A 72,089-nucleotide genomic window follows, 5' to 3' on the forward strand; every position below is an offset into this window, starting at 1 on the left:
CTAAGCTTTCTCGCGTTACTGTGCTTAGAATCAGGAGCAATAAACCAATGAACTTCTGGTCGCAGATTTAGGCCAAGCTTTCTCCCCCAAAACAAAGATGTGAACATAAAAATCGGGAAATAAAATCGAACCTGACTTGCTGTTACAAATTTAAGGCTTCTCGAGGAACTGCTTCCAGCAGGGCGGAGCGATTGCTTCTCGATCGCGAGTCGAGGGACAAAGAGAGGTGAGCGAAACCGGCCGTTGGGAGAGAACGCGATTTAGGAAGAAGTGCACTGAGAGAATGGAGCCCTGAGATGAGGCCGTCGAGTGGAGAGAGAAAGGCCGTCGTCGGGAGGGAGCGACGGTCGTCGAAGGAATCACTAGACCGGAAGGTTCAGTGCGTTGGGTAGAGTGCAAAGAGAGCGTAGAACGTCGGAGGAGGAAGAGAGAGCAAAGAGGAGAGAGAAGACAGAGGAGAGAGAATGCCCTGCCCATCCACGCACTCGTTGGTTTGAATTGGAACAACGTGGGAGAGAAGAGAAAACAGACATGGCTAGCCCCGAGAGCAGGTGTCACACTCTGAATGGTTCAAAATAAAAATTACGTGGCACTTTTAGGGAATGTAATATTTTCTCGCTCACAATGCATTTTTCAAATCGCTCTCCACAACCACATCGGGTACTGTTACAATTACTGATTTTGTAGGTGCGTGAACATAAAAACAGCACTTTACCTGTCGCAACATTTCTTGGGGGGAGGGGATACCATCTATGTGCTTTGCATTCCGGAAGTCTCGAGATTCAGGTTGAATTGGGATGAAATCTTTTAAGAACTTGCTTACAATAAAAGACAATATTACTTTGGTCGTAATTTTTTTTTCCCAATCTATGGATAAAATATGATAATAGGCAATATTACTCTAATCGTTGATTTTCTTTCTGTTACTTCAAAAGTAGCTGCTTCCAATAATTACTGATTTTGTAGGGGTGAACAAAAATCAACAATTTACCTCTGGCAACAAATCGTTCACCTTTTTCCTGTTGCAAAATTCCTCGCTCGTCCTTCAAGCCTTAATTCTTTCCCTCCTAACCGTTGGGTTTTTTTTTTTTGCCTTCAATGTTCGTGTCTAGAGTGAGAGTGATGTAATCACCTATCCTCCATTAATTCTTCCATGCTTCGTCGTTCAGTGCTGGTCCGCGATGTTTTTACTTCACTTTGTTATCTGGGATTTAAATCTTTTTTTTTTAAAGGACATACAGGAAATGTTATTATGAAACTAATACCACAGAGGATTCTCGTAGGAGATATATTGCTGAAATAACTCAAGTGAGGTTTTTTTTTTTAAAGTTATTCTACTTAAGTGATCACTTGAGAAATTATGACACTAAAGTGAAGTCCGTGCGAAAGTTATTGCACTATTAGCATTCTTTTCCCCTTGTAATTATACGTTTTGTAGCCAATTGCAGATTAATCCACAGGTGAGGGAAGAAAACCGCAAAAATTGGGGAAAAAACACAAAAGCATAATTCTTTGCCAACTCAGCAAAGTTAGCTCCTCAAGGAAAATGTGACTGGAATTATTACAAATTTACTTGTGCTGTGATTCGGTCACAAGCCTCTATATCCATTAGCTCTATATATATTTGTAGTAAAAAAGACCCACGCATTAGATGGTGCTAGTTTTCGTAATTCTGTTACGAAAAGTTCACAATAGCTCAATTTTTGACACATCTAAAACGGCAAAAAATATGTTATAATCACCAAAAAAAATAATAAAAAATTGATCCAGTGATAATCCTGTCAACCTTTATGATATGACCTTACCAAAATCCTTCCGGTTCGAAGTAATATGCAACAGATAATAAGCAAATAATGTAAATACAAATAAATACGACATTTTTACCATGTTCTCATTTGGCAGCATCAAGAATCGGGTTTTACTTTTTTCGGCTTGCCGTAGTTTCTGAATCTTCGGGATGCAGCTGCATAAGATATTGTATTCCACACCTACAGATTTCCAACCATAGAGGAGTCATTAATATAAACCATGAACGGAAACAAAAAGCTACAATTTTGAATGAGAGCATGGCTAAGGCTTTCACTTACTTCATATCTTCCCTTTGAACCTCAAGTAGCAAGTTAAAAGGGACTTTCCCGCAAGAAAGAAACAGAAAAGACTACACCCTCAAATAGGGGTGAGCATGGTCCTGTTTGGGCCGGTCCACCCCCTAACCCTGGGACCAACCCGCATAGTGATGGTCCTCAATTTTTGGGATGGAGGACCGACTCTATTGAGCTTGGGACCGAGAACTGAACCGACTCAATGGGTTCGGTCTAGTTTCAGGGTCAACCCGGGACCAACCGATAATTTATTTTTTCCATTTTTTGTACTCTCTGAAAAGGCAACCGAGGACCGAACCGACCCAATGTGTTTGGTCCGATTCTAGGGTCAACTCGGGATCAACCAATAATTTTTTATTTCATTTTTTGTACTCCCTATAAAGGCAATCAGGGTTCAGTGGCGAGTAAGGTCAGCTAAGAGAGGCAAGTGACGAGCATCAAGTGAGGTGAGCGTCGAGCATCGAGCGTCAAGCAAGGAGCAACAAACCAAGCAAGCATCTAGCGGTGAGCAGCACAAGTGACTCAAAGCAAATGAGGTGAGTGTCGAGTGGCGAGTGGAGAAGTTGTTTCTTTCGAATTTAGCAAATTGAGTACTAAGAGGACAAATAAGACAGAAGAGAACAGTATTAGAGGAGGATGCCGTGAGGAGCTATTTATGCTTTTTGAATGCCGTGAGGACTCCTCACAAAAACATTTTCCTCATTTGTAAATTATGGATATTGACGCTGTAAAAGACATTAAAAGATCTAAGTTATTAAAAAAAATAGTGTAAAATTACTTGAACTCCTCACTAATGAGCTATTTAATGTTGTCAATGTCTTTTATTTTAAGGTTTTCTCTATATAAAAAAAATTATAAATAATATATTAGATATAAATAAATAAATAAATATATATATATATATATATATATATATATATATATATATATATAAAATTAGGGTTGGTCCGGGTTGGACCGACCCTAAACTCCCAGGACCGAGGACCAGCCTGCACAGTGCTGGTCGAGGAATCCCAAGACCAAGGACCGACCTGGTCTCCCTGAAAACTAGACCGGGGCCGAAGAGGTTGGGCCGGTCAGGGGTTGGTCCAGGGGTGACCCCAGACCAATATTCACCCCTACCCTCAAACAATGACAAATCTCAGTATTCCAATTATCTACAACATTTTATAATTGCAGTAGAAATATAATGGGATAAGCTATAGGACTCAATTGGATTTTCGTGATAAGTTTTAAGACAAAATTATATTTTTTTGAAAGTTTTAGAACTCAATTGTACTTCGATAAGTTTTAGAATTTCCAGTGCATTTATCCCAAACAAATGAATATTCATGAGAGTTGGACTTTATAACAACGTATTCCTAACTCACCTAGTCAGTGCAATTTATTGAGTGACGCAAAGGAATTGGTTTAATTAATAAAAAGTCCTTACTTAAAAAGTTTTACAATTCCAAAAAAAAAAAAAAAAAGTTTCTTCTATAAGGATGATGGGCTTAATTTGTGGATAATTACGAAAAGAAAACCTCTTTACTTCTTTATTGTCGAAAACCGCGTGTTCATAATCAAGGAACGAAACTTTTCATGTGAATTAGGTGCATGGTGTATATTCTACAGCATGAAATGTAATAAGTATTAGATCATTTAATATGATTCCGATCTATACTACATTATTAATGAGATTAACTAGGCTTTTTGAAAAGAAAAAAAAGTGATTGACAATAACCTAATTTCAATGTTATATGTGAAATAATTCATTATCATTCGATGTCTAAACAATCATATCTACCTAAATAATTATAAAAAAGCGTCGGTCACCTCACTGTTATTTTAGTGAGGGGTTTTTTTCGACTTCTAGTGAAACTTTGAATTTTATTTTTATTTTTCAAGTTTATTATAATGTGGATTGCCTAATTCATTTATTTAAAAGTCATCGATTACCAAATACGTTTTCATGTACGTTGCCTTTTGTTTTTCTCCACCACCCCTCCATCATATCTACCTAAATAATTGAATACATTGGAGCATTCAAATGCTGCTGATGCTTGCTTGAGCAAGATACATGAAACCTGATTGGAAGTGCGCAACGTTAGACCACGCAAGAAGTACAAAGTGAAAGCATACAAGGCCATGCAGGATTGAGACGACATCATGCAGAAGTTAAAGACCTTTATGGAGAGATCATGGAGATGGATCCCGCAGATCCTATCGCTACAACATGGACGGATCGTTGCTCTCAACGATCATTACTCACTTCTCTACAACCTTCGGCATCGATTTGAGGAGCTCCCGAGATGAAATTCAAATGGCCTGCGACACAGCCAACGTGCAACGGCATGTGGCCGGGTCCTTGGAGAGCCGTCTCCTCTAGGACAAGTGCATTGCTTCTGATCTAGTCATTCAGTTCATCGACGTTGTGCCTCTGAGCTGCTTCTAACAATCTTGGGTCCATTTGAGTCGACAAATCTGCCCTGCTAAGTAGAACTAATAGTGGTGAATGCGAACAATATGGTGCAGGCCCTCCTCTAAGCATGACTGGTGGTTCTATGTGTTCGAAGAAAACATGTTCCCTTGATGGTCCATTCATTTGAAGAAGCAAAGACCAAATGAGTACTTGGGAGAAAACTTGCGCGGCCTCATCTCAGAATCTCGACTGCTGTCCGTGAAGTCAAAAACGTACTATAAACTCAGGAAACATCTACTGGGAAAACATGCACAGCAAATTACTTGTGGACACTACACAATCAACTGCAGTGAATCAAGGACATCAATCTGATATCTGGCGACACATATTCTTAGGAAAATGCGATACAGTGATTCACTCAGGGACATTACACAATCAACTGCGGAGAATTAAGGATAGTAAATCAATATCTGACCTTGTCAAATAAACTCCATTCGATACTTCTGAAGCTTGCATTTCTTAGCTCAACCTTAAGGAAAGAGATACCATCATTACAACAATGAATTTGGTCTTTAGACGGTACATATCCCCTAGGAAGTTAAACTGAAAGCCTTTTCAAGCAAAAAATTTAAAGCTAGCGCCAGCCGTCTCTATATCAATAGAAGAAGAATTGGTGTCGCTAGCAGCAGCACACTCAACAACTCCCCCTTTTTCAGATCAAATGCTTTGTCCAGTAACATGAACAGCAGGTAACACGTGAAGCAATAGTAAGTTAGAACCATTGCGGTCTCGGAAAGTAACAGCAGCAGCCTGACAGTGAGATCTCTGGTGGGGCAAATGATCATCTCAATCGACAATAAGAGTCCAAATGTGTTGCCACTCATGAAGGCGATGTACGCAATGTCCTTGCCAAGGAGACAAGTCACCCAAGATGCATAGTATGGGAGGAAGCCTTTCGTAAAACTACTGTCTACTTTTGTTGTAAAGCTTGGAGGCTGAAGCACAGCTTGGTAGGTCGTGCTCGCGATGAGCACAGCGACGACCAGCAGGTCGTTGCGTTTGTCACCCATAGTCTCTTTTTCTCTGTTCAAATTTTTTGATGGGGAACATAAACTGATATCCCTTATAAGATATCTCCTCTCATATGGGGACTTTTGGTTTCCTATGGCAGGCAAAAATTGAGAATCCTAGACAATTTCAAGTGAAGAGATGATCCTATAGACTGGTTGCAGGCTAATGTAAATTTTGGTATGTTACATTGTTGATTTAGTTCTTGAACATTCTATAAATTTATCTGTCATATGATAGATCTATGCAAGGGCATGCTTCTCACTACTTATGTTTGTATAAGTTATGAAGGAAATTGAAATCTAGTCATATTTGAGTGAAATTCGTTGATGCTACGATAATCCTGGTTGAGGCACCTAGTTTGTCTCTGATTCAGAGTTAGCTTTCATGCTTTTGGATTTTGGTCTGTCCAAAGAACATCTTTTTTGTTACGCTTGAAAGGAATATGGCCTTATGGTGAACAGTCAAGCGATTCCCTACACCATCTAACATCAATTTGGCACATCCTATATTTTCGGCTGTAATATGTCAAGCAATGTTTTCCAGTAAAGGACACTTGTAGACAACCAACTCAATCAAAAGCTCAATTTGGCAATGCCCTCAACAACCTGCAGCCTGGAGCACGCATAGATGCGCAAATGTTGAAGGTTATTCAAGCCCGATATACCACTCAACTTTTCTATAGCTTTGCACCCTTCTATATAGAAGTACATTTTCCCAGTGCTTCACTAAAAGTTTTTTAAGTTTCTTTAAAGCATTGGCAAGAAATACTCCTGGTGCACAAAAGGTTGACTCACTCGAAGAAGACTTGGATTGATTGAGGACCCCAAGAGATCTAACTCATCGCATCCTATCCTTTTAATTGACCCACGGGCATCCATTGATCTAGTAATCACAGCATACCAAGAAGCTCAGTCTCAATCAGCTTGAAGCAATTGATTACTGCCAGTGTCCTTAAGCTAGATGGCATTAATAATCTCTCAAGGTGACAAAGTGCTCCATCGAGTTAAATGTCTTGCAATCGACATTAACCAGGAGTTGAACTGGACAGAATTATCAAGTTGCATAGTGGCAAACCTCTCAGGTTGAAATTGTAAAGGTCTAAGGAAAGTAAAGAAGGCAGTAGCTGCATGAGAGGTTGCAGGTCTAGTCTACACAAAGCAAGATTTTTTGGAAGAGAAAGGGACCCAACTCTATAGGTGGTGCGGTGATATTGAGAAGACACGGTTCCAACTTCTTCGGTCTGGATAGTCTTCCAATCCATCCCAAGTCATATGTGTGCATTAGGTCTAATGCGGATTGACATTCAGAGCCTTAGATAGGATCAACTCTACCAAATTCATAAGCTTTGAGAGATTTAGGACTACCTGCAGTCAGTAAGATTTAACACATAAACAGACTAAACATAATGGAAGCTCAGCCAACTCTTCAATCACATCACACCATGTCGAGATGACCATTGAGAGGTGAGAAAGCACGTAAATTGGACGGCCAAGATTCTGGAGCCACAAATTTCAAGGATCTTTAAAGCTTACGTTTTGTATTTTGGTAGGATCCAGCCCTTGATCTCATCGACCTTCATAAGAGCTTCCTACCAGGATTCTACATTGTAAAGAAACTTGTTCTAGCGTTCAAGTATGGCCATCTAGTTTAATGGGGTTTTAAGCTCAACATCATCAGGCTCCACATCATCAAAAATGGGTAGGATCTGTTTTTCCCCTCTGACATGTAAGAAACTTAGTTTTTGTCTTCCTCGTGGCTTCTTGTGTTTCCCCTCTTATGTGTTTCTTATCCTCCTCTTGTGTTTTGCTTCTCATAAGTTCTCTTGTTGAAAAGTTGCCACAACGACATCTTTGAATTTTGATGGCTCAAAAAGAGACAGTACAATACAGCACAAGCAAATGATGTCAAGTTCATATGGCTTACTATGAAAGGGTAGTACTTCATTTTCCATAGACAGAGGAAGAATGTAATAACCTCATCATCAAATGAAGAGCATCCACACATAATTCAGATGATGTGCACATCAACATCAATAATGGAAAAGGAACGGCAAAAATAAACACAGCTCACACCCACCCATGGGCAGCGTAGTTGGTTGAGAGCTCCATTTCCAGCGCATAGAGGTCGAGAGTTCGAAATCCTGCGATGCTAACGATTCAAGTGGGGGCCCTAGCAGTGGGTTGTTGGGCTAGTCTCCCCTGAGGTATAGTCTTGTAGGTCCTCACCGCGGAAGCCCGTGAGACCCCAAATTGGCATAAGCCGACAAGGGCATGCTCCGGCGGATCCTCGGTCATCAAAAAAAAAAAAAAAAAACACAGCTCACACATTTTAACTCTGCATAAGCAAGTGATGAGACAGCTGGCAAAAGGAACTAAATTAGAATAAACAACACAATAGAAACTCAGTTGCAAATGTATTTGTGTTTGAATTAGTGGTCTGCCAAGGTTAATATGTGGTCCAGAAGTTCGATTCCTGCTTCCAAGCAAAAGAAATGAAGAACTTGGATGCGTAATTGGTCAGATACTTTACTTCTAAACAATTAGGGATACTCTACTCCTTAACAATTAGGGGCGAAAAGTAGGTCTGATGCATATCAACTGCATTTATTAACCATGTTCACCGACTGCAGAGTCGAGAGTAATTGGAACAGTTCAAGTTTTTGCTTTTTTTCCTTCCACAAAGCAAAACTTTAGTGAAATAACAATCGTTGAGAGGAGGATGACTGGATCCAAGTCATAGAATGGCTATAATAGTCCTCATGGACCTGATCTTATCAGTATATACCTGAGCAGAAGCACATGAACATGTGCATGTCCGTGTGCACACATTTTTGCATGCCTTAGAACATAAATCATCCATTCACAATAATTCAGTTGAAAATTTACAGATAAGCAATGTGATTGATATTTTAAATAAATTAAATTACAATAATTTGAATACTAGCTTAAGACATATGCCTGAAATGATCGAATAGTGATCTTCCTAGTGACTATTGAAGATATTATTAATCCCTCGGATGGCGCTGTTGATGTTAAAAGGTCTCATTTACTTCATTTCTAAATTTCTGCACAAATATGACCACAATAATGTGAAATATATAGAATCATTGATGACATGAAGTCTAATAACCTGGACAGGGAGAAAAAACAGGACATAGCTAGAGACAATATGCTTACCAGTAGGTCATAGGCGAGGATGATGTTGTTGCTTTTAAGACGACGAGATGAAACGATACTAAATTTGTCAAACGAGGCCAAAGAAGAGAGTACTAGCATCCACTGAGAACATTGCCTGAGAGCTTTGATACAGCAAGATTGCCATCAAAAGGTGAGACGCAGGTGCCTAACAGCTTTGATACCAGAAGGATGTATGATATCTTTGGTTTCGTGGGGATATATCAAGCTCATTTGCACATTTACTCATAAAAAAATGAAGTTGGTATTTATGCCAAACAAAAACCCTAATCACGCAGAAGTCCAGAAATTTCACCTTTGCAAACGCATCCCTTATCCCTATAACTTTGTGCAATTACTAACATTTGACTTGAACACATATATCAAATAGACGTGCACCCTCCACTTGCAGCTGGGTCCATGCAATACCAATGTCAAGGATAACATCCCATACAAAACCATAACTTTTGGAGAAGTGGATATATTATATGTCAAAATTTTCATGCCTATAAAGCTCCACAAGGCATTGCATTGCCAATCTCAAACCACAAAACTTGTCTGATGAGTAGTAACAAGACGGAAAACCACCGAAGGAACCATTAGCCATATCAGCAATTTTAGCGAATAATGAAAGGACTCAATAGCCCATATCATTTAATTCCAGATTAAGATACTTTAGTTCTCTTGACTTGTACCCCTTTTTTTCAATTGCATCATCATTTTTCTCTTGCAATCGACTCCTCTAACTTTATTTATGAATTTGATCCTTTTGCGACCTACCACTACTTGCGCCTTTAAACGTTGAGTGACCATGTCAAGTGGACTCACTTAAATGATGTGACCAAACACATCAATGATGAAGTGAAGTCTATTTTTTCAGCTTTCACACTACACTTCAAAATGTACTCGATCGAGAAAAACTTAGGAAAGAGGAGAAAAGAAAAATAAAATTCCAGCAAATGGCATACGAACGGTACATTAGGCAACCGATTTCTAGGTAGAGTGCCATCAGCATTCTCTCTCTCTCTCTCTCAACCAAGTGCAAATAATTCAGCTATCGATGACTTTATGGATAAAAAAAATCAACTATAAAGCACTAAGGGGGTGCGAACCCATGTGCAAAAAGAGCCCAAAAAGTAAAAAGCCATATACAAACAGCTCAAAACCAAAAAGGAGCTCAAATACAAGATGATTATGGACTATGTCAACCAAGGAAGGCACTTACATCCATACACAAGTCTTCACTACTCCAAACGTGGATAATTTCAAGCCAATTTTCAATCAAAATAGAAATGAAAGATTGTTCTTCATCAGAATCTCTCTTATTCCGCTCCATTGAAATCAACCAATAGAATTATTAAATTTATTTCTCGAGTTTGAGTCATGTACAATATTATCTCTCTTTTTTATGGGATGCCTGCTCGTGCTCGTAGGCTTCACACACAACCTGTTGAGCTGCTTATTAGCCCATGATGGGATTGGCCACCCCTTCCTGATCACCCCTGTCCACATTACGAGGATATCCAATGTATTATATCGTGGCAAACTCACGTCCTTCCCTGAGGTAAGCACCCTTTTTTTTCTCCCTATTTTCCTATTCTGTAGCATATTTTTATTCTTTTATTTGTCATCAACTTTTGTCTTTTTCACATTGAATTGATGGCAAATAAAAAAATAAAGATGCCAAAAAATTAGGAAAAAAAAAGAAAAAAAAAAGTGCCTACATCAAAAAAGGAGGTGAATTTGCCAATATAGAATGCAAGCAAGATCTTAGTGATGTTGATTTAGGTGATCCTGAGGATAGCTAATGCCAACATTGGCGAATAACCAATAGTAGGATGACGTAGTTGCAGGTAAAGTGCATGAGTAGGCGATATAGAGAGGGGACTTACCATATCCAAGCAAAAGGAAAATTGTTCATGGGCTTTATATTTATTTTCCTCTTGCGTTTGAAAAAGGTCTGCACAATCAGTTTCCATTTTCATTACATTTTTTACTTCTTATAATTTATTCTTTATTATTATTTACTATTTTTTAAGAAAAAGGACACGGACTGGGCTTGGTCCAAACATAAACTGTACGCGAACCTGAGCTGGGGACATAAAGGGGCTTATTATATAGCACTCCCTTTTAATCCTAACCTCACCAAACTCAATCGCAAATATGTAACCATACTAAGCCCATTTTTTATTATGTCGTACCAAGCCCCTTTTGGACTATAATCATAAGAAGCGCACACTAAGTACATTTTCAATTAAAACAAGGCCATTTTGCATTCTCTCTTTTTCTCTATTTTTGTGTGTATATATATACACACACATATATCTTTTTCTCCTTCTTATTCACAAAATCAAACATACTTACTCATTCATCTATTCTAAATAAATGCAAGCAAGATCAACGTTCAAGCTGTACGTAGTTGTCGACTTCCTTTGGCCGTCGAAGGACTGCCGCCATCCACCACCATCTCAACTACCAATCATTCAATACTCATACGCACAGCCGCAGCATGATCAAAACGAACAGATAAAAAGGAACGCCATGAACAAACCGGCGCCAATGAGTTCAGATATTACAACTGATGCTGTCGTTTTCGAATTACCTCCTCTCCGACCTCTGCGGCAACCGACATTGAACGCAGCAGGAAGACACGCCAACATAGGGTGGAAACTAAACAAAAAGGATATGATCAGATTCAATCTCGGCAACAGTGAAATCTCAGTGAAATCGTGCCGAGCAATCAATACGCACTCGAAATAATCCAACAATCAGAGACACAAATCTAATGCGAACTCGGTTTAAGAATTTTGTGTCGAACATATGGTGTGTGCAATCGATCGTGTCAACGGAGGATTCGATATCTGATCTGCGGTAATGGTTAGAGAATCGAAATCGGAAACTGTGGAAGAGCTTCAAACTGGGTGTCACCGCGCGAGAAAATATTTGGTACGTGAGACGTTCCAGCCTGGCAAACAAGAAGGGCGCTCGGAGGACGACACGTGTCCTCTCCGTCTCTCTCCCCGTTCTCCTCTCTCTCTCCTCTCTGTCTCTCTCCCCTCCGCCTCCGCTGGTTGCTTCCATCGCCCCCACCCAACGCCGACGCTCCTCCGCCTCCCTCTCGCGACGTCCGCTCTGCTCTCTCTCTCCCCCTCCGTGAAGTCGTGCCTCTCTTCCGGCGAAACGACGAGCTCGACGGCGCCGGCGACGGCGACGAAGCAGAAGCGCGCGCGCTCGGGGTTCTGGACCTTATCCAAGAAAACAGACACACGATCCACAACACAAAAATGTCCACTGTCTTCTTTTCCGTCTCTCCACCCTCTCCTTCATTCCCTCCTCAATTCCATTTCAAATCCTTCAAACACTTGTCTCCCCTCAAGACCACCCTCAAAAGACCTCTCTTTTCCACAACTACTCGTTCCTCGCTCCATCTTGACCCCCTCGAGTCCGATCCGCCATTGCCACCTTACGTCCGGACCTTCTGGAAGTGGCTCGCCGAGGAGGGCGTGGTCTCTTCGACGTGCCCGGTTCGCCCGGCTTACGTTCCCGAAGGCCTCTGCCTCGTCGCTCGGTGAGACATTGCTCAAGATGAAGTTGTCGTGAAGGTCCCCAGGAGGTTGTGGATCAACCCGGACACCGTTGCTGCTTCAGAGATTGGCTATCGCTGCACCGATTTGAAGCCCTGGGTGGCTGTCTCTCTCTTCTTGATAAAGGGAGAAGATGAGGGGCAACTCGCCGTGGCGGTTCTATATTGATATATTGCCGGAGCGAACCGACTCGACATTGTATTGGTGGGTTTCATGTTTACTTTGCGAATCCTATAAAAAAATTTAAGACTTGTTATTAATTCTATTGGATAGTCTAAGGTTGTGGGGTGGTTAGTTGTGTGCTTCTGTTTTCTGGTTCCAGGGCAGGTCAGAAGAAGAGCTTGCAGAGATAAAAGGTCCGCGTGCTTTCTCCATCGTAGACGTCCCTTGTTCCATGTGCCTTTGTTTAATTGCCTTGTCTCTGGATATCAACGAATGAACCTTTTTTTTTTTTTTGGCGGAATCATCCAGGAACCTTACTATTGCAGATGACCAGGGAGATGAAAGAGCATGTAGAGAGTCAATACCATAAAGTAAAAGAAGAAATCATATCGCGGCATGAGCAGCTGTTTCCATCTTCTATTACGCTGGATGGGTTTCTTTGGGCATTTAGCATGCTGAGATCAAGGGCATTCTGTCACCTTAGGAGCCAACTTGTTATGCTTCCACTTGTGGATTTGGTAAGTCAATCGATCTTTCCTATTCTAAATCGATAATGAACTTGTCTGCATTTCTTTCGGGCTTAATCAGTCTGCCAGAAGATTTATGAATTCCATATTATTTACGTGCATCAGATTAACCAGAGTGCTAGCATAACGAGAGAAGATAATGCAGAGGAGATTAATGGACCAGCAGGTCTTTTTTCTTGGGACCTCCTTTTCTGTTTGAAGTCAACAATGCCTGTCAAAGAGGGTGAGCAGGTAAACCTCTTAAGCCTGTTGAACTTATTCAGTAATTGATGATCCACTTGACATATTACGAATATGATATCACTCTCAACACACCGCATATCTTTTTCCCTGTCAGTCACAGAGAAATGAATCTTAATCTAATTGAACTGTAGTAATTAACAAATTGATTACCTGTCGAGAAATCCCCAGAGGTCGAGAAAGTTTCATTTGATTACCCAGAAATGGTATTGCACAAGCCTCATCCGGTAGGGCAGTGATTTGTGACCATTCATTGTGACTAACAGAATCCTGGGACAGGATTTCATCCAGTATGGACTAAAGAAGAGCAATGCTGACTTGGCTTTTTATTATGGGTTTGTGGAACCAAATACCAATCGCGACTTGTACACACTTACATTCAACATATCTGAGTTGGACCCCTTCCATCGGGAGAAGCTTGATATTGCAGCAGCCAATGATTTGGGTGAGACAGCATACTTAGATATTTTTATGGACCGTCCTCTTCCACCAGCAATTCTTCCATATCTGCGGCTTGTGGCACTTCAAGAAACAGATGCATTCCTCCTGGAACCTGTCTACAAGAAATCTATCTGGAAAACTCTAGAATTACCGGTTAGTCATGTGAACGAGAAGCTGGTATGCAAGATGGTCATAGATGCCTGTGAATCAGCTCTTTCAGGCTACTGCACCACAGTTGAACAGGTACATGTAACATTCTGATTTCCACTTGGGTAATTTTGTTAGGATGGTTTTTCCTGGGGAATTGGTTTGGTTGGACTTCGCTGAACCATACAGGGTTAAAATGGCCTAGCTGAGAGTTCTTTAGCATGTCGTCTCTATCCTGAAATCAATCATGGTAGTAAACTTTTTTGGTAGCTAAGGGTTTGATAATCTCATGTTTGTTAGTCTCAATGCCAAATGTGGCAAAATGTTTTAGATTGTCGGAATTAGCCAAGTCATTTAACAGTTCTAGTATTTGCAGAGCGTTCACATTTCCCGATCTAAGCCCAGTGAAACTAAAAGTAGGGAAGTCTAAGAAAATGAAGCGCTAAAACCTCTGTCAATGATCACATTTGTACATATCTATGCATCTTTTTGTCTCTGCTGCAAAAAGTTTGGCAACTCTTAGATCAGGTTATTTTGTTTTCTCCTGAAAGCTGTAGAAGCAAATCCCACCTAATTGCTCTATGCTTTCCCCATTCAAATGCAATGACTTGCAGGACGAGAAGCTAATTCAGGAAGGAAACCTTGGTTACAAACTTGAGATAGCCGTGAGGGTTAGAGTAGGTGAGAAGCGGGTGTTGCAGCAAATTGAGGGTATTGTCAAGGAGAAGGAAGCTCAATTGGATAAAGCTTGAGTATTACCATGAGAGGAGATTGAAGGAGCTTGGTCTGGTTGGCGAGGAAGGCGAAACTTATTGCCAGCCTAAGAAGGATTCTATACCCACCTTATAGAGCCAGTACGCAAGTTTAATCTTGCCGTTGCCTTGAGGTTGTTTATAAAAGTAAGAAACAAACTGTAGAAACTTTTTCCTACTTCCGGAGTATGCAAGGGATGGTAAGCAAAATCAGTGTATTTATCTGTTGTATCAAGTCTTAAACATTACAGACTCAGCTTAGATGGATCGACAATTTGTGTACCGTACTCTGGCGAGTGAGTTCCAATTTGGATGAAGTTCTGAGGGAACAAAATTTGTATTAGTTTTGTCAATTTTCATTGAGTAGGCAAAGAACTAAACTTCTGCAGTTCTGTTTGTATCGTGGTTCGTGGCATTGCTTTGCCAGAAGAAACGATCACTGGTACAGTACGTAAATCGACCAAATCTCTTTGAAGAGCACATTAAGTTGCATCACTGTGTCCCTACAAATTTGTGATCACAGGGTGCGCTCTCTTACTTCCATGTAACGGTCAAAAGTGAAGCTCAAAGAAATGTTGCTTTGCCGAATGTTGCGACCCCATATAAATTTAGGTTTGGCTACAGTTGACTTCGTTTACTATCTTACTCAAAACCTCACTAATGAGGTTAAGAAATAAAATTGAAATGAACTTGCAGATGTCTCTCAAGTCATCTCAATGGATCCTCAACCAACCAAATTTATAGACATGAACAAAATAAGCTTTCATTTTGTGTTATCACAAAAAGGGCAATATGTACACTCTCACTTTCAGGGACTTCTAAACAGATTACAATCGTTAACTATGGACAAGAAAAAATGATGAATTTATCTTTGTAGTTGCCCTAGAAGGAAGACAATAATTCTTTGCTGGCTGCTGCTTGTTAGGCTCTCGGGCATTTGCTTATCATGGTCAAGCAAAAAACCATTCACGATGATGAAAGCAGAGCAGCTCGCGCAACAAACTCAAAGAGTGTCTTCATATCTTAATGTAAGGAAAACTAATGCAGCTATGCCGGGCACTGCAACTTTTGTAGAGATCAACTTGAATCCCAAGCCCGTGAACATATTGTACAGAACATGTTCAGATGACAATTTAGTTGATCATCAATTTCAATCAACTAGAGACTTCACTAGAGTTCCTCTTGCCCGGGCCTAGCAAATCATCACAGTCGCGTTGCTCGCAAAGGCACTCCAGAGGATTTGCATAGAAGTAATCCTCCTCCTTGGGCTTATCGACAATAACTCTACAATGACTTGGCTGTCCCATCTTCTTCTCATGTGCCAGACGTACAGCAACTTCAAAATCATTCTGTGAAAGTGTGATACAAATCCAGTAACACCACAAGCTTTTTACGATCTAAGAGAACGGTTCTCTTAAATCCAAGATATCTGCAGAAAAATGTCACAGTTTGCACACAGCCTTTTCAAAGAAAATTGGATAGGCCTAATTTATTTGTCTTGTTCTTCCAAGGGAAATAATGGAAGAACATCAATCAAGTCGACAGCTTACCTGCGGTGACCTTCCACAAGTTTTGCCATATTTCCATCATATGTGGGGATGAAAGTATTGCTGGCTATTGATACCATAAAATCTAGAGCTGCCATTTGTGACGAGTGATTATGGAACTGCTGCTACTCCTTTGGATCCAGCAGCATCTCCTTTTTAACCTGACATAAAAGTAAAATCTGTGAAAAAAGATAGAAGAACTAAGTGTCAGATTACATGGAGATGGACTCATCCCAGTGCCAATTGCAAAGCATCAATGGATGTTCTAATACACGCTCCAAGCATTAGCAACCGCTAAAGCATCCTTTTATATACACTGTCTACCGTTCTTGGATCATTTTTACATACGCCCTCAAGGTGAAGATGGAACTTTTTAACATTCTCCATTATGATTTTCACCTTCAGAGAGTTCAACACCGCTAGCATCAAAAGATGTTGGTCACTGAATTAGAAATATAACAGCACATTAATATGTTAACTCACGATCCGTGGAAATGCAGCCCTCAATGTGGCTAATCTCCGTTCGCTGCCATAGATTTCTCCAGATGCAATGTAAATCTGCGTGTCTTTGTCAAAACCTAGTGCCTGTAAAACTAATGATGTCTCTTCCGGAGTCAGAGGACACAGACCTTGTGATCTCCTTTCCTCATATACAATCTCTTTCTCCCTCCACCAGGGGAATGCATACCTGAATGAAAAGCACAATTCATGTGGCCACACATTTTACATATGAGAAACAAGAAAAACAGATAAATTGATGAAATAAAAGGATGAAATACATCTAATGCCACATTCCTCGTATTCAATCAAGCTTACTTTTGCCCAGGTGCGACACCTAGAGCTTCAGAGCTAAAGCCACAGGATTTGACTAAAATGTAGCATAGGCCATGGAATATATTAGAGGTCCATCTCAGGGTAAAGTCACATGAACTTAAAGACTTAAAAAACATATCCCTTCCTAGAGCGAAATATCAGATGAGTAAGTACAGAGAAATGTACAAAAACTTCATCGACTTTCCCTTAAATACAATGTGCATCTCTAGTTAAACTAGATTTTACACCTTCGTTCAAGAACCTATAATTTGCACCTTGAGGTTTCAAAAGGCTCGTGATTTTTCCTTGAGGCATGAGTAGCACAACATCAGCTGATTAAGTTAAATGAAAATTATTCCAATGGCAAACAATAAAGCAAGCACATGTCAAGACAAACCTCATTCGCTTGAGCTCTTCAGCTTCTTCTGCTGTACAACCTTGGGTGCATCCAGAGAAAGCCAACATATCCATCTCGTATCTCAGATGCAAAGCCATGAAAGGCCCCTTATCTCAAAGGAGGTGGACTAATTTGTTCCCCAGAGCCTCAATCTGAGGAGTAAATTTTAAAGCCTGAAAGTTGACTCGACATCTGAGCCTCTGAAGATCTAGTGAAATTCCACTTGTTTGCCAAACAAGCATCTGTCTTATTGAAATGTACCACCTTATGCTTGCTAAATAGTGGCAAAATCTGCATGGCATAGGCAAAGATATTACCCAGGGAACATATATGTAAACGGCATAAAACTACATTAAAGCACTACAACTGCCAAGTTCTCTGTATGCAGAACGGCATGCCATGCAGGGCAAATATCTCAGATTTAAATTGTGATCAATGGATAAATCACAACCAGACAAAAAGGCCAGATACATGGCCAAGTGAATCTCCATCAGCATAAAGCTAAGTGGAAAAAAGTCCAATATAAGCATGCTATCTTTACACTACAATCTAAAGCAACCAAATTTAAAGAAGAAGGAGAAAAGGATGCAGGCCATCGGGAAACAGAGATGCAAATGCACAACCAATTGAAGGCCATGCCCTGCCCAGATGAAGACTTACACAAATGGCCAACCGATTCACGCACTTAGGTAGCACCTTGCCCTACCTGAGGCCTTTTATAATGGGTCAAAAGACGCCGCATATGCACAAGCACAGGCAAAGGAGATAGAATTGAGACATGTACAGAAAAACATGGTTGGATTCGACTGAAAGTGGATCCAAGTTTCAACTATGACAGCATATACCAATTACCAGAAATTCGATTTCTGGAATCGAAAACAACTTTTCGCACAAGCCACAGCCTCCACTTTGATAACGCCAGATAAATCTAGTTCAGTTCTAGCAGATAACCAGCAAAGCTCACGATCAACCTAGCCTTCAAAATGCATCTGCGATTATACCCCGGTAGTTACCTTTTGACAGCGAGAGGTCCGAGAACGAGCAACAGCAAAGGGGAACCGTGATACATGGAACCTGTGGAAGGGATCAAAGCATCAAACAGCGACACACCAGAGATCGAACGGAGCCGAATCTGCGTAGGGAGACATCGCCTACTGCTTCAACCAGTAGCCTTTGCCAACTGCAGGCGGCACAAACAAGAAAAACCAGAAATCGTATCAGAAAATGAACCTCCAAGATTTCAAGGGGGAGGGGGCGGGGATCGGGGATCGGGAATCGATCGACGGAGCGAAGACAGGCGGCGTTACTGCGGCGAATGCTAGTTAGAGGGGTGGCGACCTCGGGGCGGGTGGACAGGCGGAGGTTCCTGAGGAGGTAGATGAGGGCGAGCCGGAACGCGACCGACGCGACGAGCCATTTCCAGAACCCCGAGCGCGCGCGCTTCTGCTTCGTCGCCGTCGCCGGCGCCGTCGAGCTCGTCGTTTCGCTGGAAGAGAGGCACGACTTCGCGGAGGGGGAGAGAGAGAGAAGAGCGGACGTCGCGAGAGGGAGGTGGAGGGGAGAGAGACAGAGAGGAGAGAGAGAGGAGAGAGGAGAACGGGGAGAGAGACGGAGAGGACACGTGTCGTCTCCTTTTTTCTTTACATTCATAATGTCGACATAATATTAAAAGGTTTGACTGTTAACTATACACATTGACGTTTTATAAAAATTAGGATCAATGCAGCTTTTAGACATTTATAGAAGTACCCTATGCAGACTGGATCCACATATCTAAGTTTTTCTTTGATTGTTGTTTTCCTATGCAGACTGGTAAAATAATTAAAGAATACTTTTATTAAGTTGTTGATTTTGGAATACCCATACTGCCGTATTTTGAAAGATTTATCAAATGTGATGATTCGGTTGTGAACTACAATTTCTTACTTCTAATTCTTTACTCTTATTCCTTTCCGAGTTCTTTGTTTCGATTGTCTCGTTCTTGCTAACACTAATGCTCAAGGACTTAAGCATTATGCCCGATTCTTATGCACCAACTAGCTAGCCGACGAGAGAGGTTTTAGGTATTTTGAAGCACATCATCACATATGTTATTACGAATTGTTGAATTCGAAGCATGGAGTTGAAGAAACTCAAAAATTGAGTTGATGAAGCATTTTATTTATTTATTGATATGTTGTACAACATATATATTTATATAGAAATATTACCATATGAAAGTTAAAGATAACAATTTTATCTACAAGGAAATTGAATAAAAGACAAATCAGAAAAGATCTCAAAATGATCAACCCATTGATATTCTACTCGATTTGTTATCTTCATATTGATTTGTAAAAATCTAAAGCTAGCGCCAATCGCCTCTATATCAGTAGTAGAAGAAGAATTGGAATTGTTAGCGGCAACACGCCCAATCTCTTTTTCCAGCGACTTGAACGGCAGGTAATATGTGTAACAATAGTAAGTTCGAACCATTGCGGCTTGAACCATTGCGGTCACAGAAAGTAACATGGGCAGCCTAATGGGGAGATTTCTGGTGAGGCAAATGATTATTTGGACTGACACCAGGAATCCCAAAGCGTTGCCACTTGTGAAGAGGATGTACGCTAGGTACCTGCCAAGGGATGGGAGGAAGCCTTCTGTGGAAGTATTGTTGAATTCTGTTATAAATCGTGGAGGCCGAATTCTATATTTCATATTTTATTATCTTATTCTTTTTGTATTCTTTCATTTTCTTTTTTATTATATTTCCTTTTACTTCAGATGAATAGAAAACTCCAGAGTATATCTTTCGCGGTTCGAAGCAAAAATACAATTTGAATATTTTTCTATTATTTTCTTTTTATCTGTCAAAAAAATGAGAAGTTAATTTCCTATTTTTGTAAAAAAATACAATTAAAAAAAAAAAGGAGACTCAAAATGAACATATCTTTCTCACATCCATTCTTTTTTTTTTTTTTGGGTAAGAGGTAAGAATATTATAGCTATAGAACCAAAGATATAGAACCAAAGAGCTACACAAAGGCACATTCTCACATCCATTCTTCACCATCCCATTGTCGGAAAAAAGATAATGAGAAGTTATTTTTCTATTTTTGCAAATAAAAAAATACAATTAAAAAAGAAAGGAGACTCAAAATGAGACTCAAAATGAACGTTTCTTTCTCACATCCATTCTTCACCATCCCATTGTTGGAAAAAAGATATCGCAGAGTTTGGTAGGTTATACTCGCAATGAGTGCGGCGACGATCAGGGTGTCGCGTATGTCGCCCTTAGAATATCTTCTTCTGTTCAAGGTTCCATGTCTGGCTCCAGCTCTTGTTAGAATGCTTCTGATCACTTCCCTTCGCGAGAGATCAAGAGGCGTCCTACCATTCTGGTCACAGGCATTCACGTCCACGACCACATGTGGCTGGTGAAGCATGAAGTTGACCACCTGCAATTTATCATCTTTTTCATTCTCATTGATTTTTAGAAATTAATATAAATGCATTTGAGTCCTAAAACTTACAAATAATACAAATAAGTCCTAAAACTTGTCAAAATTTTCATTTAAAATCATAAAATCGACGCCATTAGCCTTTTCTGTTAAAAATGCTAATTTTGACATTTAAAATTAATTTTTATTTCCCACGTGACCTTTTTTAATGGTTTTTTTATTCATTTTTTAAAAAATGGATTTAAAAACTAAAAAATTAGATTTATTGATTTTATCTTATTTTCAACAAAAAAAAAAAGTTATTCAAAAAATAAAACAGTTAAAAAAAATGACAGCATTGCCAGAGGGCCCAGCAACCGTTGCCGGAGGGGCCAGCAACGGTTGCCGACCCTCCAACAAGGCTGCCATTTTTCTTTAATTGTTTTCTTTTTAAATAAATTTTCATTTTTCTTTTTTAAATAAGATAAAATCAATAAATCTATTTTTTTAATTTTTAAATTTATATTTTTAAAAAAACAATAAAAAATGATTAAAAAAGCCACGTGGAAAGTAAAACAGATCCGAATTAATAGATTCCTTCGTAGCGAAGGCTTTTGCATATTTTAGCGATATCAAATTGACACCCTTACCAAAATATTGCGCCAGGAAAAGTGCGATAAAAAAGGGAATAGCATGACTTGCCTCGAAATTTTGGGCGGCGACAGCAGATGCAATGCGGTGTTGCCTTCATTGTCCTTCTGATCGATGACAGACGCGCAGTTATAATCCTTCATATGCTCCACCAACACATGGACAGCATCAACCCGATTGTACTTCACAGCGAGGTGAAGAACCGTCTCCTCTCGGGCGATTGTCTCTTGGACGGACTCAGGGGAAGCCAAGAGCAGTTCCTTCATGACATCAAGCTCACCGTGTACGATGGCATAATATAAAGGGATTCTCCGCTCCACTCCCTTCACAGAGCACAGGTGTGGATACACTCCCAAGAGCTCCCTCGCGATCTCCACATCACCTTTAGCTGCTGCAATGTGCAGCGGACTGAAACCATCCGCGTTCACTTTTTCCGCAAACTTTGGCCTCCACTTCAAGAGCACTCGGACTAAATCCAAACGGCTGGCCAGACAAGCGACGTGCAGCGGTGTGTTACCGGCCCCTTTGAGAGCCATCTTCTCGAGGATGAGCCCATCTCTTTCGATCAAGTCATTCAGCTCATCGATACTGCCTGCTGCTAAAAACCTCTCCATCTGATCTAAACTAGAAATGGACTCTTCTTGGGACACCTTTGCACTTGGAACCTGTTTTGCATAAAAATTGCTATCTTTATATTAACCTTAGAGAAATAAGTCTAGATGAGTGTCTGCTGAAACAACTTCAGCGTTGTGGAAATACAAGTTTCCTATAAACATACAAAAGCGCATAAACATGCAAAAGCTGCTACATGAGAGCAACTCAACAACACATCGAAAAAAAAAAAGCAAACTCGATTAGACGTCCACCTAATTAATTCCGAAATACAAAAGCTTCAGGAAACCAAAACCAAGTATCGCTGGCCTGAACTCATTATTAACCCCAGGCAGCTCATCTTGTCAATCTAGACATTTGAAATCCTCATTTGGCGGTGCTGTAGCTTTCTGATGTGCTTACAAATGCATGCTTTAGCGATGCTTACACAGTTCATCCACTCCTATATCTACCCAGACTAATGCTGCAAACTTGACCCTTTTTTACTTTAAAACCTTCAGAACATGTACTCATCTCTCAATCAAATCCTTAACATAGCCAATAATTAGTTCTGTTCTATCAATCATCACGCATATTTTCCAACACAAACATTCCGAACCAGCATCTCCAGTCCCATCCGGCAGAATTCATAAATCCAGGCACTAAACAAATTGAAAGTAGACCAATTTCTTCCTCTCTTTTTTTTCCCTATCAAGAAGAATGAAACGCCACTCCTCGATCAATCCACGGAAAAAAAAATGAACATTTACCACAACCCATCTAAACATTCAATGTCCCATTACATTTCTCCAGAAAGTTACATCCATGTGAAAATAATGAAACAACGACGAATTTAAAGTACCACACAGAACCCATCACACCCCTGTTGCCACTGCACTCTCAAAGCAAACCGCGAATCTCGCTGATTCCTCAAAAACCGCCATGCCACGCCACTTCCTTAACAGAGCAAACTTGCCATTTACGAAGCGCCCAACAACACCCTACCAGAACTACCAGCCGCTCGATAAACACAATACAAAACCGGCGAATTGCCCCAATGCAGCTCCGCCGAGCAGCTCGAGCACTCTCGAATTCCGCCGAAACGAATCTCGCAGCAAAAACCGATGACCAAATCACTCGACCCAATTCAATCAAATCATCAAAAACCGCCGCAAAACTCCCTAACGCCACCAACAACCCTCGCCAATCAAAGTCAAAGCCCCAAAATTTAGATCAGCCCACGACTCCCATCGAGACACAAACCTTGGAAGACCAACAGAACAGATCGATCTACAGACAGCCACCGACTCAAAAAAAAAAAAAACTGCAAAACGGAGGAATCCACACACCCACGACGAGAGGAGAACCCCCGCTGTCGGCGGCAGCGGAGGAGGTTTTTCCGTTACCTGGAACGGCGGCCGGGACCCGATTAGGGTGTAGTCCGCCACCGCGTGGTACAGCAGGAGCGACACGAGCTCACGTCAGGCGCGAACACCGTCAGGAGGCCCGCGAACGTCTTGCACCCAGCCTTCTCGAGCAGCGCCGTCACGTTCGTGTCCGAGGCCGACGGCGCCGAGGCGGCGAGGACGGCCGGGACCAGGATGGGGGCGCTGATCTGGAGGACGGTGGGTGAGCGGAAGCAGCGTTAGCGGCGTAGCGCTCGGATACAGCGGAGGTTAGAGCTTGAGAGTAAAGATAGAAAGTTAGAAATGAATTAGGGTTTGGCCTTAAAAACCGGTTCTCAAACCGGTTCCCGAACCTGGTCCGGTCGATCCGGTTCCCGGACCGGTTCAAACAGGGTCTGAACTTTGGGAACCGTTTCCCGACCCTGTTTTCCGGGTGGGCCGATCCGGGAACCGGGTTGACCCGGTCTGGTTGCACACCCCTACCACGAACCCCCTCCCCATCCCCCCCAAAAAAAAAAAAAAAATCTCACACGACCCTCTCCAGTTAGCTCGGCGCGCCGTCACCCCAAGAAACGACAACGAAACGAAAAACGCGAACAAAACCACAAGACCAACACTACTCGTACGAATCGAAGTACGAAGTAGCTCAACTACGTCCTAATCGAACACTGCCCAGTACCCAGCATGCAAAAATTCGAAGGAGGGAAAGGAAGGTTAAAAAAAGAAAAAAAGAACTAACCTGACGGGGGCGAATTGCATTCCGCCGATCAATCCGCCGGCCACCCCTTCCGAGATCAAATCGAGTCGCGTCGACACTCGAGCGGGGCTAATTGGAACCCCCCGAGAGACCGACCCGGAATCAAGGAGATTGGAGGAGACCCGGCTCCGGTAAGAAAGAAAGAGAGAGAGAGAGAGAGAGAGAGAAGTGGAAGTGACCCAGAAGCAAAGACCGAGCCAATTTCGAAGTCGCGGGTGGTGGGGGCGAATCGAAAGGCCGGAGCTTTTTTGTGGGAAGCAGAGGGCTTGGAGAGGAGGAGGAGGAGGAGCCGGAGGAGAGGAAAAGGTGGAAGCTTTTGTCTTCTTCTTTTATTTATTTTTTTGGGTTCGCGAAAGATGGGTGCGGGTGGCGGATGGGGAGATGGAGAGAGGGACGTTGAGGAATTAAAGAAAGGAGAGGGGAAAGCCGGAAAAGGAAATGGAATTGGGAAGAGACTTTTGGGACGGTTTCCTTAGAAATGGGGGAAGGGAGAACCGAAAAAACAAAAAAGGGAAAAGTAAAAAAAAAAAAAAAAAAATTAATGTGTTTTGCTTTGATTTTTATTTTATCTTCTTCTCGTGTCTTATTGTTTTGGGGAGGAGCGAGTGTGGAGATGGACTCGTTTGTCCTTGAAGTATCCGCCGTGAGAATCTGGCTGACAAGACTTGCCAAATTACCCCCCCGGGAAAAAAAAAAAATAAGATACAAACTGTCCTCTCTCTCTTTTTATTTTTTGTGACCCTCTCTCTCTCCTCTCTTGATTTTGAAAACGATGAGAAAAAGTAACGCTCAATGCCTAATTTACATATCCACTCTATCGCGAGTATCTTAAACTTCGTATCAAAACTTCCAAATTTATACTGGTACGGTAAAAATACACCAGGTCTACCGAAAAAAAAAATGCTAAATTTTCCTCACTTCGACATTAACCCTTAAATTCTTTTCGTGTCACCAATAACCAAATTTGTACCATGCGACCAAAAAATCCTATTTGTTTGTTGCATTGGCGATTTTGGCAACTCAAAAAAATTTCAAGTTATTAATGTTATAGTGGCCATTCAGTAATATAATAATTTTTTTTTTTAGTATTTATGTTATAATGGATATAATTTATGGTTTTTCTTATGGAATTACCCAAAAGATTGCATGTAATAGGAACCTTAATCATGTGATAAAGCCAATTGAATGGACTGATAGGCTTTTGAAAAATAGTAATTGGCTCGATAGCAGGGTTAAAAGAATCTAGCCTCCTAGAGTGGCAACTTTCGACATAGTGAGGTGCACAACACTCGTAATAAATCCACTTATGGGTAGTGCAATTAATTAAGATCTCTCCTCGAGCAAAGAAGGTCAAAGGTTCAAAACTCTGCGTTGTTAACGATTAAAGTGGGGGGCTTGGTGGTGGGTTGCTGGGCCAGTTTCCCCAAGGTATAGTCGCCGTTGGGCTTCTACCGTGGAGGCCTGTGAGACCCCAAATCGACGTAAGCCAACAAGAGTAGGCTCCAACAGATTTCTCGATCACCAGAAAAAAAAAAAAACACTCATAACAATGCAAATGCATCGCAATGCGAACACGATTAATTCGAAAAATCAACATTACTTGGCAATGTTGGATTTACATTATTCCAAAACACTCGCATAAAATGACACAAATAAGTCATTTAATATGAGCGAGCGCCGAAGCAGAGACTGGAGGAAGCGACAGGACGAGCGAGCGAGCGCCGGGCGACGGTGGGGAACGGCCGCTTGACAAACGCAATGCCGAAGCAGCGACAACGAGCGCGGAATAGCAAACGAGAGCGAAACCAGAGATTCAAAATTTGAAAGGTTCGCTTGCTTGGAATGGCTTTTCTTCTACTCGGAGGAAAGAGAATACAATAAATGCGTGCAGACTCTGCAGAGGAGAGAGAGAGCCCAGGGCTAGCGTACAGGCGCTAGAGGAGAGAGAAAGAAGATTATTTTACCGAAAATAAAAGGGACGCGTTCGGACTCCCCTTCGGAGGAGAGCCCGGCACAGGCTGGAGTCAGAGCTGCAGCCACTCAAACGCCCTCTCTCCCCGTAAAAATCGCAACTTTAACGGAAAAGAAACCTGACGATCGGCCCAACGAAATCCCACAGGACAAGCTACGGAGCTACACGAATCTTCGAAACCCCCCCCGCCAAGGACACTCCCATAAAAGCTAAACACCACCTGAGAAGAGACAGTACACGTTACGCACTGAAGCAGCCCCGTACGGAACTGATGCGAAGCCCTCGTAGCTTTTCTAGGTGGACTGCCCAGAGAAGCAAGAACAGATAAATATTGGGGATTGCGAAAATCAAGAAAGCCCTGAGATTCGAGAGACCTCACGGAAGAAAAATAGTACTTTTGAGCTTTGGGGGAGGGAAAGTGAAGGCTGACAGCCTGTCTGTTCAGAAGTGGGGAAGGGAAAAAGTAAATTAAATTTAGGGTGGAGGAAATGGACGAACGAAAAAAGGGATGAATTTTAGGAATTTTTTGTAATTGAAAAATTAAATAAATGAAATTAAAAAGTAATTTCGAAAAATAAAAGTATTGAATTTTGAATAATGATAAATTTTGATCATTTTAGAAAATTATGAATTTATTTAAATAAATTGATTCTAATTTCTTATTAATTATTAGTTTCATCAATAACTTTTGTTAAGATTAAAAATATGTTTCGTATTAATTATGAATATTTTCGAATTTCAAAAGAATTGATTTATTAATATTATTAGTGTAAATTTATTATATGCCCTTTTTTAATTATTTATGAATTTAAATCAAATTAATTAAAAATAAAAACATTCATTTAATATATAATGTGTCGCGACGTCTCGGAATTTTTATTTTTATAAATAACGTATCGACGTGTCGTATCGTGTCGTATCGCGTGTGAGTCTTCATAGCTTGAGACACCTTTGCACTTGGACGTCTAATTACAAATTCAACCAGTGAGACTCCGGAAAAGACCTGAGTTGGACTTGCGCAACATTGGTTTTTGGCCAACAGATTTTTTTTCTGCCATAAAGTGGCTTTTTTTTTTATATATCAGAAATTTAAAAGCCGAAAATTTCAAAATATCGCTGAAGTGGTGCCTTTTTTCAGAAGTATCTCCAAAGTGGTATTTTCAAAATAGGTAGCCCCTGAACTATGGACAGCGACATTTTCGTTCGAAAGCGACATTTTCGTTCGAAAGAAAATGTCTCCAGCCCTCATACTCCATTGTTTTTGTTTTTTGCCGGATTTTTATGTTTTTGGTCGAAGCTTGTGCCTTGACCATCTTTTTGTGAGCAAGGTCCACGTGCCGTCCCATTGTGAACTCATTTTATTTTATTTTATTTTACAGGGACAAAGCATCAATGTCCTCCGAGGTTTGCAAGTTTTTGGGATATGTCATAATCGTTTGAGATTTTCCATGGTATTGACATTTTTTTGTTAGAATATTTGGATTAAAAACTCTATCTTTTTTCTCATAAAAAATTTCGGGCGAATATCATTGGAAACAATTGCAATATCGTAAATATTTATCAAAAGATGCAAAACAATATGCCACTAGTTCATTTTGCCATTTATGAATGCTATTCCTCGTTTTTGCTTATTAAAGGGCAGAGTTGGGAGAATATGCGTAACCTGGTTGTCTCACACGGACTACAATGAAGATTTCAAAAGGTTTAATAACCATTACGGTTAAGCAAATCTCAACTATCTATATACTAAAGGAATTTCGTGGTGGTTTCAAATGATGAACTTTACCAATGAAGTGACATAAATTGCTCTTTAATTGAATTCTTTTGTAGTTTGTCAGCCAATTGTCCTTTTACCCCAGTGAAAAATGTTGCACCATTGTGCAGACCAATCACTTTTAAGCGGTTTGATCATGTGGAATTCATGGTGGCAGCCAAAGAATTCACTATGAATTTATATTGGGTGAATTTGAAATTAGCAAGAAAGGCTACAAAAGCTAGAAAAATTACATATTTTAAGTGAGACATATCTCTTTTATCTTTTAATTAGTAATATCATTCTATTTTGAATTAGGTGAAATTTTTGTACAGTGTAACTCATTCACTTAATGCTATAAGCTATAATTTAAATTATATTTGAATTTAAATAGCAATGCATTAAAAGTTAAATCACAGGACTTCTTTTCTTAAGTTTTCATTGCGATGGGAAATCTTTTCCAACTTGTGATTTGATGTGTTTATTGAGAAAGTCACTAATTATCTAACACATTTCGATCATCTAAAAAAAATTTTAAAGTAAATTTATCATAAATGTCTTGATTTGTAATTTTTTGTTGTCATTTGGGAGAAATTTTTCATAGACATGCTAGTTTGGGGTTTATTCGTGCTATTAACCCTTTACAAAAACAATACATTAAAAGTTAGAGCACATCACAAGACTTTTTTTCTTAAGTTTTCGTCATGATGGGAAATCTTTTCGAACTTTATTATAATGTTAATGAACTTATGTATTTATTGAGAAAGTCACAAATTATCTAACACATTTTGGTCCCATCTAAAATTCATTATAAAGTGAATCGACTAGCTTGTCTGTTAAGAAATTATTGGTTACTTAACGCGCTTTCGTGTGCTATCTTTGTTTTTTCTGTCTAAAGTTGAAGTGTGGAAATTAGAGAAGGCTAAAGGTTTTGAGTGCTCTTCTTCCTTTAGTGGGTAGTAGGAGCCGGGAAGATCTGGATTGGTTCTGGTATTCAAAATGAAGATCTTTGTCATATTTCTTATTTCTTTTTTTCCCTCTTTTCTTGGTAATTTTGCTTAAGGTTAAAGTTAATAGTGAGTCTGCTTTATTATATGGGTCCACTAATCATATCTGGCTTGTCTCATCATTTTTGGGATACCGTAAAGAAATCTCAACTCACTTTCTTTTACATTTAATGGTGTGAAGTACGAATGTACCATTGAACCACTAGATTCCCTTAGAGTGGAAGCAATTAGTTGGAAAATCCATGCCTCGAAATGGCATCATTGACTGCTTTGATGATCATCTGCTTGATATCTTCGAACTTGTGCCTCACTATATAGCTAGTCATATCCTTTCATTGTTTCTCATAAAATCTCCCCATGGTCAATACCATGCTAGGGTTTAATCTAATTTGCTCTTCAGTAAGGCATATTGGGATGCTGGTATTTACCACATGGTTTTCTTCTGTCGATCCTAGAGTGGTTGAAGATTCATAATGCACAGTCCTCTTAATGCCATCGAATGGCAATAAATTGTCGCCAAAAGTATTGTTGGTTTCCTGTTGATTTCTTATTCTTGCCACGACAATTTCGTTGGATCAACAAAAAGGGTCCACCATAAGTGCAAAAAGGATGTTTTCACCCAGAAAGTGAAATTTTTTTTTTTTTGAACTGTGAAAGATCTTTCCAAGAGATCTTGTGAAAGATCTTTTCAAGAGATCGATTTTGGATATCTTTTTTTATATAAAAAGGGCTCTTCACTGATCTTGAACAAAGTATGACCATGGCTTGGGTTAAAAAAAAAAAGTAAATTGCAAATGCAGTAATGTAAAGTGTAGGAATAGCAAATTTACGAGAAGTGAAGACAAAGTAAAATTACAACTAACTCCCTAGTTACATTTATTGGTACACTGAGATCCCAGGCATGCTGCCCGTACTTGGATTCGCATGACATGAGATGAGGACAGAGATCTTCCCAACTTAGCTTTTACTCAAAATTGACTCGATTTATCTCGGTTTCATCGATTAAATAGATATTTGTTGTGTAAAAATATCAAGAGGTTCTTTTGGTCTAAATGAAAAAAAAAATATATTAACAATTTTTTTGGTCTAAATAAAAAAAATTATTAAGAGCTAAATCACACTACAAGAATACAAATATTATAGCGATCTTTTTATTTTCGCCACAATATAATTTTTTTTTTGGTAAATGCCACAATATAAATTTGGTGTTCATTATAACAAAAAATGTAAAATAAACTTACGATTGTGTTGATACTATATTCTTTTGACATGTTAGTGCGAGACAAAGGTGTTACAACTTCTGAGGCTAGTGGGACAACCAACGGTAACTTTTGTATTGGAATTGATATGCCTTCTGTCTTCGAGCTTCAACACGTATCAAAATCGGCAATTGATGTATTGTTGTTGATGTGCTTTGTCAATTAACGAGAGCTTTTCTTCAATAACTTCCATTACATTCCTGTCAAATCTTTGCTGACGATCTATTGATCTCGCCTTGTTCATTTGCGACCAATCGATCGAGTTCACCACTTGTCGATTGTAAGAGTTGGTCATTTTTTGGCATCAACCGGAAGTGAAAGCGGCCATATAGGCTTCAAAAGGGACTACATAATCCACATGCAAGAGTAAAGTTGTGGTCAAGAGACACAAACCCGAGCTACACTGCCAGAATTATTGCATCATCTTTGTCTACTACTACCACTGACAATATCCTTTTTGCTCATTTTCTTTGGAGCTACTATAATTTGCTCGATTTAATGTGATATCTCTTTTTCCTCTTCACGTTTCATCTACATATCACCCGCTTTCATTTTCACCGGGTAATTACCCACATTCTTGTTTGCTGCAACTTCTAAATTATTAAAAGTAAGTCCTTTTTTACCCCTTTGTCACAAAAAAAAAAAAAATCAAATATAACCAAGTCACCAAAAAAAGAGAAAATAATTACACGTGAATTTACACATCCATATAAGGTATAATTTGAAATATTTCTTTAATGGTAGAAGAAATGCCTAGATATGCGCGCTGCAGAGTCAAAAGTAAAAAGTAATTTCAAACCGAGCGCTCGTGATTACTTTTGAATTTGATCTTATCAGATTAGAACGACAGAATAAGAAGAAACCTTCCGCGTTGTCACGGGTCACCACCTTGTGGTGAAATGAGTGCGAAAGGAAGGGCTCAAATCGCCTATTTTGGTGCACCGACGCGTGGAGTACGGTTTTCTTTTTTAAAGACCAATTTTCCTGCCAACCATGATGCGGTGCCTTTAACGGATCCCAAAACCCTATACAACCCACGTGATTTCCCCCGTTCCCCTTTCTTTTCCCTCTCTCTCTCTCTCTCTCTCTCTCTTTTCTCCTCTTTTTCCTCTCTTTTCTTTCCCCCACTCTCGGCCGAAACCCCACCCCTTGTCTTCTGCTTCTTCTTCTTCTTCCTCTTCCTTCCTCTTGCTGACTGCAGACACTGTCAAAGCTGTTGGGGGGCTTCCTTCGGATATTGTGGATCATGCTTCAGAATTAAGCTGCGATATGGATATAGATGTATGGAAAATTACCTTGGAATTATTGCAAAAACACCCAGAAGATAGGCCCTCCATTCAAAGTCCATTTGGCATCAGAGCTTGAAAATTCCATTGAAGACAACCAACTCACAAGCCCAACTAATTTACGTGCAAATTTGACTTTCCCATGCCACTTCCTTGAGGAGTAAGTCGTGGTTCAAATCTTCTCCAACTGATAACGAACAAAATTTCTTCTATTAAGTCAAAGCTTCCTATATTTGATAATGATAACTCTAAAGCGCACACAAGTTTAGCAAAAGGTTCTTGGATTGCATTGCAATCAGGAATGCATTGCGATCAGTAGTACATGGTCTCGTTACATCTAATTTGCAAGTCCACTCCTCTCTTAATCTAGACACATATCATTCTTCGACCTTTATAAACTTTTGAGAAGGAGATCTCTTTGGGTAACCATAAAGTACACCATTTACAAAGATCACTTGCCGGGACCAATAAGAAGAGCTTCACATTGCACAGTGAAGTAATGGCCCACTTCACAGCCGTTTACACATTTCTCTAGTCTGCTGGAGGAATTGAGAAGGACATCCTTTCGCCCGTTGGTAATGGAACCATAACCGATTCCTTCATCATTATTAAAACAACAGGAAGGTAGTTTCAAGCCAACACCAGCAAGAGTCATGCTAGAATATACCATCTATTCTATCAGCAGTGCTGCTTGCTCAGTCTGCGCGAGGTGCTTGTGCCATCCCAAGCATTTGTGGACTTCTGGCTTGCTGTCATGATTTAGCTCTGGAACTTGGAATAATGAGGGGAATTTATTGTCAAAAGGAGCTAAAACATCACCTGCATGTCATGCACAATTGTTGTGACTTACCTCTCGAGGAAGGAAATAGATTTAGGGCTATTGCCCAAAAAGCAGGCCTACGGTCCATGATTAGACACGAACTCCCTCAAGCCTATATCTCATGCGACATTGAGATGTTCATAATAATTTTGTAATAAGATTACACTAATTAACTAATTAGTGTCATTTCGATATTTAATCTTGTTCATTTTTAAAAAAAAATTTGTCAAGCAGTTTGGATTAATTGTAGACCAATTCATTAACACGCAAGGTGATCGTGCGGGTACGCAATAATTAAAATAACAGTTAGTAGCCAATGAAAGCTTTTAAATAAATTGCATGGGAGAGCAAATATTTAACATTAAGGAAAATATAATGTTAATCTAGACTGGACTAAAGAGATCAAAATAGCAAAAGCATGCAAACAAAAGTAAATGTCTTTGAAGACCATTGAAGCCTTGAGGTAGAGCCCTAAGGACTTACTGAATTTTTAGCACACTTTAGAGTTAAGAAACTTCCATTTTTAAGAAAATAGTTGGGAAAGTTTGTTATTAAATTTTAAAATGAAATTCCGAATTTTCTGACTTTTTTTTAATTTTCTAATTTTTCAATTTTTTTAATTATTATTTAAAAGACAAAACTCGAATTTTCAATATTTTCTGGAAGTTTTAATGTTTTCCGAAAGCTCTTGAATTTTCAGAATTTTTTTTTTGCATTTTTTTATAACTTTTCGAATTCTTTTAATTTTTTTTAAAAAAATTTCTTGAGATTTTTTGAATATTTTGGAAATTTTAACATTTAATATTATTATATTCAGGAAAACGGGTTTAGACCTGGTAGACCCAATCCGACCCATTGACCCGACCTAAACTAGGATTCAACACTGTCGGATTTTTTTTTTTTTTTGGGTCGAAAACACTGTTGGATTAAAAAGATAGAAATTTTTCGTTTTTATAATTTTTAATAATTCTTTTTTCTTTCTTTTATCTTTTCCTCACTTCGTCCTTTTTCCTCCACCTTCTGCTCAACGGTTCTTCCGAAGCCAACTTTTGACATTTTATAGTTTTTTTTTTATGTTTTTGTTTTGCTTTTTCCTTTTTCATCCCTTTTGGTCTTCTTCCCCAGGAATTTTCCTCTCCGAGTGTCTTCTTTTTCCTTTTGTCTTTTTTTCCACTTTTACATTTTTTTCTTTTTTATTTCTTCTTTCTGCCCATCCTCTTCTTCTTCGATGGTTTCCTCCCACGCCTGAAATTGGCCCCTCCTTCCGATACCTCCATCGCCGAACGCCCAACCTATTCTCTCACGCCGAGCCCTATAAACAAAGCAGCAGCTGAGCTCGTCGCTTGCCGCCACCATCACTTCGTGACATCATTGCTGCCCCTTCCGAGCCGCGCACCACTTACAACCACCACACCCGGGAAACCAACGGGAGACAAATAAAAACACAGCGGAAAAGATTCATAACATGCAAAACGTACTTATCCGCGTTAAAGAACACATGGGAATCGGTAATGCACGCGCCTAGGCCGGCTTAGACATATCGTCGAACATGTGGTGGGCATGGAACGGAGGAACGATATCAACCCTTTTTGTGCTCGGACTCAGCAGCAAACTTAAAAAAATCATCAAGTGGGCATTCGAAATTAACCACATTAGCCCCCAGAAGCCCAGTACGCGTGTGACTAACGGGAGGAACAAAACTCAACATCCTATCATACCAAAATAGGACGAAGCAGCGGGGGTTCACAGGAAGAGGCTTTTAAAATGAGAGATCTACTCGACTTCGGCAGCGGCGACGGGAGAGAAAAACTCGAAATGGATCGAGTGATGACTGGCCATCCCACGGTATTCCCGAAGCGAGATCCTCGGGAAGGCGACGCAACTCGACACAAATCAAAAAGCTACGGACAAGACCTACTTGGTTCGGGGGAAGCACTGCAAGGACGGCGCTTGACGAACGGACTCTGGCGACAGTCGACCACCCTCTCGCGCTCCCTCACTATCTGGTTCTCTCCCCTCACTCGCTTAAACCCTCCCCAGCTCTTCCAATTTCTCTCCCTCTGTAGCTCGAACCCCCAAAAGAACCGGCAGGCGTGCATGGCCCTTGCCACCGCCAGCTTGCCGGCCGGACTGAATCGACCCGCAGATCACGCCGCCATCTGCTTCATGGCGATCCCCTATTTCCTCTGCTCGTACTCTTGCCATGAGGGAGGAAGATGACCTGCACGGGGGCCGGCCCAAGCGCAAAAGGAAAAAAAGGTAAAGAGATAGTTGGGCGAGCCCACGCAAGAAGAAAAGCCCTCTACTCGGCCCAGTCGATTTTCTTATACCTTTTAATGAAAATTTCTACTTTTTACTCTTTTTTTTAAATTTTCGATATTTTTGTTTTAGTTTTAAAATTTTAAATTTTAATAATTAGTGATAGTTGCTCCTAATGTCTATGCGTAATGGATGTTAATGAAAACATACGTGATGGATTTTAATAAAAGTTATTTATTTTACTCTTTACTTCTTTTTTCTTTTTTTCTTCCTAAATAAAATAGTAAAATTTAGGTGTCAATAACAATTATGCATCGATGCTGCTGTGTGAAAAAGTAGTTTCTAGGTGAAGATCACTCCACTTCTGTTTGTCCATGTATTTGTCCGTTTACTATTGATAAACAAAACTATCATTATACCCTTGGCATATGCAATTTAACTCCAACTTACTGCAATTGGGGGGCCGATTATTTAACTGATCGAACCACATATCCTCTTAAAATTGGAATTCAGTGCAATCTAATTGCTATATGAAGTGAATCATTATGTAATAGCATAGACTTGTTTTGAACTTGCAGATTCTACTTTTAAGCACCACCTACAGTGAGCAGACCATGACAATAGACATCATTGTGTGATGATTGAGCATATATCCTTACATCCCCCACGTTTATTGCAATGACATGCCTAGAACACAGCATGCAATCCAGCGTTCTTAGCAAAAACCATTGTGGAAGGATTACCATCACGATTTCACTGGCAGCCATGGGCTATGGATTCTCATATTAGGCAACCAATCTTGTTCTATACTGCGGAAAATGGTTTTTTTTTTCTTTCTTTTTTGGTATCCTGTCATTTGAAGGTAAACTAGAAAAGAGATCAGGTGTGAAGCTCAAGATCATACTTTGATCAAAGCATTATTACAAAAGAATATAGGTCGTGTTCACTCCCATTACAGTGACAACTTGGTAAAGAGGAATGACAAAGCACTTTTCAAAACGTTTGTTACCAGCAATAGAAATAGTGAAAAGATGAGGAGATGAAAAGATGATGCGAAGGTATAACACCCAAGGAAGAAAGGTGGGAATGCAGAAAGACCAACACCGCATTATCCCCACATCCTCGATGTGTATCTTCGCATGCATTTATTTGGTTTCTTCTCCATCAATAGGCATAATTATTGGTCTAAATGAGAGATTCAAAAAGTTCTCCAAAATTTCACTTTTAGTTCATTCTTTTAACTTTGCTTTAAACTGATATCCCTAAAATATCTCCTCTCATATGGGGACTTTTGGTTTGCTATGGTTGTCACGACCCGAACCCCGGGCGCATGCACATCCCTCAATGGTCGATTTAAAATTTGCAACATCCCAGGAATTGTTGCCGACCCATTCGTTATTTTTGCACATGCGGAAACGTAAAACAATTTCCATACAACAAAACAGTGGGATAGAAACGTAGGATATTATTTTTCACAAGCCACACCTACAATATCAAAGTACTTATGTAAATAGACCAGTTTAACACCCCAAGGTCTGAAACAAAAGTGAAGCTGTTCGATTACCCACTAACTAAGCTTCTACTAACAAGACTGGGGTTTACTACCACACTACCATACTTCTCGATCTCTAAGGGGTGAGCCGTCACCCTACATCCAGTCTTGACGGAAAACCCGTCATCACTTGGAAGGAGATAGCGAGAGTCCTATTTCTCCTTTACTGTGACCGACTGTACACGACCTGGCCTTCCTCCATTTAGGGACCCGAAAAATTTTAGCCCATGACGGGGTGATATCACATCTCAGCGAGTAAATCCCCTAAATCCAGAGTAGGAGAAGGATACACTTAACATGCAATCTAATTGCCTTTCTCACACTTTCTTGATACCAGTACTTTCCTGCATGTTAGTGTCAATTAAATTATGCATACGATATCGAGATTATATATCATCAGAATACTTTTAACACATACATATGTAAGGACATAAATGTCACATAATTACACGGGCCCCCAATTACCAGACTAAACCGTTATGGCACGTCCCATACCGCACCACACAGTTTCTTCTTTTAATTAGGTCCCTCACTTTCACCCATTCATATGTTACAAATGATTTCAATGCACAAATAACAGTCTTCTAGCATAATCGGGCATTTCATGTGTCACAAATGATTTCAATGCTCAGATAACAGTCTTCCGGCATAACCGGGTATCGCCTTACACCGTCGAGCGTGGCATCGTCTACATCTAGACGGCATTCCATATAGGAGCATCGGTCCAGCCTCCACTGCGACTGGCATTTATTGACGTGGGGCATTCCCGAAGGAGCATCGCTCAGCCCCAAAGGCTCGTGGCGGAATCTCATGTCGTGAATGCATATAATCAATGTCACACTTCAATAATCAGTTACACATAGCATTCACAGTCTCAATTGAGCAATTTCATAGCAAGAATACTTCAAAACAAGCATACACTTTTACTAACCCGAATTGACAGAAAATAGTTTAATTACGCTATTCCAAATTTGAAATCAGAAACCCACTCATATGAACCCGAAAAATTCTCAAATTTGAACACGTGTTAGAAAATACATAAAAAAACATTTTTTATGAAGATACCGAGATCCAGATCTCTCTGGATTTGGCCCTGAAATTCTCTCTATCCAGCACAAAAATCGGGTCCAGTTCCAAAGAGCCTAACTCATCGAAATCAATCGTTTTTGGGTCAAAATCTGGTCCGTTTGATTTGAAATTCGAATATGATAAACTATTAGTTATAACGAACAACTTTTATGAAGAAATTGATTGGAAATTCGACCTCTAAAGGTCAGTAAGAGCCCTCAGAATCATAACAGGTCATGGGTTACAAAACTGTCCGAATTATTATTCCGAGGATAACGTCATTAAAATCGTCATCTTTTTAATTTCTAAAAATTCTAAGGAAAATATATGTTACTATTTAAGATGTCCAAAATGTTTCTTCAGAATAGAATTCCTTCAAAATCGCAAGACACAGTTGTCTACGAAATTAGCAAAACACTCGGATAATAGTCTTCCGGTATAACCGGGCATTTTATGTGTCACAAATGATTTCAATGCTCAGATAACAGTTTTCCGGCATAACCGGGCATCGCCTCGCATCGTCGAGCGCGGCATCGTCTATATCTAGACGGCATTCCATATAGGAGCATCGGTCCAGCCTCCACTGCGACCGGCATCTGTTGACGTTGGGCATTCCCGAAGGAGCATCGGCCTAGCATCTACTGCGACTGGCATCCGTTGACGTGGGGCATTCCCGAAGGGGCATCATCCGACCCAAAATGCTCGTGACGGCATCTCATATCATTCATGCATTCATTCAATTTCGGTTCGGGATACCGTGCATTGCATTCAAATATCTCAATTAAAATGGTGATCCCGGCCTATTTTCTTAATATTAAAAATGCATGGTAAAATAAGCGTGTGTGGGGACACGGTCAGATCGAAACCAGAAATTTGTGTCATCTCTTTTTAAAATCCCACAGTTTAATATAGTATTTAAAAATACTTTCGGCGTCCAAAACTTGACACCCGGTATTTTATAATTAAATACCAACAGTTTTCAATCAACATACAATAGCACAAAACATCTCCCAATTCATGCGGATGCCCATACCTTTGCACATCCATTCACTTCATAAAATCAATACACATGAAATTATACCACTTTTCATTCTCGGGTGAACAGTGCACGTGAAGAGTGCGCGTGAACAGTATCGGGTGAACAATCTCCTAAATCCAACCTTTTCTTTCATCCCATTTAGAAGAGACAATGTTGGAAACTTTGTGGGGCCTATGATAGTGATAGGTGGCCAAAATTTCCATGGAAAAATACACCAAAAGCTGAAGGAAATTTCAATGAAACTTCCAAGCAATTTCCTTTCTCCTTCCCCACTATTTTCTCACACATGAACGTCTGATGTATTTTACGATGGAAACTTCCACCTTTTCCTTTCTTCCTCTTATTTTATTCTTCTCCCTTGTGTCTTTCAACGTACAAGCTGTTGCTTTCTCTTCCATTGAATGTGCAACTCCCATTTCTACTCCCTCTTGCATGACAAATCGGAGACTAGGAAACAAAACAGAGCAAAACGTGAACGTGACGTTACCAAAAAAATTCTTGGACCCACATAAACATCGGCCACCTACCACCATGGTTTTTTTATATATAGGTCGGATAGTTCGAGTAAGGAAAAAACCCCCTCACTCGCACAAGAACCGCGCAACCGACCAAAATCCATATGTAGTTCTTTCTACCGAAAAATTTATAAATTCGTGTGTTGCTGTTGCCATCACACCACAGCATATTCCTCTGCGATTTTGGCTCAACACCATCACCGAGAGGCTCAAGGCTGGTCTCTGTGTTGCTGTCCAACTACCAACGAGAGCCGCCGTTAGCTGTGAATAGGTGAGTTGTCTTCTAAATCTGGACTAGGGGTTGAGTACCTCTATTAAGAATTCGTATAAGTTAGAAAGATGTAGAAGACGTTATATATGGATGGATGTTGGTTAGGGATGTTAGGATAGACATAGAAAAACTTAGATAGGGTTTAGAGAGCAAGACAAACGTCGTGGAAGAAGATTCGGACTAGAACAGTAGCTGATTTCTGAAACAGTTTCCAGGACGTGTGTGTTTTGCTAATTTCGTAGACAACTGTTTATTGCGATTTTGAAGAAATTTTGTTCTGAAGAAATGTTTTAGATATCCTAAATGATAACATATATATTTTTTAGAGTTTTTATAATTTAAAAGATGACGATTTTCATGACATCATCCTTAAAACAGTAATTCGGACAGTTCGGTAAACTGTGACCTGTTATGATTCCGAGGACTGTTACTGACCTTTAGAGGTCGAATTTCCGATCAGTTTCTTCATGGAAGTTGTTCATTATAACTTATAGTTTAACATACTTGAATTTCAAATTAAACGGATCAGATTTCAACCCAAAAACGAATTGATTTCGATGAGTTAGGCTCTCTCGAACTGGACTCGATTTTTGTGCTGGATAGAGAGAAATTCTGGGCCAAATCCAGAGGGATCTGGATCTCGGTGTCTTCATGAAAAATGTTTTTTTATGTGTTTTCTAGTACGTGTCCAAATTTGAGAATTTTTCAGGCTCATACGAGTGGGTTTCTGACTTCAAATTTAGAATAGCGTAATTGGACTGTTTTTTGTCAATTCGGGTTAGTAAAAGTGCATGCTTGTTTTGAAGTATTCTTGCTATGAAATTACTCAATTGAGACTGTGAATGTCATGTGTAACTGATTATTGAAGTGTGACATTGATCATATGCATTCACGACATGAGATTCCGCCACGAGCCTTTGGGGTCGAGCGATGCTCCTTCGGGAATGCCCCACGTCAACGGATGCCGGTCGCAGTGGAGGCTGGATTGATGCTCCTATATGGAATGCCGTCTAGATGTAGACGATGCCGCGCTCGACGGTGCGAGGCGATGCCCGATTATGCCGAAAGACTGTTATCTGAGCATTGAAATCATTTCTGACACATGAAATACCTGGTTATGCCGAAAAACTGTTATCTAAGCATTGAAATCATTTGTGACACATGAAATGCCGGGTTATGCCAGAAGACTGTTATCTGTACATTGAAATCATTTGTGACACATGAATGGGTGAAAGTGAGGGACCTAATTAAAAGACGGAACTATGTGGTGCAGTATGGGACGTGCCATAACAGTTTAGTCTAGTAATTGGGGGTCCATGTAATTATGTGACATTTATGTCCTTATATATGTATGTGTTAAAAGTATTCCGATGATATATGATCTCGATATCTTATGCATGATTCAATTGACACTAATATGCAGGAAAGTACTGGTATTAAGAAAGTGTGAGAAAGGCGATTAGATTGCATGTTGAGTGTATCCTTCTCCTACTCTGGATTTAGGGGATTTACTTGCTGAGATGTGATCTCACCCCGTCGTGAACGTGACATTGTTGCATCTTCTCAAAATTTATTGATGATGGGAATTGTTCATGAAATGTGCAAGATCAGCAAATTAAAAGAACAATGGGAATTGCCACATAATAAGTAGGATTTTAAGGCCTCTAATGTGAAGCAATTTAAGAGGTATTATAAGTTGTTACTAAGGGACTTGACCCTATTGAATTAGATGTTAGATTGGTAATTAAAGAAAGAAGAGAAGTCTCTTCAAAAAGAAAATTCGTAGGAATCCATCTCTCCTACAATTTCACTTCAATTTCCTTGGTATTTAATGGAGATGGACTTGGAAAAAATAGAGGGACCACTTGATAGGGAAATGAACTCAATCTCCATGGGAAAAAGCTACAAGAATCAACTTCAAAATTCGGATTCAGCATTCTACATGGATTCCAACCTTTTCTTTCATCTCATTTAGAAGAGACAACGTTGGAAACTTTGTGGGGCCTATGATGGTGATAGGTGGCCAAAATTTCCATGGAAAAATTGACCAAAAGCTGAATGAAACTTCAGTGAAACTTCCAAGTAATTTCCACTCTCCTTCCCACCCTTTATCCACGCATGAACGTCTGCTGTATTTTACAATGGTAGCTCCACCTTTTCCTTTCTTCATCTTATTTTATTCTTCTCCCTTGTCTCTTTCAACGTACAAAAGGATGGGAAGGAGAATGAAAATTATTTGGAAGTTTCATTGAAATTTCCTTTAGCTTTGGCCTATTTTTCAATGGAAATTTTGGCCACATATCACCATCATAGGCCCCACAAAGTTTCCAATGTTGTCTCTTCTAAAGGAGATGAAAGAAAATGTTGGAATCCATGTGAACTGCTGAATCCGAATTTTGAAATTGATTCTCGTAGCTTTTTCCCATGAAGATTGAGTTTCTTTCCTATCAAGTGGTCCCTCTATCTTTTCCAAGTCCATCTCCATTAAATACCAAGGAAATTGCGGTGAAATTGTAGGAGAGAGGGATTCCTACGAATTTCCTTTTTGAGGAGACTTCCCTTCTTTCTTTAATTACCAATCTAACATCTAATTCAATAGGGTCAAGTCCCTTAGTAACAACTTATAATACCTCTTAAATTGCTTCACATTAGAGGCCTTAAAATCCTACTTAAAATGTGGCAATTCCCTTGCTCTTTTAATTTGCTGATCTTACACATTTCATGAACAATTCCCATCATCAATAAATTTTGAGAAGATGCAACAATGTCCTTGGGATGAATTGTGACACGTGACAATTCTTAATTTCTGTAATCGACATCATTTCCTCGGTTAATTTCAGTCAAAATGTGATTTTAGCGCAACTTAAACTATATGTTAGTTTTTGGGAATTTTGGTGCCTTGACTCGTGGTTGATTATTCCCGAGCCACAATGTACATCTTCGACACATTGACGACTCTCGATTCTCGTGAAAAATCTCGAGGTTTCAATTACGAGCACAAGGTACCAAAATAACAGAAAAATCGGTTTAGTGTCGATCGACGAGAATTCTATAATTAGTTGGAATCACCCAAGCCTAATTTTATCTCTATCAAATCGACCTATTTCCGATTTCTGATAGATTTTCAACTGTACCGAAATGATCCTTGTAGACTAACACAGTCGAGCAATCGATTCCTAGTCGAATTCTCAAGTCTGTTGCATCAAAATCCTTTAATAACTTTCCCGATTAGTCAAGTTATCTCATGAGTGATCAGATCAGAGAATAGCGCTATAGGCACATTGACGAAAAGCCCGATTTATTTAATTGAAAACAGAAGCGAAAAATCAGACTGTCACAATGGTAGGCAAAAATTGAGAATCCTAGACAATTTCAAGTGACTAGATGATCCTATAGATTAGTTGCAGGCTAATGTAAATTTTGGTATGTTACATTGTTGATTTAGTTCTTGAACATTCTATAAATTCATCTGTCATATGATAGATCTATGCAAGGGCATGCTTCTCACGACTTATATTTGTATGAGGGAAATTGAAATCTAGTCATATTTGAGTGAAATTCGTTGATGCTACTACAATAATCTTGGTTGAGGCACCGGGTTTGTCTCTGATTCAAAGTCAGCTTTCATGCTTTTGGATTTTGATCTGTCCAAAGAACATCTTTTTTGTAACGCTTGAAAAGAATATGGCCTTCTGGTGAACAGCAAGCGATTCTCTGCACCGTCTAACTTGAATTTGGCACATCCTATATTTTCGGCTTTACTATGTCAAGCAATGTTTCCTGTAAAGGACACTCGTAGACAACCAACTCAATCAAAAACTCTAGTTTGGTAAGGCCCTCAACAACCTGCAGCCTGGAGCACGCATAGATGCACAAATGTTGAAGGTTATTCAAGCCCGATATACCACTTTAACTTTTATATAGCTTTGCACCCTTCTATGCAGAAGTACGTTTTCCCAGTGCTTCACTCAAAAGTTTTTTAAGTTCTTTAAAGCATTGGCAAGAAATACTCCCAGTGCACAAAAGGTTGACTTGCTCGAAGAAGACTTGGATTGATTGAGGACCCCAAGAGATCCTATATGAACCTTCTAACATATCAACATCTTCATTGTAAGTTCACAAAATCAATATCGAGAGGTGCATAGATGATTACATGTTTTCACCTTATGGTAACTCTAATTCTTTAAACTCAAATCAAATAGCAGACATGGAAATGGAGCTAGTACATAGTATACTATAGAAAAATGGATGTCTTTAGTTCTTCTATTTCGCTTGTTCTATAGGGTCAATATGAACGATATATCGTGTTCCATTACAAAAAAATTTGGACTCTTCTGTGTTACATAATATGAGTGATGAAGGATATCGTGCATATTGTTGTTTGACTTATAGTATATTGTTTTGTTCATATGAAAATTTATTGCGTGTACCCGAAGCATACATTTCATGTCCATTTGAATTCTTGATTCCAATAGGTGGTGTTTTATATTGTCAACCCAAATAACATTTGCCAAAACTAGAAATATGAAGTAATATTTTATGTTAGTTTCTTTATGTTTGAATTATAACTAGAAGATTCATGTCGGATTTTGCTGATTAGAGAAAAGTCTGACTAAAAAGATTTGTTAAGCTCACCACTGTTTTAGGGTCATGTTCCTATGGCATGATTAAGTTGACTATGGCTCAACATTCATATCACACGTTTCATTAGCACCACAAAAATTATTAGAACCAACTTGATCAGAGATATGCACATAATATGGAAAAAACAGATGGATGCCGTGCAACAAAATCTTTTTTTTTTTCTAAGTGATGAAACAATTATCGGAAGCTCACTCTTTAGACTGAACTCTTTAAGATTTTACATGTGATACTTGAAAGTGGAACTATTCACCCTAAAGCAGGCCCTAAGTTCTCTTCCTCTATCTTTCCATTGAAGATGGAGTTTGCTTTGCAAATTGGAATTCAACAACATAGAACCTGTGCAAAGTTCACTACGTTCAATGGATGACGATCTGGAGGAGAATTGGCCACGGGTGAGGTAAGAAGCTAGGGCGGAGGGTCGACAATCACATCACCGTTGATTAGACTTCAAAATTTATTTTCCTCTCAATGGTGTCGGCAGGCCATCTCTTAACGCTATATCCACATAGAGTGAGACACAATAATTTTGCAATTAGTGAGTGATGGAATGTTAGACCAATCATCCAAATCGTACGTAAGAATGATATTTAGTCGGATCAAGACAAAAATAATTAAGTTAAAAAATGTTACTCTTGGAAATTCATACCCTTAAAGAAGACAAGAAGTCGGATAGCTTATTATGGTAGATCACTTATTTGACTTGCGTCTAAAATCTTTTCCCCAAGAAACCTATGATACATCTAAATTATGTGCCTTTCATGTGGTCCATAATCTTTGAAGTAACAAATGGATAACAATTTAGATGCATAAATAGGTTTCTTGGGGAAAAGATTGAAGAAGTCAATAGAACAACTTCATCATTTGTTTATAGAGATGCTCGTATACGAGGGGAGTGGTAAGATTGTGACTCAAACGGATTAACATATTGAAGCTTGGAGTATCAAAAGATTAGAGTTGTATAAATAGGAAAATAATTGGTCATTCTCATTATCGGTGGATACACTTGCATATTTTGCATTCATACAGTCCCATATCGAGAAATATGATAAACGGTAGGTTAGGTAGGAATTGCATAGCCCACTAATGAGACATTACCCATTTAGCTCTTCTGTTCTTGTCTAAATGCGATCAAAATTTGAAAGGAGAGCTATCCGCTGGCACATCTCACACCGAGCAACCCTCCAAAGGATATCGCTCGGGATCTTTTCCCTATTAGAGGCTTCAATAGTGGCCTTGTCCTGTCATTTAGAAAATGATATCCAAGGTGTTATAATCATCATTTGTGCGTGTGTGCGCTCATGCACGAGAGAGAGATCTCACCAGGGATGCTATCCGGTAGATCATTGATCCGATTCTTATGTACATTCAAGGTTGGAGTATATGAGATATGATTGTTGGATGCATTTTATAAGAGGTTTTCAAAGATGAGGCATCACAATGGTCTTGCGTTGAAGCACTTGGAGGACTAGTAAGAAAGAAGACATATAGTCGGCTAAGGTGTGGTGCTATAAGAGATGAAGGGCTCTATAAATAAGTGAATTCTTAGTCATGCTCGTCATTAGCGTGGATAGACTCACACAATTTGCATTTAATACATTCCCATACTAAAAAATATTATCAATGGCAAGGATTGTTAGAATTGATTTTCTCTAGATGTGCGACCATATACACCCCCTTAGAGATTACTTACCTAGTTGAGAAATTTAAATCTAGACCGTTAGATTGTTGATGATTTTGATGAACGGAAATGTCGATGGCAATTTCACAATACTGAAAGAAGTTATTACATGTTTTTTTTTTTTTGAAACTTTAAAATATGTGTATAAACTGCTATTTATTACTGAAAATTATAATTTGTTATATCAGGTTCTCTTTCCCGTTATAAATAAAAAGTAGTTGCACTTACCATTAATTGGAAAGATCTCCAACAATAGTTATACTCATCATCTCGCATACATGTTATTTGATATGTCTCTGAATGAGAGAATTAACATTGTCTGAGCTAGTAAACAAGCAAATATAGAGAAATAAATTGGTGTATATGATTTACTAATAGGTAACCACAAGTAAGAAATTATGTTTTCCATGCAACGAAGAAATTATGTTTTCCATGCAACGTCCATTTTATCAAGAAAATATGCAACTCACATATAAATGGATAAACCATTTTTCTAAGAAGATACAATAACTTAAAACACATTATTTTATAATTACCAAAAGACAATATATAGACCGAAAAGTCATAATTCTTTTCAAACATTGTATCTCATGATTACTGCATCTATACAAATGATAAAGGCAAATTGTAAAGGAAATTGAATACACCTTAAATGCTATGTTTTAAAAACTAATCTTAATTTTAAGCTTGTATTGATTTTGTTCATTTGAGCAATGTCAAAGTTTTAATCCAAATATTTTTCCATAGAAATATGTATTCTTTTAAAGTCTCCTAGTATACACCTACGTCACCTCATTAATTAAAAAATGATTCTACACAAAAATCATGTTGTACATGCATGATATAATTTTAATTCTATTCATAGATTAATGAAATATTTATGATATTCTCCTTTGTCGAGCAGAATGTTATATTATCAAATAACCTAATAATGCAATCATATCTTTCGACATAGATTTATTGTATTAGTGAAATATCAAAAGCAACTATCTCCTTTTCTATCTTACACACATACATATATCAGTGTACAAATACAAACTGATGTTTTGTACAATAAGAAGATAGCTTCCTACTAAGATAATGTTTTCAGATTTCTGTCAATACATATATAAATAGGGATTACGAAACTTTGTTTTGATAATATTAAACATGTGGAATTTGGCCATTATTTTTCAATTGGGATAATAAGAATTATATCATAATTGGGACATAAACCTAAAGGAAATTTTTTTTTTCAGGGAATTCAACCATTATTTTCCAACTATACCTTCTACGGCTTATGTTTTGCATATATTTAATACTTCGCGTTTAGAGGTGATCATTGTGCAAACCCAAATCAACCCGGGCCTAAAAGTTAAGCTCAGTGCATTGTTCAAGGCCCATCCATCATTTAATACATGTAATGAAATGTAAGGGGTAGCCAAGCAAGGCTTGGCCTAATGTTAGGTGGATTGGGCCTTTTTATGCAAGGTCATTGCTCAAATCTGCCCGTTTGGACCAAGTTTTGGTGAAGCGGGCAACTTGCCCGTTAGTCTTGTCTATTTGTACTCTACACTAAGGAAAAATTATTTTAGTATATATATATATTCATTTTAGTCTCTTTTTATTTTAAAAAGAACTAGTTCCTTTTATGTGTTAAAATGTTAGGGAAAGTGATCGATATAGCTACCTCTTCAGGCACTACTTTCATGCATAATATAACATTGAAGTTGTAACTACTCAATTCACCTATAAGTAGGTGAGTTTGTCACTATAGCCCCACCACCAAATTAGAAGTTGAGAAATCTCTTCACATGTGATAGCTAAAGTTTAAGGCACAAGCTGACCAAATGTTTACTCACAACATGGATCGAACTTGTGACCTCATTGAAGATCGTGATCTCTTTACCACTAATCCACCACACTTGATGACTGCCAAAAACTAGCTATTTGAATGCATGAGGGTTCTAGGTCTATTCTATACAAAGCAAGATCTTCTAGAAGAGAAAGGGGATCCAATTCTATAGGTGATGCAGTGATAATGAGAAGACAAAATTCCAACTCCTTTAGTCTGGATAGCCTTCCTATCCACCCCAAGTCACATGTGTGCATTAGGCTGACATTTAGAGCCATCAAATAGGACCCACTCTACCAAATTGGTAAGCTTTAAGAGATTTGGAACTACTTGCAGTGAGCAAGATTTAACACATAAATAGTGTTAAAATATGTCTCGAGTTTGAATTTATGCACAAAACCCAACCCAAATTTTAAGGAATCTGGACGGTCCAAAAGTTAGAGATTCTGGACATTCGATAATGAGCAAAGCAAAACACGTGGATTTCCATCTATGAATTGGAGTCAGTTTCCTATTTCTCCTTTGGAGTCCAAAGTGATGACAGACTTTGACCGTAAAAAGAAGACTTCAACGAGGAAACTATGGATTTGCTGTTTGGGTCAGTGAAAGGAAAGAAATAAACTTCTTGGTTCATTCTTTTTTAATGCGCCTTTGTTGATGAATACGTGCAAAGGTTGAAGTTGCCGTTTCAAGTGGTTGATAGGGTTTATTTTCATGGAATTATATTAATGATTTATGTGTTAAAGTTGATTAAATCTTGTAGTAAGATTTGTTAATTTTCGTGAAATTGAGAAATTATTTTATGATAAATTGTGGGAATAAATACTATATAAATTATTGGATGTAATTGGGACTAGAAAATACTTAAGAGTGTTTGAGTGATTCCAGCGTAGTTGTAATTTCTATTGTATCGTTTGATTTATAATAAAATTCTTTGCTACTTTTCCCATGGATTTAGGTCATATCGATCAAATAATATAGATCTAGTGTCCAATTTATTTTCTTGTTAAGTCTATTTTATTGTTCAATCGCTTCTTTTCGCAACAAACAAACTAAATTCACTGGAAGCTTAACCAACTCTTCGCAACAAACAAACTAAACTCATTGGAAGCTCAACCAACTCTTTAATCTCATCACATGATGTTAAGTCAAGCATTGAGAGGTGAGAAAGCATGTAATTTGGATGAGCAAGATTCTAGAGCCATAAATTTTAGTTCTTTAGAGCTTACCTTTTGCATTTTGGCAGGTTCTTAGCCCTTGGTCTAATCGACCTTGGTAAGAGATTCTTGCCGGATTCTACTTCATGAGGAAACTTTTTCTCGTGTGCAAGTATTGCCGTCTTGTATGGTGGGGTTTTGAACTAAGCATCATCAAGCTCCACATTATAAACAATTGGGGAGGTTAGTTGTTTCCCTTTTGACATGGATGCGTTGTCTACAATTCTGGTGAGCTCAAGGAGACACCATTTGTTGGCAACATAATTTTTTAAGAAGATGGATATGATGATCTGGGAGTTGTCAACTGCTCTCAGAAGCTTTCCACTAATTACTTGCCAACTCGAAGTTCTTTGTCATCTCTGAAGAACTTCTATGAGCGACCGACAACTTCCCACATCTCCATACCAGCACGGACAGTCACATCACTGGAAGACTCTGATTTTTTTAGGAACCCAACAGCTCCTTCCCCAATGCACCGTATCCTCTCAATAAACCTGCAGTTTCTGATTGATGATTTCTCCAATAATCCCAATATGCTAGGGAACTGTATCTTAATCAGCTTTGAGCAATGACAAACTTCCAGTGTCCCTACGCTTGAGGGGATGATTATTCTCTCAAGAAGTCGACAATGATGGACAATATAAATGGACAAACTTCTTAGGTTTCGAGGGCTCCCTTGTCGAAGGACTCAAGTTCTAGGGATAGTAAAGAAGGCGGAAGCAGCCAAAGGTAGGTCTAGTCTGGTCAAAGTCAGTTCTCGAAGAGAAAGGAGGTCCAACTCTGCAGGCAGTGCAGCGACATTTGAAAGGCACAATTCCAACTTCTTTAGCTTGGTTAGCCTCCCAATCCACTCCAAGTCATAGGTCTGCACTCTATATCCCTTAGCTCGATATTCAAAGCCATAAGATAGGCTCAACTCTTTTAGATTGTAAAGATTTGATGGATTGGGGACTGACCATAGTGAACTAGATTTAAAATGTAAACAGACTAAACTCACAAGAAGCTCGGACAACTCCCCAATCTCATCACACTAATGTAAGTCAAATGTTAGGAGGCAAGAAAGTATGAAACACTATAAATCCTGGTTCTATTAGATCCAGACTATTAGAGAGGACAAATTTCCAATTGTGAGAGGAATTCACCTACCAAATTTTCGTGATGACCAAGACAAAGCTCTTCTAGATCTCCAATGATCCAATGACATTAGGTAACTCCCGTTGATTACCATCCAATTGAGCCCAGTGACTAAACAAATTCAAAATATACGGCGATTTTAACTTTCCGATGGAGTTGCAAAGTCCTTCTAACTTATTGTCACGCAGACAACGAGAATTTAGTTCCACTGATCTTTCAATTGAGCTGGAGCTTTTCTTTTTTGGTCAAAAGATCGTTTTCATTACTAATATGTTGTAGACCCACAACTAAGTTCGGAATCATTACAAAATAAAATCCTTAGTGGGTGAGGGGGATATGTAATCCGATTGTGAGGAAGGCGGTTGTCCCGGTGAGCTTTTGCTATCTGGTCGGTGGATTTGTTGGCTTCTCTAGGCACATAAGATACCCAGACTCCCTTGAGTTGGGCCAGTAGCACTTTGTAGTCCTCTAAAATTGGTTCCACCTTCCATGGGCTCAGTGCTAAGCCCATTAAGCTCTCCACCATAGATTTGCTGTCAGATTGTACTTCCATCTTGGAGTTCAGATGAAGCGTGGAAGGACACTTTCTCTCTCTTTCCTTCGCCAATTTCGATAGATCCACACGGAGGGCTAAAGCCTCCGCCTTTATGGCTGAGTCGGCATCGATTTTTTCTGCAAAGCCGTCTCTGAGGACCCCGTTTTTCGGTGGTACATGAGTTGTACAGGTTAAGAATAAACAAACGTCGTAATTTTCCAGTAGAATCAGGCAAGCTTGTAAGTCTTGTCATGGAAAGATCCACTTTATTAATGATGCTAAGTTGCCGACAGAATCGGGGAATCTTCAAGGTACCAGCACCGGGTAAAATTCAAGTCAAGCAAGAACTTTCGCTTCCCGATGGAGCTGCTGATTTTCTTCAAACTCCCACAGTTAGTTTTCTTACAGCTATTATATCTCTTGAAGCAATACATGAAGGCTGGTTATTAAATAGATCCCAAAGTTTTGCATGCATTTGTTCAAGGAACATACATATATTAAGTTCCATCCACCAGGAAAGATCAAGCCAACAACATTGCGTGAAGAACTAATGAATGGCATCTTATCTGTTGACCCCGTCGCAAGAAGCTGTACTACACGCGGAAGCAATAGTTATTACTTATTTTAGGGAGTGAAGTTTAGAATGTACATGGAAAAGCAGAGGTGGAGGAACTGCCTGATTTGTACATTAGGCGCCGAAGGGTTGTATGAAATCATGCCGACTACTTTATAGTGTGCATGAAGAATAAAACTTGGTCGTGACTCGGAGGCCGAACTAGAAGTTGCACCTCGTATATCGAATGCTCTAATGGTGCCATCTTCAAGGGACACCTGAAAAACTCAATTGGTTTGTAATTGAACATTACACAAACTTTCCACTAAATCCATAAGCTACATGTCCAGCAGGATCCTTTCAGATGCCTTTCTTCAGTAGAAAGAAGAACTTTAAAAACTTTCAGTGGTTCGTACCACACCATGAAGGAGTGTTCAGACTGTCGATCCCACACCAAACTTTCGACATCTGCCGTTGCAGACCATCTATATCCCGAATGTAAAGGTATTCTTCCATCCTTCTGAAATTTATAAATGACAAACAACGTACCAAAGTCACCGAGATATACAATAAGCAATGTGAATTAGCAGTATAGTACAGGATACAAAGATGAAGTCATGGGACATAGCCGTAGCAGTCATTAGCCAAGAGAGATGAAGCCCTCATACAAAAGTTTACGGTCAATGCTTCGCAATTATTTCTAAATTTTAAAATGGGCGAAGAATAAAAGGGAAAAATGGAGTCCAGAGACAAATTCCTTACCACAAATTGAGCAATAAAGGCGATAAGGTCCATAAGACCATAAATGATGTCTAAGTGAAATATATTCAATAATAAAAACTCAATATTCTGGTTGACACCTGATTTTAGCCAACAAATCATACCCAGAATGTGCAGGATTAGTAGGCTTTGCTTGAATCCATATTAAATGGCTCGATGCTCCCGGCCATGCATGATTTTATAGAAGGTGTTGACGATTGTTGGCTTGACCATATTGACAAACTATTTCATCACGCGGTTAGTCGTTTCATTGTGGTGTTCGTCAAGAATTCTCCTCATGATAGCTAACATTACAGAATTTGGTTCCAACTGCCTTCTTTGCTTATCGGCAAGTTATCTGGGGATGTCGACATGTCCACCATTTGTTGTTCTGCCACGGCTATGCAGTCGATTTCTCATATCGTCCTACTTTGTCATTACTAGGTTGTGGTGACGAGTTATTCCCACTAGCATTGTCAGTATCAAGTTGATTAGCGGTTTTCATCATCTTATTTCCTTGAATTAGCCTCTCTGGTCCTATTGGACGTGCTAAAAGATATTTCACCATAATTTTTCCCATGACGAAATATCTTTTACGAAAAATCGTTTTTGGGTTTTCACTTAAAGGAGACAAGGTTCTACGATAACTCTAGACAAGAAATATCATGGTCAAGGAACTCAACAATTTCCTTTCGGATAGAACTATACAAATATGAGTCGCACCAGAAATTAATCAATGACAAGGCTTAGAGAATACAACCGCTACAATGGAATCGCACATAAACAAACCGTGCCAGAATTTAATTGATAACAAAGTTTGAGAATGTTAAGATTTTATGCTGGAATTTAATTGATAATGCAATACTCAAGGTAGAAATACACACCAGAATTTAATCGAGATGCTGGAATTTAACTGACATGCGAGTCTAGAAACTGAAAATAGAGTGCAAGAAAACGAAGATAATTGAAAATTTGCATTTTTTTTTTTTTTTTTTTTATTTATTTTTATTTATTTTTATTTTTTGTGCGGGGAGCTCTCCAGTGGGTGATTGGCGGGTATTTGGAGTAATCATGCCATAACTGCTCTCAAGCAGTTTTCAGCCACGATGCCATGACCTCGTTTCCAAACGATTGTTCTGCTAAATACGGGTGTTTATTACTCCACGATCTCAATCACTTTCTTCTCTAACGACTTCAATCTTGTACCCACATCTTGATACTCCCTATGCGTTCAACTTCCTTCAGCTCCTTAACATTTACCAACCTCAATAATCGATACCTTTGTCGACCATCATTAACCGTACGTTGTTATGTATCGACAACTGATTGGTAGTAATCATTGAAATGTGCCTAATATTGATATCAATCCTTGGTAGTTGTTTACAATGAATTATGTGCCTGATAATATTCACACTCCAGCCATGTGTCTATCCATATCGACCGCTTGATCAAATTTTGGTGCAAACAATAATACATTCTCAAAATCAGAAATAGTGTAATCGGTTGGTTTTGTTATAATTGACTCACTCCGCAAACATGGCAAAGTACATCCCAGATGATTACTTAATTATCGGAAGGATTTCAAAAAATTATGGAATCCATTAATAAATCTGGCATATGTTATTTTCCTTTCATACTTCACGGGTCGTTTATCCACTAGAAAAAATTCTCGATGTACATTAATATAATCAATTGAATATTACTTGCAAAGGAAAATCAAATAAACGGTCATTGCAGTCCTACAGGGTCACAACCTAATTCGAGATGATTGGCGAATCAAAAAAATTTCGTGTAAGAAAAAAAGTTCGTAGTAATGTCTCTGTTCTATGTCTTATATATTTTCATCTATCTACCAAAATTGTATGTACTAGGAGTAATTCCATATCAGTGCATAATTTGTATTTATCCCTTTCGAATGATTGCGCAACTCAGTGTTTGATATGTTAATCCCATAAAATTTTGAGATTAGAAAAAATAACCTATAGAAAATTTATTGTTTTCAAAGAAAATAGTCGAAACATGAATTTCAGAAGGTAATATAAACATCAATTTATGATAAACATAAAGACATCTTTTCAACTTGAGGCTCTAACCTGGCTGTTCTGAACTAGAAGTATGGCAAGCATTTGCTCGTATTTTCTTACATGAGGTTGAGCCCAAGGTTTGATATCAAAATGGAAAACTCGGCACTAAACATCTAAAAGTCCATTCTTTACGTAACTGAAGTGTATTGTGTACTATGACCACATTGATCACGTCAATATTTTGATTAGTCGTCCAATTATGAGAAAATTTACCATCACTTGAATTTGGATACTTTTTTGGCTGAAATACAATGGTTGAAAATAGACTTGCATATCATTGAAGGCACTGTAACTACAATTAACATTAATTTTATATTTGAAGATTGACATTTTGATCTAATATCAAGGGAAGCTCACACCCACACAAAACATTCATATTGACTGCCTCTCGTACAATTTTACATCAGATACATGAAACGTCAAACTTGTCGACCATTCAACCTGTTCCCGTGTTCTCTTCCTTTATAATTTTCGAAGGAGGGAGAGCAGCAACTCGCTTTTATCAAACGAGGAATCGCATGTGGACAACATCAAAACGAAATTCAGTTGATACGGCTGAAGTGCTTGAAGGACTAGTAAGAAAGAAAAAGAAATTCAGTTGGCTAAGGCGTGGAGCACCAAAAGATGAATGGCTCTATAAATATATAAATATTTGGTCATGCTCATTATTGTTTTGGATAAACTTGACACATATAAATACGAAAGTATCTAGTCATACTCATTATTGTTTTGGATTTAGTTGCACAATTTGCATTTAGCGTGTTCCCATAGTAAGAAATATCATCAATGGCAGGTTTTGGTAGAAGTTTTCTAGAAGATAATAACAATTACAAAATGAGAAAATTGGCAAAATGGGGAAGGTTGGATTTTGGGTTTCAGGTTTTCCTTTTGAGTTTGCTTGATTTCTTTTAGTTTTGTGGGGATTGTGAATTAAGATAGAATAAAAAACGAAGGGGCAAAGCAAAAAAGGCTGGACTGGAGTCCGCTCAGCCCTCAAAGTGTTTTACATATCACAAATTTCTTTTATTAATATTTTTTTGTGGAGATAAAAAAATTGTTATTTTTGTGAAGATAATATTTATGGCGTTTGTAAATTCGAAAAACTAAAAAAAAAATAATCTTACACGCTCGTAACAATTGCTTGAAATCTGGTCGTTTTTGTATGCGCAATAACCTTGTAATTGGGGCTGATTGTGAGGCCAATTAACTAGCGTAAAGAAGCATGGTGCGACAAATGATGGATTGTATATATAGGCAAATGTATTGGCCATACTCATTATCATTGTGGATAAACTTGCATATTTGCAGTTAGTACATATTTCCATAGAAGCAATTGTCATTAAGGGTAGGTCTATCAGAATGGTCCAGTCCAAAACGGGGTTGCACATTTATTCGTTGACGAATATTCAAATTTTAAGGAAATTTGACAACCAACCTTAAGATTTCGAGAAATCACTGTGGACATGGCAATTTGGCAAATTCGACATGTAAATGAGTTAGTACGTAGTATACAGTGTGGAAATGGATGTTTTTAGCTCTGCTAATATTTCACTTGTCTATAGGGCTAATTTAGACGATAAATTATGTTGTACAAGACTAAAATGTGGACTTTTGTGTTAAATTATATAAACGATGAACGGTATCATGCATACTGTTATATGCATTTGAGTATATTGCCGAGAGTTCATATGAAAAATTATTGCATGTATTCGATACTTGCTTTGCACATTGATTTGAACTTGCGGTCTTGTTTCCAACTGATATACATCTGTAAATAAAGGTGTTTTCTTATATCGTAAACCAAACATTTACTGAAACTAGAAAAATGATGTCACGTATTATTTAAATTTCTTTTAGTTTGAATTAATCAAAAGTATATATGGGACTTCTAAGTAACGTGATTAGATATGATCCACATCGGATTTTGCTGATTAGACAAAATGTGACAAAAAAATGTGCCAAGCTTGCCATTGCTTCAAGATTATGCTACCATCGCAGGATTAACATGACAATTGCTAGAGATTCATGTCACATGTTTCATTAGCGACATAGAAAACATTACAGCCAATTTCATCAGAGATTTGCACATAATACGAGCAAGTAGATGGATGTTTCGTGTAACAAAAATTTACTTCAGAGTGATGCAAAAATTGAGGGAAGCTCACTCTTTACGTCGACCCCTTATACAACTCTACATGTAATAGTTGCAAGTGAATCTATTGACCCTCAAGCAGACCCTAAGTTCTCTTCCTCTATCTATCCATCAGACATGGAGTTTGCTTTGTAAATTGGAGTTCCATGGGACAATATAGAACTTGTGTAAACTTCACTTGCCTTCAATGGATGGTGATTCAGAGGAGAATTGGCCAAGGGCATGGTAAGGAGCTAGGGTGGAGAGTCGCCAACCACATCGCCCTTTGTTATACTTCAAAACTTGTTTTCCCTTTTATCCGATTTCCTGTCCAGTCTGAACACTAAATCTGCCTAGAGTGAGATACCACAATCTACACCTAGTGCATGATGGTAAGTTAGACCAATCATCCAAATCGCATGTAAGAAAGATACTTAGTTGGATTAAAACAAAAATAGTAGCCCAAGACTAGCTACTCAAACAATAAGATTGGAAGAGTGACTTACATGTATGAAAACTTAGTCACGAAATCAAGCAGAAGTTTCTGTTCTCCACAAGCTCGGGAAAATAGGCATAATTTTGTGGATTTAAAGAATGATCTGATTCCAAAGCCAAAAGAATGGAGACTTGAAGATCTACAACTTTTGTGTTTCGAGTCTTTTCAGATAAGCACTATAGACTTATTGAATTTTGATGGAATTGGGAGAATTGGGAATGGACGAAATGAAGAAAAGGATAGAAACTTCAATAGTTGCTCTTCTAAGCCTCCAAGGAAGTTGAAATGGCATCGATTCTTTGAGATCAGTGGCTGCAACTCTTCAAGGATGCAAGCTTTAAAAACCCTAACTCTTCAAGGACGGAGTGAAAACTCTTCTAGATTTTCATGGGGTCTGAACTCTTCAATGTTTAAGGGAATTGGACTGACCAAATTTTCATTAATCAAATTTGGTGGAATTTACAAAGGTTCGATGACTTCTTATAGTGAAAAACAAGAAAAGACTAGATTCAAACCTAGAAACCATTAATCATTTATGTACATGGAAACCAGAAGCTATTAAATGTACAATATTTCCAACGCTTGTGGTTTTCCCAAAGAGTCTTGATGCAAGTTTCGATGCATGGAAAGTGACAAGTCTTTATGACAAAGTCAAAGATGAGATGAGGGACTTTTTGATGAGAGTGTTGTCAATCTTAAATGCACACCAATCTTCTTGATTGAATGAATTGGTCTTGAATATAGGCTGCATCACTTTCGGAAATTCATACCTTTAACGAAGCAGACATTGCAAATAGACCATTTTGGTAAATCATTGATCCGACTTTTCAGGGTTGAAGTGTATGATCACGTATCTCCTACTGAAATCAAGAGAGCCATGATCTTGATGAAACAAATGGGTAGCAATTTAGATGCATCGATAGGTTTCTTGAGGAAAACAATACAAAGCTTAATCGAAAGGCTTCATCATTTATTGAAATAGATATATGAGGAGAGCGATAAGATTGTGGCTCAAGAGGGATTGGATATTGAAGCCTGGAGCATCACAAGATCAGAGTTGTATAAATAGGAAAAGAATTTGTCATTGTCATTATTGGTGGATACACCTGCACATTTTGCATTTAATGTATTCCCATACCAAGAAATATGATAAATAGTAGGTTAGGTAGGAAATGTCTTATCCACTGATGTGTCAATATACATCCTTTGATCTTTACTTAACCTTTATAGAAAATCGGTGTATCAAACACCATACTATTGATGATTTTACTTGATTGAAATTGCGGGGAGGTAACAAGATGATCAATATTCAATATTGTTATTGGCTGCACCAATATAATGCCGAAAGCTACATATTTAACCTTGGGTTTACTATATGTAGCTAAAAGCCGTAAATTGTTAATTTGTTTTCTACAATATAAGAACCATCATTGTGAATTAGAAGGATTTCCAACGTCAAACAAACTCATTAGTCTCGCATATATTATTTGATATTGGAAGGCGAGCGATCGAACAATAATATAGACAGATGAAGAAAATAAATCGAACATCAGATTTACGTGGTTTAGTCGTAAAGACCTACGTCCATGGGGAGAGTAGCAGCGAATTTCACTATAGATCAAGCGGTACAAGGAGATTACACACTCGAGTTACTCAAACACTCTCTCGGTATTTCCCAAGCCTCAATTACACCCAATAACGCACGCAGTGTTTAGCCCCGAAATTCCTCAAGAAATAATCTCTCAATCTTATGAAAGAATTACACGCAAATCTTACCACAAGATTTAAATCGGCTTCAACACTAAATTTCCTTGGATGTAATTCACGAACAAGAATGACAAAAAAAATCCCTCCCAAGCACTCTACGACTAGACGGCGCTTCAAGAACAATTCTTCATAATCAACGGCGGAACACCAAGCACTCAAGCGACGCTTCAAGACAATTTGTGATCCACCTCTACCACCCACGGCCACAAGTCTATATATAAGTAAAACCCTTATCTTTTGCCAACTTCTCATAGGATTCCGTTTCCTATCTTGCCCAATTTTATCTAAAACATATATCTGTATATTTTAAACAAAATCCAAGTCCAAGTCGAAGTTGGACTTTCCTATTTCAGCAGCCAAATTCTCCAACACAGATTCAAACTTTGGGAAGTTGATCTTTAGATCTTTTTTGTTTGATTTCAAATGTCCGCAACATATGCAATTTGGAATATTCGTAATTTTGCATTGAGCTCAAACTGGAGACATATTTTAATAGATAGGATGGAGGTGAATACTCTCTAAAAGCATTTAGCGACAAATTTATGTGAGAGAGAGAGCGAGGCGGTGCTAATATCACTTATTGGCAAAAGAAAACTATACATCTTTTTTAGCAAACGCAAGGTAAATAATTCATTATGATGTCATTACATAAACTAATACTGTTATCTTCATTTATGATTGAATAGTTCTATGGTAATAATATCCTTCTAAAAGATGTAAAAGGTCTTCGTTATTCTTTTTTTTTTTTTTGACGAAAACAGAGGACCGTAGATTGATATCAACCAAAAGTGCCACCATAGGGCATAATGTCAATACAAAGAAAATCCAACAGGGGCGGTGGAGGAGAAAAGATCCAATTATGGGCTAGACTTCGGTGTTCATGGGCTTGTGCAGCCCAGTGAGCTACTCTATTCGCTTCCCTCCTGCAGAACAATATGCGTAACCTAGAGAAGCAAGGGATGAGTGCCGCAGCTTCAGAGATGAGAGAGCGAGCTTCCCATGGCGTCGAGCATGGATTCCGTAGAGCATGGACAAGCACCCAGCAGTCAGATTCCACAGTGAGTTGCTTCCTTTCCATTTTCTTTTGTAGCAAATTGTGTAAGGTGACGGTAAGGGCTTGAGTTTCTACTTGCAACGCCGTAGTTGCTAGAACAGTCTGTGTAGATCCATTGATTAGTCGACCAGAGTGATCACGCCAAATAGAAGACACAGATCCCTCGTTTGATGTGGAAGAAAAGGCTCCATCTATATTAATCTTTATCTCGGCAGGATCCGGAGGCTTCCATAGGTGCTCTGAGGTCAGGAGGTTGGGGGAAGAGCGCGTCCACACTTCATGGGATCGACAAGCAGATTGGGCAGATGCAAAAGCTGCCAAAATAACTTGTTGTGGATCAGGAACAGCCCTACGAAATACAAAAAGGTTTCGGGATTTCCAGAGGTGCCAGAGGACATGTGCCAGGGTTTCCAAATCAGGTATGGCCTTCTTCTTGCATATCAAATCTGCTAACCAAGCATCCATGCGATTTGTATTAAAGTCTGTTGGATTTAGTTTAACTGCTGAATGAGACCAAATCTTGCGCGTCCATGGGCAATGCAGAAAGATATGTTCCGTAGTCTCTGGGGTGTGATGATGACAAATCTGGCACGTAGGATCAGTGATTATTTTCCTGCGATAAAGATTGTCCTTTGTTGATAGAACGTTGTGGCATAAGGACCACATACAGATGCGTATCTTCGGTGGGGTTTTCATTTGCCAAATCTTGTCCCAAAGCTGTCGGGGTGGGTGGTAAGAGGGGGATGCAATATCTTGTACCTTGACATCTGCAGTAGATCGTAGGGAATGGTAGCCATTCTTGATAGTATAATAACCATTCTGAGATCCTTTCCAAATAAGTCTATCCTCTGTACAATCTGTTCGGATGGGGATTGTCAGAATTTCTTCGACTATTTGATCAACAAAACTTCTACGTAGTAGGGGTTCATTCCATTGGTTGCTCTCCAAATTAATAAGATCAGCAACCCTTAGTGGTTCTCCTCTTGGTGCAGGACCGCCAATAGGACCATTATTCAGCCACTTGGATTGAGATCCGTTTCCCATCTCCAACTGACCATTGTAGATTTTGCATAATTGAATCTCGGCCACTCAGTAGACTCAACCATCCCCAAGAGGGTCTCGACCCTTTGTTGGCATGCCAGAACTCGTGGAGTGATGGTATAGACCCTTAAAGAGTTGACTCCATAAAGATGACGGGTTTTGTAAGAGACGCCACTTTGTTTTCCTAGTAGTGCTCTATTAAAAGTGATAAGATCACGAAAACCAATGCCTCCTAAATCTTTCCTAGCCTTAAGTACATCCCAACGTTTCCAATAGATGCCAGAGTGATGATGATTGTTTTGCCACCAAAATCTAGCAACTTTCTTCTCTATAGATGTACATAAGGACATAGGAATTTTGAAAATAAACATTGCATATTGAGGGATTGCTGTATTACCGATTTAATGAGTGTCTCCTTGCCCCCTTTAGATAGGAATTGCTCTTTCCAGCCTTCAAGTTTTGAATTTACTCGACTCAACAGCCAGGCGAACATCTTCTTTTTTGATTTACCCCAATCCGAGGGAATCCCAAGGTATTTGCCAATCTTCGTTAACACCGGTACCCTAAGTTCTCGGGCTAGGTTTTCCGAAGGCGAGCGGGGGTAGGTTTTATCAAGTAGATACCAGATTTATTCCTGTTTACTGCCTGACCCGTTGCTAGGCAATATTGATTCAGAATGTTGGCCAAATTCTAACATTCCTGAATTTTCCCGTCAAGGAAAAAGATAGCATCATCAGCAAAAAAGAGATGGGATAGAGTTGGACACCACCTGTTTAAAGTAATGCCGTGAAGATTATTCATGTCCACTGCGTGATGGATAAGTGTTGACAACACATCCGCCACCAGGATGAAAAGATAAGGAGAAATAGGGTCACCCTGTCTGAGACCTCTTGATGGATTAAAATAATGAAGATTTTCACCATTAAATTTAACATTGAGAGAAGCTGTGGTAATGCATTGCATTATCCACTTAACCCATTGTGAGTGAAAGCCCAGATGTAGGAGATAATCCCGAAGAAAGTCCCATTCAACGCGGTCATATGCTTTCTGCATGTCCAGTTTCAGAATGGCTTGAAAAGATTTCTTTGGCTTCCGAATTCTAAGCTGATGCAAGACCTCTTGAACGACTAAGATGTTGTCTTGAATTTGTCTACCACTCACAAAGGCAGATTGTTCAATAGAAATTAAATCGGGTAGGATAGGTTTCAAACGATTCGCAGAATCTTTGAGATAATTTTGTAAATAAAGTTACAAAGACTAATTGGGCGGAATTGATCTAGTCGTTACGGGTTCGGTGTTTTGGGAATCAAAGATATGGAAGTTCGGTTTAGTTCAAGACGCATAGCACCGAGAGAAAGAAGTCTTGTACCGAATTAAAGATGTCTTCCTGAAGAATATCCCAATGGTGCTGGTAGAATATCCCATTTAGGCCATCAGATCCTGACGCTTTTGTTGAACCCAATTGAAATACAACTTGTTTTACTTCTTCTTGGGTAACATCAGCTATAAGAGCCATGTTCATATCCTCTGTTACTTTTGGTGGACACTGCATTAGGATTGGTCGATAATCTTGGTGACCTGTCGAGGTGTATAACCTTTGGAAGAAAAGGTTAGTCATATTCTTCAATCTTTCTTGATCTCGGACCCAAGTAAGATCTTCATCCTGTAGCATAGTGATTCGATTCTGGTGTCTCCTCTGAATAATAGTGCTGTGGAAGAATTTTGTGTTTTTGTCTCCCAATTTAAGCCAACTAACACGAGATTTCATTGCCCAATATTGCTCTTCTTGCTGCCACAGAGTCTGGATTTCAGTTTGAATTCGTTTAACCTCCGCTGAGTCGTAGTTCCCGATGGATTGATTAGAGATGACTTGGAGTTGCCGAGTCAAAATGCTGATCTGTTGGTTACCCCTAGGAAATTTACGACGACTCCAAGATGCTAGAGCTACTGAAACAGATTGTAGTTTAGAAGAGATAGGGTGGATTGATCTAGGTAGGGAAAGCCAAGAATGAGCAATAACTGATATGCATTCTGTGTCATTTATCCAAAAGGCCTGAAATATGAAATCCCGCTTCCTCTTAACAACCTTAGCATCGGTGTCCAACAAGATGGGGCTGTGGTCAGATCCTAGCGTCGGCAGTGCATAAACTTCAGCTTCAGGAAATGTTAGACGCCAGGCAATTGTACAAACAACCCGATCCAATCTTTCTTTAATTAGCTCATCACCCTCCCGGTTATTGATCCAAGTAAAGGCGCATCCCTTACTATCTACATCCATAAGGCGGCAAGTATTTAGAAAGTCTCGAAAATATTGCATACGATAGCAATTCGGCGGTCTCTTTCCATCCTTCTCCCAATAGTTAAGGATTTCATTGAAATCCCCAATGCAAGCCCATGGTAAAGCATTATTAAAACTAATGTGACATAATTCTTCCCAGACGTGTTGTCTTAGCGAGTAAACAGCCGGCGCATGAAGACATGTGAGACGCATAGACTTTCCATTGGCCAAATCGGTGCATACCATATCCATGAAATTTGCTGTCTGTTGCTCCATAGTTAGAGAGACCATGTCAGTCCAAAAAACCACCAGTCCGCCAGCTAATCCAATAGGATCTTGAATAAGACAATTAGGGAATTTCAAACGCCGTTGGAGTTGGATAAGTACTTCATTCTGGTTCTTTGTTTCCATTAAGAACACCAAGTGGGGCTGTTCTTGGACCATGAGGGCCCGTAGAGCGTGAATTGTCAGGGGATTGCCCAACCCCTGACAATTTCAGCTTATGATCTTCATTTTTCACTCGGTGGCTGTTGAGGGCCAGCCACCAAAGCCCAAATGTCAGCTTCCCCCGCTTCGCGCATAGGGGTATCTAGGAATTGTTCATCATCCAGGTCATGCAGAATGACACCCTTTGTGTCATATGGCGTATAACGTTTTTGTTTTTTTAGCCACACCCACCTTTGGTGGCAGTCTAGAATTCTTTGTTTTCTTGACTTGTTTGAAATCCATAAGTGATGATTGAATTCCTTTCATTTTAGCATTGCGGGAATGAGCTATTTGTATGTAGATGTGTCCCTTCCATGATCGGCTCTGGATTTTTCTGTTGTGCAGGTGCTTTAACTCCATGATCTGAAGAAAGTGCTGGTCTGGCCTCTGGAGCAGCAACAATAGCTATTGGTGGGGGCAAAAGAGGGATAATCGGAAGTTGGGAAGGAGGCGTCTCAGGTATGCTTTCTTCGGCGATCCGGGGGAAGGATGAAGGATTATAAAAAGTTTGCCAGTAAGGGCTAGCTGCTTTAACCTCAGCTTTAAGCCATGGACCATAGGCCTGCCTTCAAATTTGGATTCATCATAGGGGATCTCTTTACAATACATAGCATAATGGCCCAACCTTCCGCAAGAGTAACGAAATGGGAAAGTCGCTCATAGCGAAAGTCAATCCATAATAATTTTCCTTCTATACGAATCGGTTTTTGTCCTTAAGGGTTCTGTAGTTTCAGTTCAACCTTCACCCTAGCAGTCCGCGAAGTCATGCCCTCTTTAGTATCAACTCGCACTTCGATTACACGACCAATATCTTGCGCTGCCTTGATAATCATCTTTTCAGTAGTCCATTCCAAAGGCAGACCAAATATTTCTACCCAGAAAGCACAATTTGAGAAATTATAACAATGCAAGGGAGTATTAGCGCCATGGCTTTAAGATTAGTAGGTGACCTGAAAAAGCCAAGGGCCCCCTCAAGGACACGCTGTTTATCGGCAATATAATGGAATTTAGCTACATAGAAGCCATCTTCACGTTGTGAGATTTCAACTCGTCAGTCCTCAAGCTTTCTTAATTGTACTCTGGAACGCAGGGAAATTTACAGTGGGGTTTGACAGAATTCTGCACACCAAGATTAAGTTACATTCCGCCAATTTTGCAGGTGAGGGTTCTTCATCCCAGAATGCTATTTCCTTCTCTGTTGTGAGTCGACCCAGACGTGAACAAAGAGCAGCTAGGCGGTCAGAGTCACTATGTTCTTCGGTGTCCATTTCTCAGACGGTATTAGCAGTTTAATAAAGCAGGGCGAAGGGAACTTGGATCGCACTAAGAATACAGTCAGCTAAAGGCACATATATACGAAGGCCCCACATGAAAAGGAGATTCTGTCGAACGACTCAGGAGGTAGAAGAAAACAGGGGAAAATAAACCCACAGTGAAGCAGACCAAATTGGGGATGAAGACGAAGATATGAAGGGGATCATCTGCTTCGAATCTGGGCCCACCATCAATTCTGGAAAGGATCGCGACAGTCCACGAAACGCTGAAATTCGGATGAGAGTAGAAGAAGACCGCCTTGGATGAAGATTAGATGAAAAGTGGGGATGGAATTTGGGATTAGGGTTTTAAGCCATGAGTAGCCATGGGTAAAAAACTCTGCAAGTCGAGAGGAAAGTACTCTGCATTTTCGAGAGAGAGGACGACGCGGTGTCTTCGTTATTCTGTGTTTGCATTTTGATTGAGTTGAGGATAGTTGGGGAGATCAAGCTTTTTGGATTAGAGTGTACAACGAAGGCTTTGTGAGTCCCACTTATGTTTAGATTAATATGACATTCTTAATTCAGTTTATTGTCTGAGGTTAATTGGCGTATAAGAAGATATTTTTTGAGATATAATTTGTGAAGGATAACGATTGTTATAGATACTAGTACTTTTAGAACCATATGATCATTGAAATTGAAAGGGCTGTCAATGTCTTTTTGAGTACTTAGGCAATTATTCATCGTATATAAGCAATGCCACGTAATTGAGGGCTCTATGTTAAACTTTGGATAAGTAATTTTTTTTTTTTGGCCGGACAATAAATGCATGAACGAGCCATATGTTTTGGCATTGTGATTCATGATTCCATTGTTGTAATTTGAAGAGGAAGAGGCCGACATATACTAATTCAGCTTAATTAAACAAAAAGAATACAGCTCATGCTACTATTAATTATCATTATAGTGTTAGTATTCATTACTATCGTGTTAGAATGACGATAAATAAATTTTTCCCTAAATAAAATTATCATCATTTAATTCCAATGTTACCTACACGAGTTGACTTTTACAGGAATCTCATTCATTGTTTTACTTTAACGCTTATGACAGGATGGAGGCAATTGTGGACTATAATGAATGAATTTATTCAGTTCAAAAATTCGTTGTTTTACTTTAATGCTCCACCGCCCCGTCCCTTGTTTTCTTCTCAGAAGTTTGACCCGACGGGGCGGGGCACTATCTGAATCCCGTACCCATCCCTATATATATATGTTTTTTTTTATAAAGGCCTATTGGCATTATGTGCGTCCTTATGAATTGAGCACTACAAGTGTAGATAAACCTCACATTACAAAATATATATATATATATATATATATATATATATATATATTTAAATTGCAGAAAGGGAGTATAATCTATTCTTCGAAAAAAAAAATGATATATATGAATAGATGTTGGAGATAATATTATCTTTCATCCTAATCAAAAGAAAATATTTGCAATAAAGTGAAAGTCAAACTCTCTAAAAAGGCATTAACTTGTGGCTTTGACCTGATTTCGACACCAACTTTTGAGTGTGCAAAAGAAAAGTATCGACTTTCGAGTTGAGGCTCGATTCCGGCATCCATCAAGCCGCCGTTCATTTTTGCGGTTAAATAGACAAGATATGGCATCGTACATGCACTGCGAACTCGCCAACGTTGCTAAGGTGGGGCTTGATATGACGATGTCGCTTTGTCAAGGCTCTCAAATGACATCATGCACCGTCAAGATCTTAGTGACAACGTCGTTTGATCAAGCCACGAAACAGGGGGCAAATTGAGGGAAACGCGGTGATTAGAATTTGGGGCAGAAAATTAGGGCTTGAGAGTTCTTGACTTGGGGGCAAAATAAAAATAAAAAATTAGGGTTCTTGAGCAAATCAACAGCAATGTCGTTGATGGGAAGCAGATGCGTGCTGGGCTGCACACTTGGCGAACACCGAAGATTTCCACAAGGAGGTTTTTAAAACTGTTCATTGTGGAAGGTAATGCACTATCGATTTGTTGAAGGCAACTTAGCTGATTGGATTCGATTTGATTTCAGTTTTTTTTTTTTTTTTTTTTTTTTTTTGGGGCGGCACTGATAAGTGTTGAAAGATCAATTGTTCACTATCAATTTGAATTGATAAATTCATGCTCATTTAGCAATTTGATGATTGGGGCTTAGGGTTGATGCTGAGTCCAAATTACAAACGAAAGAAGTTCTATTCCAATTGACGAGAGACGATGAAGTGTTGAAGGAGAAACTCAAATCTGGAAAGAAATGAGGAAAGAATGGCCATTCTGCAACAAACAAGAAAGATGAGCTCAAGATAGCATAGATCAACTTGAACTAAGGCTTACAAATGGGAATGGGAATTGCAAGAGCACAAAGTGAAGGAAAAAATTTAAGTGAGGGTCATATCAGCGCCGATAGGAGCCTTGATTGTATTGACAATGTTGAAGGTCGATTGGAGACGTCAATCTCACTTTGCGTGGATGGTGCTAGTAGGTAGTTCAATGTCTACTGTTGTAGGAAGTTGCTTGAAGCTTTTTGTGCAAGGTGCAAATGTAGCCAATGAATTGGGGAATGTGATGGATGTAACCTGGTTTTGGAGTTGCTAGTAACATGAATGTCCATGAGTATTTGATTTGTCTGGGGTTTGAGTTGAAATTTTTGGGTCCATGTGATGTGCTTTGAGATGAGTGTGTTCTCAACTGACCGAGAGACCCCCTTGGAGAGCCCCGGGGGGGGAGCGTGGGGAGAGGGAAAAATGCAAGTTTGATCATTAAGGCCAAAGGAAACACATTATTTGCACAACATATGGTTTTGTTGCCGTGAAACGATCACCACAACAGCAACAATCATTCCATTGCTTCAATACAAATCCTAGGTAAAAGGACAAGGATAAAACATGTCAGCGACACCACCACCACCACCACCACCACAGAGCATCACAATTTATCTTTTTGGCTTACCACTGAGGTTACTCAGTTGATATTCTGGCAGTCATTCAAAATTGTCGTGGCAATTCGATTGAAAAAGGAAGAATCACAAAGCAAAATTTGCGTTCAGATAACATTTTAATTTCACGGCTATGTGGACATTGACAATGCAAATCTCCTAGCCTCCAAGAAACTAGCTACAGTTGCACTGTAGCAAGCAAAAAAAAGTGAAGCAGATTTATCTGAGGAGAAGAATCATCACAGGAGAGAAATGAGAAGGACATCCATACTCAACACGTTGCTGTAGAACCTTTTACAGATGATTAATTGCGAATTCAGCTCATAGGTCACTATAGCAAGCACTAGACCTAGTGAACTTACTGCAACTTCTTTTGCAGTGACTTCTTGGCACTTGATTGTCTCCAACAGGCATATGTAATATCGTAATCATACATTTGGTGAGCTCCACTGGACTTAACATGGCGCTTCAAGACGCTGTGAGAGATTTACCAGGTCTTTGCTAGAACATGACATGCTCTTTCTTGACATGCATTACTAGCTTTGCAAATCCATCACCTACACAAAGGTCCGGCAGAGAGACATTTGAGTGATCGGCACAATCGGCTAAGGGCCAATCTTTAGATTGACTTTACGAAACGTGTGTATAGTTCTATACATGAAAACTCCCCCCTATAGAACAGACAATTACACTGTCCTACTAGAACGAGGTATTTATCTTGGAAGGCCAAAACTGAAACAATAGCTAGGTAGGACAGGAAAAAAATTCAGGATTTTTCTTAGCGGATGCGAACTCAACAACCAAGATAATTCGGTTTCTTTAAAGCAGATAAGAGTTAGATCTTTTTTACTTTACCGGTTAAGAACATTATATAGACCAACCACCGGCCACGGTGGCTCCACTGGCTAAGATTCTACTGATCCTCAACGAAGAGGTGAAGGGTTCAAAACCCAGGGGAGGCGCTAGGTGTATTAAGTGTGACTCAGGAGTGGTGGGTCCTCCTGCTTAAGTGTCACCTGGGGGGTTTACGGCGCGGCTGTCGGCTGCAAGCCGGTTCCTCCAGCACCAAAAAAAGAAAAAAAAAAGAAAACATTATATAGGCCAAAACTTCTATTTAGAATTAACAGAATTTGCAATGTTTCAAAATGAGGTGAGCAAAACTGACTTTTCCTGTAAGTTTTTGCAAAAATAAAGACAACAAGAACGACTTAAAAGTAGTTAGAAACTATAATGACTTATGCGCATCACATTAACACAATCCATCTATTGGCAGTAGACATCAAATCATACTAAACACCTCGGGAATAAAAGATGCAATAACAGTTTTCGTACATTTAATAGATAAAGAGAAGCACCGCGCTAAACTTGTAAGCTCATATCAAGATTTTCACTAGGGTAGATGCACACAAGTAGTAATGCATCAACCTACTCAAAAATTGAAACCAAGTTTCATAAACAGAAATTACTGAGATAGTACCGAGTTGCTGTGGGTGAACATATCTCTTGCCTCGGCCTCTCTTCAGGCCATGCTTTTTCCCGAAAGAACATCACCAGAGAATACTATGCCGAGTCTTTATGTAAAGCAGAGATCATGGAAAACTGTCAAACAGCTTATCTCTCATCTCTTTGGTTTAGTAGTCTCTCCTCTAGCTCTAATGCACAAATATCCTCACATAAGGAGTGTTTACTGAACGATAAGGATATGGGACGGTCTCATTGAGCCAGTGGTACAGAAAGCAATAAAGAAGAAGTGCTTGAGCTTTGAATCATCGCTATTCCACGTCAAGAATAATAGATTCCAAATTAGGCACATAAATATCTCTACTTAATTATATATGTGTTCTTGATTCAAGTTATAGAGATGTGCTTTCACGGCTTACAAAGCTGGGTTATACAAGTTGATGGGTCTATCAATGGATGAAGTTTCTAAGTGATGATGGGTTCTATAGGCTTCTATTGACTATCCTTCCTCTTGAAGTTTTGTTAGGAAAGTCCAATGTGTAATGTGCCTCTCAGTTAGACATTGTTCGAAAAGAAATAAATAAATGACACCAGGTCCATGTGCTAATGGCGCATGCAGCTCGCTTATTCACCAAGATTTCGGTTAAAATTTTTAGCTAGTTTGCATTACTATATCTTTGAAATTTTCACGTGATACAACCCCTTCAAATTAAACAAGTTTCTTCCATTGAATCTTTGCCGAGAATAAAGTGGCGTCCTTCGCAAATGATATCTTTCTGGTTAGAATTTTGAAGAGGAAAACTTAGAAAACGAAAATATTCGCTTACTGTATAAACCCGTTTTCATTTTTCACAAGTAGGTCCGTTTATTTGTGGGTATTTTACCAACGAAATCATCATTTTCCAAATTCAAATTGTATAGTATGTTATCAACAAAATATTTTCTTTACAAGTGAGAACGTTTATTCATCAGTAGCTTAAAAAAAGAATAATAATATTACACGTTCAACTTGCATAGCTCATTATCCATAAAATTTCAAATCTACGAGTGGGCTCATATATTGATCAAACGTACCACCAAAATAATTACTTTATTACTTTCAAATCCCATAGTAGATTATCAATTGCTTTAGATTGCAAAAGAGAATGAGCTCATATGTTCATCACATTTACCGCTGGTTCATGTGGGCCTTGTTGGAAATCACACGATTTTGATGGCTTTCGTGGATTGGATGCACGTGTATAAACCCTAATCATTTAATAATCGCTTGTCCTAACTTCTTCCTTTACTAGGCTGGTTGCGACAATTCTAGGCTGGCCAGCCACGTATTGGTATCGTGTAAGGGTGATCAATTTTAGAATATATATATCTCAAATAAGGAACTCAAACCTATCATGTTAGAGTTAGTTCCTGTTTTAAGATAGGAAATTGAGCAGGTTGACTCTAGAATTGGTATGGAACCCAACCGATTGGTTCTAGGCCGAATCAAGGTCAACTTAAGAAACCGGTCTACCTTTTCCCTATTTTATTTTTTATTTCATTGCTTAATTATATGCATATTTTTGGAGTTAATGGCATCACAAGTTTTCCATAACTTTCATAAAGCATTCATTTTTTTTTTCGATCACTTGAGTGACACGACTTCTAAAAAGTATTCACTTGAATATCACAACTTTTAAAAACCGTTCACTCACCTGACATGGCATAATACTTGTGGTTACCGTTTCTAAAATAAATAGACACCTCAAGTAATTGATTGAAAAATCATATGGCACTCAATTGGTAAAAATAAATAAATTATGACACTCAAATATGCTCCATATAAAAGTTGTGGCACCTGTAATATCATTTTTCTCCATATTTTTGCTAAAATTCCCAATTGGGAAACTGTAATGAACTGCTTATGCTGAAATGTTTAGCCTCATTGTTTTCGCAAAAGATTTTAACTAAGACACTGTATGGTTTGGTTTTGAAACGGTTCAAATCCGATTCTACGGAGAGCAAGCCTTGAAACCCGTTCAAAAGTTCAACTCGAGAGTTGGCAACTGAAAAGTTCAAGGCTGGGTAAAGCCGGTTGGGTTCGCTTGTCAAATAAAACCAGTTCTATTGCTCATCCCTGGTGTGTTTTAATTATTCAGTCGCTATCCCAAGTTTTCATCGAAATGGAGCCAAAATGTCGAACCAAAATGACCTTTCCAACATCCTTCGAACAAAGTATATCATTTTCTGGCCATGTCATCGTCCGGCTCATCGATTCCTTCGAAAGAAACAACAAATGCCAAATCCAATCAAACATTTTTACTTCATAAGAATACCCCTTATTGTTATTTTCCCGGTTGCCATTTCCTTTCTTGTTTGCTCCCCAGAAAGAGCCATGCAATTAGTCATCTTCTTGAGCTCTCTGTTTCTGTTTCTTGTTCTCTGGTCTCTTGCCAAGTTATTGCACAAGCTATGGTGGAACCCGCTCAGAATACAGAGGATGATGGCCCAACAGGGAATCACCGGCCCTCCCTACAGGTTCCTCCATGGAAGCACCAAGGAAACAATCAAGATGCATATGGAAGCCAGGAACACACCCATGAGCAATCTCTCTCACGACATATTCCCCAAGATTCAGCCTCAAATCAACAAATGGATAGGCACATATGGTAAATACCAAAAAATACTTTGCTTTATTACTGTTGTAAAATATAAAATTTGGGCTTTCGTTCAACTTCGTAGGGAGAAATTACTTGAGTTGGCTCGGACCTCAAGCTCAGCTAGTCATCACAGAGCCAGAGCTGGTTAAGGAGGTGCTGCTTAATAGAGATAAAACATACCCGAAAACAGGAAGCAAGGATTTCGCCAAGAAGATTGTGGGAGATGGGCTCGCAAGCGTACCAGGTGGCGAGAAATGGGCGAAGAAGCGCAAACTTGCCAACCATGCTTTCCATGGGGAAAGTTTGAAGGTACTTGAAATCGATGAAAAAAGAGATTTGTGTGAGTTGAAGTTTTACTATTTATTTCCGGGAAAATTTGAAATTGCAGAATATGGCACCAGCAATGGTGGACAGTGTTCACACAATGCTAGGAAAATGGAAGAATCAAGAAGGGAAAGAGATCGAGGTGTTCGGAGAGTTTAAGGTATTGGCAGCTGAAGTGATTTCAAGAACTGCGTTTGGAAGCAGCTACATCGAAGGAAGGAATATTTTTCAGATGTTGACAAGATTGGCCTTGTTAACATCCAGAAATACTTTCACTATAAGGTTACCAGGACTAAGGTATTAAACATTTCCTGGGAATTTTTTTTCTTTTGCCTATTATAGGATGCAGAAGCTAGGAAAGTCCAGTGAGCAAAGGCCACTTTTATATTGAACTTTAGATTTTTTAATATGATAATTCTATCGAAATTTTCCAGTTGAGTAAATGTATTTGAAGGAGAGAATTTTTTTTTTTGATAACCATTCTTATTGCTATTATTACTGCTGTAAGATCACACTTAGCAAGCTGAAAATTCCTGCATGGAGACAACAACTTGTTCATTGTGCAAATACAAACTTCAAGCCTTAATGTACTAAGGCATTTTACACCTTAGAATCAGAGTTTCAATTAGGCCTGAAAAATTATGGAATTTATTCTGAATCCTGCTGACAGTAAGCTTTGGAAGACGGTGGATGAAGTCGAAGCGGAGAAACTTGAGAAAGGCATATGTGATTCCATCGTACAAAT

At 39.1% G+C, this 72,089-nt stretch overlaps 2 protein-coding genes, 1 long non-coding RNA gene and 2 pseudogenes across 4 annotated transcripts in view; 3 read left to right on the plus strand and 2 right to left on the minus strand.

Annotated features, from left to right (window-relative positions):
• Positions 1–11,621: 11,621 nt before the first annotated feature.
• LOC108959507 lies at positions 11,622–14,934 on the plus strand (annotated as a pseudogene).
• A 403-nt stretch (positions 14,935–15,337) lies between these two features.
• On the minus strand, positions 15,338–18,363 carry LOC120293235 (annotated as a pseudogene).
• Positions 18,364–20,372: 2,009 nt separating this feature from the next.
• On the minus strand, positions 20,373–24,589 carry LOC104444490 (ankyrin repeat-containing protein BDA1). 2 transcript variants are annotated; one of them, XM_039314164.1, is made up of 4 exons: positions 24,164–24,589; positions 23,425–23,633; positions 21,479–22,092; positions 20,373–20,794 (listed from the first exon to the last, which is right to left on the minus strand). In XM_039314164.1, the coding sequence occupies exons 3-4, from the start codon at positions 22,039–22,041 to the stop codon at positions 20,749–20,751; spliced, it is 609 nt and encodes a 202-aa protein (XP_039170098.1). In that variant the 5' UTR covers positions 22,042–22,092; positions 23,425–23,633; positions 24,164–24,589; the 3' UTR covers positions 20,373–20,748. The 2 variants fall into 2 exon arrangements, with proteins under 2 accessions (XP_039170098.1, XP_039170097.1); XM_039314163.1 differs by having other exon boundaries at positions 23,425–23,700.
• Positions 24,590–38,783: 14,194 nt separating this feature from the next.
• On the plus strand, positions 38,784–40,356 carry LOC120293327. Its single transcript, XR_005551081.1, has 2 exons — positions 38,784–38,982; positions 39,851–40,356. It is a non-coding gene; the product is annotated as an uncharacterized LOC120293327 (long non-coding RNA).
• A 30,175-nt stretch (positions 40,357–70,531) lies between these two features.
• The window catches only part of LOC104444484 (cytochrome P450 CYP749A22), a 2,699-nt gene continuing 1,141 nt past the window's right edge, over positions 70,532–72,089 (plus strand). The window contains exons 1-4 of the mRNA XM_010058156.3: positions 70,532–71,029; positions 71,103–71,329; positions 71,409–71,641; positions 72,015–72,089. The exon at positions 72,015–72,089 is cut by the window's right edge and continues 304 nt beyond it. Coding sequence (XP_010056458.2) covers positions 70,555–71,029; positions 71,103–71,329; positions 71,409–71,641; positions 72,015–72,089 — 1,010 coding nt within the window. The 5' untranslated portion in view covers positions 70,532–70,554. The remainder of the gene's footprint in view (positions 71,030–71,102; positions 71,330–71,408; positions 71,642–72,014) is intronic.

The sequence above is a fragment of the Eucalyptus grandis genome, chromosome 5 (assembly GCF_016545825.1).
Source record: "Eucalyptus grandis isolate ANBG69807.140 chromosome 5, ASM1654582v1, whole genome shotgun sequence".
NCBI lineage: Eukaryota > Viridiplantae > Streptophyta > Magnoliopsida > Myrtales > Myrtaceae > Eucalyptus > Eucalyptus grandis.

Bases quoted from the DNA above. Each gene is read 5' to 3' on its own strand.
- LOC104444490 (XM_039314164.1), bottom strand. From the start codon at position 22,041: ATGGAGAGGTTTTTAGCAGCAGGCAGTATCGATGAGCTGAATGACTTG. The intron at 20,795-21,478 runs GCAAGTCATGCT...GATAAATTGCAG, and splicing joins TCGCCGCCCAAAATTTCGAG to GTGGTCAACTTCATGCTTCA.